This window comes from Hyperoodon ampullatus (genome assembly GCF_949752795.1).
Source record: "Hyperoodon ampullatus genome assembly, chromosome: 11".
Taxonomy (NCBI): Eukaryota; Metazoa; Chordata; class Mammalia; order Artiodactyla; family Ziphiidae; genus Hyperoodon; species Hyperoodon ampullatus.
In genome coordinates, this window is record NC_136924.1 from 16187374 (window position 1) to 16259462 (window position 72089).

General features: G+C 36.0%; 1 protein-coding gene across 1 annotated transcript; it reads right to left on the reverse strand.

Annotated features, from left to right (window-relative positions):
* Window positions 1-2230: 2230 nt before the first annotated feature.
* On the reverse strand, window positions 2231-36467 carry DCN (decorin). Its single transcript, XM_079714397.1, has 8 exons — window positions 36440-36467; window positions 35423-35669; window positions 23870-23982; window positions 17821-18034; window positions 16893-17006; window positions 12304-12397; window positions 8444-8582; window positions 2231-2943 (listed from the first exon to the last, which is right to left on the reverse strand). The coding sequence occupies exons 2-8, from the start codon at window positions 35634-35636 to the stop codon at window positions 2749-2751; spliced, it is 1083 nt and encodes a 360-aa protein (XP_079570523.1). The 5' UTR covers window positions 35637-35669; window positions 36440-36467; the 3' UTR covers window positions 2231-2748.
* Window positions 36468-72089: the final 35622 nt, after the last annotated feature.

Consider the following 72089-nt stretch of genomic DNA (forward strand, 5'->3'; position numbering starts at 1 on the left):
AAATGAATGAATAGAGTATGCTAAAGCAATAAATAGCATTTTCCATTTATTGGCTGATAATAGACTATGAATAAATATCACTAACATGATCACTTGATAATTAAATAGCTCGTACAGAGCTTTGTACCTTCCAGGCAGTAACTGGTATGAGGAGAATATGACTTTAACTGCAGCAGTTTAGAGCCCTGTGCTCTGACTCTCATGATTCTTGTTTTTTAAATTTATTTTTTAATTAATTAATTTTATTTTTGGCTGTATTGTGTCTTCGTTGCGGTGTGCGCGCTTCTCACTGCGGTGGCTTCTCTTGTTGCGGAGCTCGGGTTCTAGGCATGCGGGCTCAGTAGTTGTGGCGCACGGGCTTAGTTGCTCTGCGGCATGTGGGATCTTTCCAGACCAGGGCTTGAACCTGTGTCCCCTGCATTGGCAGGCGGATTCTTAACCACTGCGCCACCAGGGAAGCCCTCTCATGATTCTTATAATTATCCAAATATTATTTTGGTTTTCTGCCAAATTTATGTACAATACATAATTGACTGCCCGTTAATATTGACAGTGTGCATCTTCTGTTTACTCTTCGATTTTTAATACTAACCATATTTCTTTCAGTAAGTAAATTCTGCTTTAGTCAGAGCCATTATAAAAACAGTCTGCTGTTTCATAATAGAAAACCAGATTTAGCTAATCAGTTGACAAAGTTTCATCAAATATTTTTGTATTTATTAGCACCTCTGATCAATGCAGAAAAGAAAAATAATTGGGGTCATAAAAAGTGCCTGGGATGACAAACGATGTAAATGTAATGCTTAGCTGAGGCTGCTGGAATTTGTTCAATCATCCTACGGATACTGTTGTAGTGTTTGGGCTAGTTATCCTTTGAGTGTCCTGACCAGAGCCATTCCCCTCCCTTCTCTGCTCTGCCCCAGGAAGAGGCTGAATCTTCCTGGTTTTCTTGATGGTTATCTTCCCTTTAGGTTTGATCAGTGAAAGGATGTGAAGTAGAAGGAAAGAAAGGTTGATATCCTGCTTCAGTACTTCACCTCTGGTAGATGTTGCAATCCCTCCAGGGACATGGCTGCCTGGGCATGGAAACCTTCCATGGCTGTCCTCTCAGCTCCAGAAGCTCAATTTCTTCTGCTGTCCATTTAGCCACATGGGTGAGAATGCCTTTCCTCCATTGCCCATTCCTAGGTGCCTCACCATCCCTAATTTCGTGCCATAAACTCTGCACACACTCTAAAATAGTCTCTTCATTAAATTATCCTCATTTAAATTCTCTGGGGTAAATTCTGTTTTCTTCCAGACCCTGACTTGTACAAAGGTTAAAAGAGAAAGCTCTATTGCCAGGTATTTACCAGGTATTTAACTATAAGAAAGTTATTAAACTTCTCCTAACTTCAGTTTACTTTTCAACAAAATGGGAATAACAATAGTATTTACTCTATAGGGTTGTGAAATTTGTATGTAATAATGAGAGAGAATCTCATGACTTTTCCTGAAATTTTGTGTTAATATACTTTTGTGTGTGGGTAAATGATGGAGGAGATTCATATTTTGCAACCATACGGGAAGCCAGCCTGAAAATGTAATGAAGGAACGCAAAGCTGAAAGAATTGCAGAGAAACTCCGCTAGAGGCTCATCTAATAGCAGGACTGTTTTGTATTTCCCTTTATTGTTACCAGTTTGGATCTGGGTCTCAGTATTTACAATCAGAAAACACCCAAGGTTATAAAAGAAATAAACTGTTTTCTCATGTTTACTTATTAGATGGTGATAGCATAAATGTAGTTTTGGATAAATATTTACTCTTGGTAAATCAGCCCATTCCCCAGGCTTTTTGAATGGTCTGCTTTGATAGTTATTTCTAAATCCTGCAGAAAAAGAATTTTAAAATCGAAGGTTTAACTAAATGCAGGAAATATTTCTAATACATCTAGTAAGTACAGAAATGCTCAGCCTGATTACACACATAATAGTTTTAAAATTGATCTAGTATTTAGTAACTAAAAATATTGGTTTTTTAGACCAATAAGAGAAAGTCAGTTTGTGTCTTATCAGCTTAATACTGAATATAGATAAAGTAAGTTATAATGCACAAATGTTGAAGGACAGAGGTAGAATGCATACCTAAGAACTTGAAAAAGTGTGCTGTTTTTATCAAGAAAGCAATGTTTACTCTCTTCAGAAAATTGAGGTTAGGGAAGATTTACAATTACGCTTTTTATACAATAGTAATTTAAAATGTACTTGTGAATTTATTTTTTTTCAAAATAATGACATTAGCAAAAATTTTACATAGCCTGTATTGAATTTACACACTCAAATGAGGCTTTATCAGTAATAATGGGGATGAATACATTATTGCTAGACTATGTCAAAGGTGCTAACCCCCCTATGAGTTACAGAAGATTGATACCATTTTTACTGATTTCTTCTGGAAATTAAAAGCTCTACTAATTTGTTTACTCCAAATTTTACATTTAGTGAAATAAGAATATCTGCAATAGCTCAGTTAACATCAATAATAAACTTCAAAAAAGGATTCTGAAAATGGCAGGCAAATTTTTTTTTATTGTAGACAATTATTTAAACTGCATATTTGGCTTTACGCATAATAAGTCACGTGGGAAAAACATCCACATTGCAGTTAGGTTTCCAGTATCTAGCTTTCTTTTTTTTTTTTTTTTTTTTTTGAGCTGTGACGTTAACGGGATTTTGCCAGGTTATAAAAACGAGGGCTTTCTTGGGAGCTACTTGTAGTTTCCGAGCTGAATGGCAGAGCGCACATAGACACATCGGAAGGTAGATGGCTGAATCTCCCAGTACTGGACTGGGTTGCTGAAAAGGCTCACCCCGGAATAAGAAGCCTTTTTGGTGTTGTATCCAGGTGGGCAGAAGTCGTTAGGGCCGATGGCAGAGATGTTGTTGTTATGAAGGTAGACAACCTACAACCCAAAATAATGGCACATGGTTATTTTCCTCTAACTATATTGAGACCGTACACGTATATACTTTATTCTTGTTTAGTACATTCATCCTTCAGTTTAAATACTTAGTACTTCTCAAACCAAACTTTTGATTTCTCTCTCTTTTTTTTTTTTGCGGTATGCGGGCCTCTCGCTGTTGTGGCCTCTCCCGTTGCGGAGCACAGGCTCCGGACGCGCAGGCTCAGTGGCCATGGCTCACGGGCCCAGCCGCTCCGCGGCATGTGGGATCTTCCCAGACTGGGGCACGAACCCGTGTCCCCTGCATCCGCAGGCAGACCCTCAACCACTGCGCCACCAGGGAAGCCCTCTCTCTCTCTTTTTAATCTTGCTTTTCCCTCCCTTAGTCTTCCTCATTTCAGTATATGGCATTTCAGTCTTTCCAGATGACTCAGGCTAAAAACATTGACATTATCTTTGACTCTCCCTGTCTCTTATAGTCTCTGCCCAACCATCAACAAATCCCACTAGTGCAGCCTTCAAAATGCACATGTAATCTAGTTCTGCCCCACATCTACTCCTACAGTCTTATCCAAAGCCACCATTATTTCCTTCTGGATTATTGAAGTTGCCTTGAGTGTTCTTCCCGCTTCCTCTTTTGCCTTCTTGAAATCTGTTCTTTCTTTCTTTTTCTTTTTCTCCCTTCCTTCCTTCCCTCCTGCCTGCCTCCCTTCCTTCTTTCCTTCCTTCCTTCCTTTCACCAATTATTTTTAAAAGTAAGCAAGTTATATCATCTTTGCCTCAATACCCCAGCAGCTTCCCATCTTATGCAGACTAAAATCCAAAGTTCTCACAGTGGCTGACAAATCCTACATGATCTGCCATCCTTCTATGCTGAGCTCATCTCTCCTCACTGTTCAATCCAACCACCCTAACTACTTGCTTCTCTTCTCTAGAGGATGGTCCCTCCTCAGGTTGACACACACTGTTTCCTCCTTCTGGCATAAACTTCTCCAAGATGTCTCCAGGTCTTACTGACTCATGTAATTCATTTATCCTTACCAAAGAAGTCTTTCTTGACTATCCCATTCTGCCATTTTCTGTTCCAATTATATTTATTTATTTTTATTCAGCGTAATGATCACTATATAACATATTATACGTATATTTGCTTTTTGTCTGTTTTCCTCCTCTAGAATAAAAGCTCTATGAGGTAGGAAACCTGTTCATGACTGTATCTCCAGTGTCTACTAGAACAGAGTAGGTGTTCAACAAATATATGTTGAATGAATAAATGAATGAATTCATGGCTATTTCATAAATTGTGTCTACATGGAATGTTATGTTTTCAGGGCAAAGATAAAATGGTAGAACTTTTAATGAATTATATAAAATAAGGAAGTAATATATAGTGAAGTAAGAGAGGGTATAGAGTATTAGAATCGAAATTAAAAATCACAAACTCTAAGAAAAACTTGAATGTCACTGCATTTGGAATATATAGACCTAGAAATTTTTAACAAAAATGTATTCTATGTTACAAATTCAGCTCAATGAATATAATGTTATAGTTCATCAGAAATTTTTTCTGAAATATATTTTATGGTTATGTTTAAGATAATGGTAATTTGTTCATAGATTTTCTTAGGGAAATTAATATCAGACTTAAAAAGAATTATAGAAATGAGTTTTTACTCCCATTATTTATATGTGAATTCTGAAGAATAAGAAGTGAATTGATCATAAAACCAAGGCTAAAATATAATGCTAAGGCAATAATTTCTAAAGCAAGCTATAAAACCTATGAGGTACTCCCTTAAAATAATTGACTTGAGGGCTTCCCTGGTGACGCAGTGGTTGAGAGTCCGCCTGCCGATGCAGGGGACACGAGTTTGTGCCCCGGTCTGGGAAGATCCCACATGCCACGGAGCGGCTAGGCCCGTGAGCCGTGGCCGCTGAGCCTGCACTTCCGGAGCCTGTGCTCCGCAACGGGAGAGGCCACAACAGCAAGAGGCCCGCGTACCGCAAAAAAAAAAAAAAAAAAAAATTGACTTGAAATATTGTTCCACCTACCAGAACACTTGCACTCATATGCTAGTGAAAAGGGTCTTGATTAAGAAAGGGTTTAGAAGGAGAACAATAGATGTATTACAAAAATAGAAACAAGGAATATTAAAATCAAAACAGTATCTGTGAGGTTCGTGTGTGTGTGTGTGGGTGTGTGTGTGTGTGAGATTCTCAAACTTTGAAAATTTCTTCTTGTCATTGACCATTCTCCATTTCTTAGAAGTGATTAACAAGAAAGGAGAGAGGTGTTTGGTGAGAGTTTATGGCTAATAGTGAAAACGAGAGAAGGAAGTATCAAGACATAAAGAAAGTATTAGTCTGTGTAAAAAGGAAAGTAAATTTCCAACCTGTTCTATGAGGTCAATATTTTCTTAAAGCCAAACAAAAATCATCACAAAAAAGAAAACTACAATTAAATAGCTCCTATATAGACAAAAAATGACAAAATATTAGGAAACTGTATCTCAGATTATAAAAGGACTATTCACCATGGCCAAGACCAAGCATGATTTATCTCAAGGGTGTAAAACTTATTTAACTGGAAATCAATTAATTTAATATAGCATATTAAAGGAATAAAGGACAGAATCACATGATCTTCTCAATAGAAAAGAGAAAGCATTTGAAAAAACGCTTTCATGATAAAAATTTTCAGTAAACTAGAAATCAAAGGGAACATTTTTAACTTGATAAAAAGCATCTACAAAACACCTATAGCTAGCATCATGCTGAATGGCAAAAGGTTGATTGCCCTTTTAAACTAGGGACCAAGCAAAGATGTCTAATTTTATCACTTCTATTCAATATTGTACTGGAGATTCTAGCCAATGCAATGAAGTAAGGAAAAGAAATTAAAGGAATTCAAATAAAAAAGAATACTTAAAATTCTCTTTATTTACAAATTACATGATCCTGAATGTAGAATATCCAAAGGAATTCACAAAAAATTGCTGCAACTAAAAATTTCAGTACAGCACTAGGGTAGAAGAAAGATACACAAAAATCAACTGAATTTCTATAAACTAACAACAAAAAATTCAAAAATAAAATTAAGGTAAACAATTCATTCACAACAGCATCAAAAATAATCCAAAATTTAGGAACAAACTTAATAAAAAATTGTAAAGCTTGCACACTAAAAATGCCAAAATATTGCTGTGAGAAAATAAAGACAAAATAGAGAGATATCCCATGTTTGTGCATTGGAAGACTCAATGTTATTACAAGGAAAATTCTCCCTTAATTGATCTACAAATTCAACACAATTCCTATCAAAGCCCTAGCAATCTATCTGAGAAGAAATGAACAAGCTGGTTCTAAAATCTGAATGGAATGCAAAGAAACAAGAATAGCCAAAATTTTGAAAAATAAGAACAACGTTAGAGGGCCTTCATTTCTAATTTCTAAACATAATCAAAACCTACAGTTATCAAAAGGTGTAGTACTAGCAAACAAAATGTGGTATATCCATACAATGAAATGCGATTCATCAATAAAAATGAATGAATTACTGACACACGCTACCATATGGGTGACCTAAAATTACTATGATAAGTGAAAGAAACCAGCCACAAAAGCCACACATTGTATGATTACATTTATATGAAATGTCTAGAAAAGGCAAATCCATAGAGACAGAAAGTAAATTAATGGTTCCCCATGGCTGGGGATGAGATTAAGAACAAGTAGAAATATATAAAAGGGATATTTTGGAGGTAATCAAAATGTTCTAAAACTGGATTGTGGTGATGGTTGAATAATTACATGATTTTGCTAAAAATAATTGGACTATATAGATACAGACAAGAAAGTAGAGTAGGTGAAACCCCTGGGACCCTCTAGAAATGCAGGTAAAATGGGTACATGGATGCCAATTAGAGATTGAAAACCAAGAGTGAGGTCCTTCTGAATGTGGGGCTCTGTGTGAATGTCCATGAGATTTGCTGATATTCAACAAAGATTTCAAAATGGCATGTTTTAGAATTTTTTCTCTGAGACTCACAGTAAGACACACACTATATATTGAGCTTTAGTATATATGGATCTATGCATATGAAACAAAAATTTTATAAAATACTTACCATTACAGTGATATTTTCTATTCTATTCAACTTATTCCATCCCATCCCATGGGATGTTCCAAATGAAACTATTAAACTGATTTTATGAGCTCAGTAATATGTCCAGACTAAAATTTGAAAAACAGTAATCAAGAAGATGAAAATTATTATTCTGAGATCTAAAAACAAAACCCAAACCAACCAAACAAAAAAGCCCACCACCAACAAAAACCTTAATAATGACAACATTAGCTATTTTTATTAGGTCTTCCAAGCATCTTGGTTTTACTTGTGGCTCCAAGCTACCACCACCAAAGACCCACTGAAAATGAATCAGCATGAAATGAAACATCTTTAATTTCATCTTCATATGTAGAATTCTTACACTTTACTGAAAGCTAGCTAATGTAAATTGTGATGTGTAAACTTAATTTGGAGTTTTTGGCACAACTCAATAAAATAAAAGAGATCAGAAATTTATTGACACTGTTGACAGCAGAGTAAAGGATAAACCCATTTTGAACCCCAAAGAAGTTGAGATACTAGATTACCAAAAGGTCAACTTTATAAAACGGTTTTATCTGTAAAAGAGTGTCAGTTTAAGACACAGTTTCTGAATCACCATGATTTAACTAAGTACCTACTGAAATTCCTGAAAGAAACAATTTAAATACAATCTTTAAAAAAACTGAAAAATTAGAAGAAATATACAAATATGTAAAATCTGTCCATCGCCACATTATTGATCTTTTAAAAATATATAATTTAAATAATGTGTTTGTTTAATTTCCTCAAGGTAACAATGGAAATCTTATATTGTTATATATGAAATTACTATGATTATTTAAGGTAGTAAGCATGCTTTACATTTATAGATTTATGGACTGTAAAGCTATATTACCATAGTGGGCCACTGAACCATATCTTCTTATCTTTAAGAATACACTATAACTTGATAATTTGTATAAAGTTAATTCAGTCAGTCACACTACTATCAATAGATAAACACTGTCTTCTGACCTATATGACATCTGCTGAAGCTAAAAGTTACAACTACTATTTTATTCCATATCTATGCACTACAGATGGTATCATCTTTTCCAACAAGTATGTATTTGTTACACTGATCTGTGACTTGAAACTACCCTGCTTCATAAAAAAAATATTACATTCTGGAAGCAAGCATTATAGTAAGTTCAAGGCAGTAGTCCTAATTTTTAAAAAGTAATACTAATTTAAACCTATAGATTTCACAAAACCAGAATGAACATGTAGAAACATTAAAAATATCTCTGCAAAAGAATTTCTAAGCAAAGCTTCCTGCCTCCTAGCATCTGAGTAGGGAGGATTTGCTCCCTAGATATCCCTCACAATAGTTAGTGGCATTGCATTACCTGGATGTACTTATGATCCGCCAGCCCACCAGGCACTTTGATAAGCTTGTTGTTGTTCAAATGAAGTTCCCTCAAATGAGGAGTGTTGGCCAGAGAGTCATTGTCGACAGCAGAGATGCTGTTGAAACCCAGTCCCAACCTGCAACAGAAAAGAGAAATGAATGGATACACTACACGTGGATGCCTTCTTACAGGCGTTGTGTGATTAATCAAGTCAATAGGAAAAGAATTTTGTTTTGTTTTGTTTTTGTACTTACTGTTACCTCTGCCTAACGTGATTTTTCCAAACTTTCTGAGTTGGATAGAGCTCATTTGTTCTTAAGGCTTCAGCTCAGAGTTACCCTCTTTAAAACTCCTCTGACAGTACCAGACTGGATACAGTGTACCCCTAGTGAATGCTCATATAGCATCCTGTTATCACCCTCTTGTAAAACTCTAGGGACTGTGTACTTGTGGGTCTTGCCTTGAGAAAAGTGACTGTCTTGTGGTATATCCAGTACTAACACAGAACTTGATATGATCAATGAATAGCTGCTGAATTGACTGTATAATGAATACAGTGAATTCATTTGAGAGAAAAATGAAAGGAACATTATCATTTCCAGCACTTTGTAAACCAAGCAATTGTATATTTATTATGAAAATTTATTTGTTGTAAATAAAAAGTGAAAGGTTCTAATGAGTCAATAAACCTACCTGCCACAAAGGTTAACAGAATTAGCATTTTACATTTGTTTGAGTTTATCAGTGACCATCTGTTAACTGTCAGAATATGCCTGGTGCCAACATTCTTGGCCTCTTGACACTGATCTCTGAGCTATGGCCTCTAGAGCCCTGATCTCTGACCCTGATCTTGGCCCCTCTGACATTTCTTATACAATGCCACTCAAGGTTTTGGGTTGTATTTTTTTTAAATTAGATGTTTGTTTAACCAGTGAGAGTCTGCAGCTGTGATGTCCCCTCACAGTAAATGGGATTCAAAAGTCAGGAAAGTTGACTTGAAGACAAAACTTGTGTACCCAACATTCTAGGAATAAATCTCTGTCAGAACCAGGGTTCTGTCAATCCAAAAGGGCAGAGAGAGATGAGGCAACAAGGTTGTGGAAGAGAACCAGAAAGTTCCTAGGAAGAGAAAGGGGAAGAATCTATTGGATTCCTTCAAATTTAGTGAAAAAGACTTGGGTCCTTTTTGTAGGATGACTCCTGCTTGCTTTCAGCTAGTTGAGATCTTTGAGCCCTTTTGGCATTTAGATGTTGGTTTAGGTAACAGAAGTCTTCCAATTTTAATCATGACTTGGTATTTGAAATAACTGAGATTAAAGTGTACTGATTTTAGGCTATTAATAGCACAGTTGATTTGTCTTACCTATTGATTATCAACCTGGCATCTTGTCTCATAATATTTTGTTTTTTCCCAGTCTTAAACTTTCATCTCTTGTTTCTGGTCTTTCCTTTTCTATTTCAGAATCATGTCTCTATTTCTTAGAGCACTCTAAATCCCATATCCAATTTGGGCTAATACATTTCTTAGAATATAATAATCTTAATTATCTATTGAAGGAAACTACATTTTCAATGATTAATTTATATTCACTCATCAAATGTTTTTGAGAACCTATTATGTTAAAGACTTTTATCCTAGGCTTGTGAGGGCAGAGGAGACACGGCTCAAAAACCACCATGATTCTTTCCATTGAGGAATATTCCACCTATTAAGGGAGATGATGATATATATGCTTAATAAGAAAAGGGAAGTTTGCCTGATTAAAGCACTTTATTTTTTTGCAGAGGGACATACAGTATTTTCTCTTCACTTGTTCCTAGTAACTAATCGGAATAATTGCACTGCAACAATGTTCTGAGATCAGTGGCTGCTTTTTTCTCCTTTCCTCAGTTTTGATTTTCATCACCAAAATACCCTTCATGTTCCAAAATCAGTGAGGAGCAAAAAACATAAGGATTTGATGGTTTAATAGATGGATTTTTCTGGATTTGATTCCAAAGAGAAATGTATTTAGTCAAGTCAAGAGTTGGGAAAGTTTGTTGGCCAATGAGGTATTTTCCTCTGATTTAATGAATGGAATTCAAAATCCATTTAAACAGAAATCTTCATTTCTATTGACCTTTTCAAAGTTTATTAGCTCTTTATACTTCTATGCTTCTATTTAATACAAAGCATATGATTTTATATTAAAGAGAGGAAACTCAAAATCTCCATACCACTTTCAGTATAAAATAAATTTGCTTTTCTAAAATGGCACAAATATTACGACTGATTTACCATATTTAGAATTTTATACTATGGTCAATCCCAACTGCTACTTCTACTCCTCCTCTTCCTCCTCCTAATGATAATAATAATCCAAGAATAATAGCTGTCCAAAAGACAGTTCTACACAATGCACAATAAACAATGCAATTGTTCTACACAGTTCTACACAATAAACAATGCAACTTATCTTCCTACAGTTTTCTCCAGCTAGAGAGACCGAATCAACATAGAAAGGTAGGTATTGCATAACAGTATTTTGAAAAATATATTCTTTTTTTTTTTTTTTTTTTTTTTTTTTTTTTAATTTTTATTTATTTATTTATGGCTGTGTTGGGTCTTTGTTTCTGTGTGAGGGCTTTCTCTAGTTGTGGCAAGCGGGGGCCACTCTTCATCGCGGTGCGCAGGCCTCTCACTATCGCGGCCTCTCTTGTTGCGGAACACAGGCTCCAGACGCGCAGGCTCAGTAATTGTGGCTCACGGGCCCAGTTGCTCCGTGGCATGTGGGATCTTCCCAGACCAGGGCTCGAACCCGTGTCCCCTGCATTGGCAGGCAGATTCTCAACCACTGCGCCACCAGGGAAGCCCCGAAAAATATATTCTTCATTAGAGAGTGTAATTAAAATAGCTTTAGATAAAGGATTTCTTATCATTTGAGACACCAGGGTTATATATTGCAGCTATAGTCACATGCATATGACACCTTCAGGCCTCACGCTCCACTGGGTCACTGGGGGATACCCACAGAAATGGGAAAAACTGCATTATATATCCATCTGCTCTTAGGTATTTCTCAGAGACAAATGATATGCTTTATATTTATTTATCCACTATGAAATTTATATGCAAAAAAAGGAGAGCCAATTTGGTACAACCCTGTGCTTCTCTGTAAGAACATTCAGCAATACGTGTGGATCAAGAGCAGAGTGCTCTTGAAGACAGCTGAAAGGGTCTGCCAGCACTCTTTTTTTATTGCTTCACCACATTGCAAATACAGAAAGACTGAAGTTAGGTTAGAAAGCAGGATGGGCACTAGTGATCATCCATAAGGAAAAAAAAGTTAAGGCTCAGAAAAAAAGGTTTTTTAGAGTACATTAAATGTCCCGAGACATTTTAAACTCTTTAGAGAATAGGAATTAGAGAATCTCATGATAACTATTCTGTACTGTAGTGTGAGATGCCCAATATTCCCATGTCTGGTAGCTTTCATTTTAATACATTTTCAAATTCTGAATACTATGTTATAATTTACTTAGCCTTCTGTTTCATACAGTCAAGTTAGAACAGATTGAATGAATATACTGATTTAATCAAATATCTTGTACATATGATATATCTAAATTAATCTAAAAACAATATGGTATTCATAAAAAATAAGGGTGATTTTGGTGGGGTTATGATAAGAACACTATTTCATTAGTTTTTTTTAATATTAATAATTGGGCAAGCTGAAGTTTGAGGTTTGTAGAAACAACAACAAAAAATGTGGTTTAGGCAAAAGAATCAATCATCATGTTTCTAATTCTGAGCATACAGGCACGAATATACCTAGCCATTTTACTGATAGAATGTTATGAAAGAATATTATTACTTAGCCAAATTATTCAGTCCTTTCAGGCTAGCTGCATCAACTTTGGTGATTTTGTTGCCATCAAGATGTAATTCAGTAAGGGAAGAAGGAAGATCTGCAATATGGAAATATAAGAAGTTAAATTAGCAGATAACTGTAATTAGAGAATGTACAAAGACTTAATGAGAACATGTGCCATCAATTTTCCAAAAGACATACAGTTTCAAAGGATTTTCTTTGCATCTGATTCATCAGTTTTGCTTTTCATCTTTTTCCTTCATCCCTTTTATACAATAATATATGTTTTGGGAAGTAGTACAAGCCCTTTCTGCTTTGCTCCTAGATTTATTATGACAAAAACATGGACTGGGTTTATCATGTAGTAGATTTTTGTCTTAGCCACTGTCAGGATACAGTTGTAGAACTGAAGAAAAACCCTGAATCTCATTAGTTTCTTACAGCTGTGTTAATGGGCTAGCACTGCCATTGACAAAGGATAATAACTGTAAAATGAGGAGATGGGCATTTGCACTACAATAAAGTGATTATGTGTAAGTTCAACCTATAAACAAACTTAACCAGGTATTTTATTAATGAGCATAATTAATAACTAACACTTATATACTGTGCTGGCTTTAGTTTTAATCAAGTTTTCCATAAAAACATCAAATGCCTCTGTAATACAGTGTGTAGCAAGAGCTAACACTTACTTGTTCCTTTAAAATCAAAACTGTTTCTTTATACAAGACGAGTACAGAGACCTATAATCAAGTGATCTGCCATATGTGGGGCACCTGGGGAAAAAATTTTAAATCCAAAGTATCCCCTAAACCTCTGGATAGTACTTCGTGAATGGCTACGACTTCTAAAAATTTAGTAATGTAAATTTAAAAGTTTAAATCTCTTATTTTCATTTCCTCCTGCCATCTGCGGCTCTATTAGGTTTTTATACAGCATTTTAAATGGCATATTGTTCCATTTACAAGAACAGCAACAACTACAAAGAAAATAGCAAATTGGTTACATGTAGAACTAACATCTGCTTAGCACAAATTGGGTTGGCCAAAAAGTTCGTTCGGGTTTTTCCCGTAAGATGTTGCAGGAAAACCCGAACAAACTTTTTGGCCAACCCAATAGTATTGGTTGGTTGTCCATAAAGAATAAAACTGGAAAATCACAGGTTATGTTTGGTCTGAAATTTTCATTGCAACCCACTGAATTCTGTCAAGATCGTCTATTTAATGTAAAAGTTTATTCCATATTTGATTTGAAAATGACTATTAGTTTCTCAATAGTAGTATGATTTGTGTGGGAGACATACTAAGGAAAGGAACTTCTACTTACTAAATGTCTGTTATGTGCTGAACACTGAGATTAGCATTTTCGTAACTTAGCTCATGTAATTTTTTTCAATGTATAAATTATTTTTCATTAACCTCGTTTCATCGATGAGGAAACAGATTCACAATTACCCATTTTGTAGGCTCTCTAGCTACTAAGTGGGGAAAGTAATATGCTCCCAGATGGCCAAAGAGAGTTAAAATAACATGTTCTTAAATGAAGGAAATGAAATAACAATGGCATTATTCTTATGAGTAAATGTCAGGAAATCAGTCACTCTTGGAATAAGGGATTTCAACTTGAGTCTCCTTAGAATAAATAAACGTGGATTTTTAAAATACTTCTATAAAGAAAGCAAGTGAGTATATAACAAAGCAATGAGTGTATGTCCTTTTTTCCCTATCACTATGAAAAGACAATAAAAAAATGTAGTGTCTCTGGAACACCAGTTATCATCGCATCCATCATTCTTACCTTGTTTCTAAGTGTCTTCCCTTTTGGGACATCAGTTTCCAAAAAAAAAAGTTATGGGAAGTTTGACTGTGGAAGGAAATTTTGCATTGGGATGGAGAGAGGCAAATTTATAAAGAATATCATTAGCCTTTGCCACTATAGCACTTAGCCAAATTACTTTTTTTCTTTTCCTTTTCCATTTTTTTTTTTTTTTTTTTGCGGTACGCGGGCCTCTCACTGTTGTGGCCTCTCCCGTTGCGGAGCACAGGCTCCGGACGCGCAGACTCAGCGGCCATGGCTCACGGGCCCAGCCGCTCTGCGGCATGTGGGATCTTCCCAGACCGGGGCACGAACCCGTGTCCCCTGCATCGGCAGGCCGACTCTCAACCACTGCGCCACCAGGGAAGCCCCCTTTTCCATTTTTAAGAGAAAATATATTGAGAGCTTACTTTGGGCCAAGTACTCTCTCTATATATTACAATTCTTATTTATTGATACATCTATTAATCCTCACAAATATCCTAGAAGATAGGTGTCACTAATACCTTCCTTTTATAGGTAACAAAACTGAGGTTTTAGAGATGTGGAATAACTAGCCCGAAGTCACAGAACAGCTAAATGATTGAGTCAGGCCTCTCATCCAGGTTGGTCTAACTCCAGAGTGTGAATTTATAATCTCTCTACTCCTCCATGGCCTTTTCATGTCCATCAGTGATGGGACATAATATATGGAAATTAAGACTCCTGGAAAGTGGTGACGTCCAGGCATAAGGGTCCCAGCCTAGGAAAGGTAGACTCATACATGACACAGGCATAAATATTCACAGGAAAGAAGGACTTAAGACGGCAGCAGAGTGAAATGGTCAAACACATGAGCCCTGATGTCAGCCCAGCACAACCCAGCTGTGCCACTTCCTAGCTCTAAGGCCTTGGTCACAATTTACTTTATCTCTTTAAGACTTATTTTCCTCATTTATAAGACAGGTGTGATAATATTACTATAAAGGATTGTTTTGAGATTCATATAACAGAAGCCATGAAAAGCATTTGGCACAAGTGCTTAATAAAACTTACTTACTATGATTTTAATATTATTAAGAGTTGAGTAAATAAAAGCAAGCTAGAGAAGATGAGAAAAGAGCACCTAGCATAGGGATAGACACATATAAGAAATCAAGGAAAACTGATCACTAAGTGATGAAATGTGTTACTGAGGTATATTTAGGAGATGTAATTAGAAGGACAGCAAAATCAAAGATTGTACTTAATGCAAATCATCTGGCAGCATCAAGTAGTGAAAAATACCTGGACTTTAAATTCTAGCTACTTTACTTCACCTCCTACAGCTCTAAGGCTTTAGGCAAGATAAATATAGAAAATTATATGTATATGTATATATATATAATAAAATATACTATTGTAAATATAAATTAAAAATATATTTACAAATATAAAATCCTTGCACTGGGGATTAAAAAATTACTAGTTACATGTAACACGTCAGAGACTCAATGTGAAAGTACTTTGTGAACTATAAATCAATCTCCCTCTATCTATCTATCTATCTATCTACCTATCATCTGCACCAGTAATTGCTATTAATGGGCGTCAAAAACATGCTTTGTAGCAAAAAGACTGTGGAGAGGGCAAGGGGTGGTAAGGAACCATTCTGTGGACTCCGTACTCTCTAGACTGGAGGTCTCTGTGGAAGCACAGTAAAGGGAAATTGTTTTCTGCGGGCAAGTACCTATATTTTCTACCCAATTCAGGAATAAGACATCTAAGGTGAGGAGGGGCCAGACTAAGGGGAAAATCTGAGAATACAGAGGCAGTTTTGTGAGACTGAAAAACCTGGGACCAGAAAAATGTAAATCTTAGAGAAACTTAGTTTTGGTGATTTGATGCCTTTTCTGTCACAAAGATTGGCTTATGTGCCTCTCCTGGCTAAGCCTTAGCATGATGAGCTTACCCCTGTGACTATGATGATTGCTGTTTATTTGCCTGTCTTTGTTCTATGCAATAAGATCCTTGAAGGCAGGTCTGCATCCTATTCACTGCCCTGTCTCCAGTGTTTGTACTTTGCCTAGGCAAAAGGAGTGTTTAAAACACTTTCAATGAATAATAGAAAGTAATATTAATCCACGACTTATCTACAGGCCAGATATTTCTCTATTTATTTAGTTTTAAAACAACCCAGTGAAGTGGATGTTAATATTATTACCACTTTACAGATTTAAAAAATGTGTCATAGATGTTGAATAACTGGTCCAAGATCGTAGAGCCAATTAGTGACAGTCTGAACTCACGCAAATGAACCCCCAAATCCACACTCTTTACAACACACACCACCACTCTTAAATAAGAATGTGACCACTGTGAGTCCTGTTATTCAGATAGTAATGACTAGAATGTCCTAAGATGGAAAGGAATTCACTAAGGGATTAGAGACTCAAAGTAAAAATTGGCTCAATATCAGAGGTACTTCCATGTATCATTTTTTTTTAACAAATTACCACTAAAGCACTCTATTTTTTAAATAATTGTACTTTTTTTCTTTGTGATGTCACAATTCCATAACATAAAATCATTGTGTGTTAACCTACATTTTATGTTAGATGTAAGAGACTTTATAGGTGAAAGAGTCTAGCCATCTCTACTGTGAGCCTAGCGGGCCCAGTGGTCAGCTAGGTTCAGTAGAAACACTTCAAGGGATAGAGAATGGCCACTTGAGTCACCATTCAAATTTCCAAAACCATTTTTTAGTGTCAAAGCCTTTGGATTTAGATATTCAAATTGCTTTGGAGAATTTACGTCACCTTGAGGGATGGTGGTTATATTGGTGTCAGCAATGCGGATGTAGGAGAGCTTCTTCATTCCCTGGAAGGCTCCATTTTCAATGCCTGAGCTCTTCAGAGGGTTGGTGCCAAGTTCTACAAATGCAATAAGTGCAAAGCTTTTAGAGGACAATTTGAGGATATTGCAAGTCAGAGTAATGTCTGTTCAACAAGAAGAAATTTGGGTTAATAACAACTTGCCTGAAAAACAAGAGAGAAATTAAAGGACATGCTTCTCAAAGGGATGGCAAATGGGGTAAAAATTTCCCTTATTAAAAGAACCAAAAAACGAACAATAACAAAAAACCCCAAAGATTTATGAAAAAGCAATAGTAACAAAAACGATAACAACAAAATTATTTAAGGTCCATACACAGGTCTGCCTAGAATCAATAAAAGTAAGTGTTTATAAATCACACTTATTATGGAGCAATTACTTTACTAAGATATATTAAAATGTTGTTAAAATAATTTGAATCTAGGATTTTTTAAGCCAATTATAAAATTACAAATATTTTACCACACATAGAGAAAAGCTTTAGAACACATTTTAAGGCAAATGATTTATAGATGTTCAGACTAGAACAAATTCCCACAACAGAAAGGTATCCTCCAAATATCTCTAATAAGCACTACTTAATTCCATCCTGTACCTTGGGCATGCGGCAGCTAGTGTAGCATCAGCCCTAGAGCTTTCTTCCACATTCTCAGATCCTCAAGGACAAGAATAAAAACGTCTTAAGGCACAGATTCAAAATCCCATTTCTCCTGGCCCGGCTACTGTTATTTCTATAGTCTTAAGACATGTAAGTTCTAGCTAATTTACCTTCCTATAGCTAAAGCTTACTTGTAATCTCTTAAGGTGAACCTTGAATCCTGCCTGGTCTTAGAGTTATAAGAATATCTGTACCTACGACAATTAACTGGTTCAATCCATTGAGCACAGACTTTCGCACTTTGGTGATCTCGTTCTCATGGACACGCAGCTCCTGAAGAGTTTTGGGCATTTTCTCTGGCAGTTCCTTCAGTTGATTCTTGGACAGATAAAGTCGTTCCAATTTCACCAAAGGTGCAAATGCCCCAGGGCTGATTTTGCTAATTTTGTTGTTGATAAGAATCAACGTCTGTAGACAGTGAACAAAAGCAACATCTTAATTCCAAAACCTTCCACACATAAATATGTATGTAAAGCAAGTGTGTGGTTTATTCATTCCATTCATGGGACTAGCAGAGAAATCTGCAAAATTAGAAGAAATCAGAAAAAAATTAAACCGATCTGATTCCTTTACTTGAAAACATATGAGGACCTGAACATCAGGAGTAAAGGGGAGAAAAATTTGATAAAAATACAGATTATAGATAGATAGATAGATAGATAGAGATAGAGATATTTAATTTTTAAACAATAAATACTCCAAAATATTGAAATTACTAGAGTGACCTGAAAAGAATCATGTGCCACAGGCATCCATTCTGCAGTCAGCTTTTCAACCTAAAAGTCCATCTTCATTGGCTGTTGTCATGGATTCCACTACAAAAGGGTGGCACTAATTTATAACATCACAAACAATGCAAGAGAGTAAAATTTTCTTGCAGCCTCACAGAGTTAGATATAATCGCCTTCCAAAAGTTTGCCAAATTAGCACATTATGTTGTAGCTCATTGCTTTACTTTGCATTTCCTTGTCACTTGAGAGGTTAAACAAATTTCCTTTTTTATTTTGCTACCATTTATTGTTTGGAGGAAAAGGATTTCTTGCTCACAAAACTTCACATTTTTCTTAAGTTTTAATGTATTTTAATAACTGGTTTATAGAATAAAGGTATAGATAATAGGATATGCAGAGACAATATATTTTTCTTCTGTTTTTGCCCTTTTTACATATAAGGGTTTTATGTAGTCAAATATGTTATTTTTGGGGTAATTTAAAAATGTTTCTGAGTTCCATTCATATAGGAAGTTACTTGTAATCCATTATTGTTATACTATAGATATTGCTACACCTACTTTTGGACTACCTCATTCTCCTCCAATGATCTATATGTATACAGAACAACACTGATATTATTTTAAGTCAATTTATCAACTAATCCTAAGGAATTTAGGATAATTTTACCAAGGTTTAAGAAACTTGTATTTTCAATTGTAGTACATTTTTAGGAGCATATGAAAATGGAGAGGGGCAAAATAGGAACTAGAGTAATAGAACAGTGAGAACTTTCTGTCTCAGAAATGCAGGACTACTTTCTGAAGGTAACAGCTGGTTTAATGACCCATGTACATCCTCATATAGTTCACATTATTTGACTAATTAAAACTTATTACAAGTAACATAATCTTTTTTTTTTTTTTTTGCGGTACACGGGCCTCTCACTGTTGTGGCCTCTCCCGTTATGGAGCACAGGCTCCGGATGCGCAGGCTCAGGGGCCATAGCTCACAGGCCCAGCCGCTCCACGGCATGTGGGATCTTCCCGGACCGGGGCACGAACCCGTGCCCCCTGCATCGGCAGGCGGACTCTCAACCATTGTGCCACCAGGGAAGCCCATACATAATCTTTTAACTAATCCTAACAGGTACATTGGTTGATTAAAACAAAATCCTAGGAAATTTCAAAGACTATTACAGAAAGTTCAAAAACCCATGAGGGTTAAAGTCACAGGAAATTGATATTAACAAGCAAAATGTCCAGAAAATCAGTAAAAGCCGGAGCTAGAGGAGAGAAGAGAGAACTTGCATCATTAAAAGGCAGCCAAAATGGTGGATGCTTAATTATAAAGGCAAAGGCTGTCCTTAATTGCCACCCCTGGAAGAAAATTCTGAAAGACTGATACAATTAAATGAATTAAACGTGGTCTGAAAATCTGTCTTACTTTACGTTAAATGTTGAAACCTATTATGAAGAATCAACCTGCTGATGTGTTATCTGAAATTTCAGGTAATAAAATATTACTTCTTTTCCTAGATAATAACTAGACAATGTCTCTACTGGTGAGTATGCTGTAGTAATAATAACTGCTGCTAAATTTTGGGGTGGTGTGACATTTGTTCCCAATTATTTCTTCAGTAAGGTAGAAACTATAATAACACCTACAGGGGGTTGTTGTGATGATTAAAAAATGATCATGCATATAGCATATTTCCATCTGCTTCTTTAGAAAGCACCTTTCAAATGGCAGTGTTGGTTGAAAGGTCTAGTCCAGCAAAAAGCATCTCCACTTTCAGAATAAAATAAATGTGAAAAATGAATCAACCATACACATTTTGGTCATCATGATGTAAAATGTTAAGATATATATAAATTAGAGCTTCATCTAAAACAGATCCATATGTGAAAAAAGGTACTCATGTATATACAATACTGCTAAAGATGGTTAATGTTAGTTTCATACACAGGGAAATGTATTTAAGAAAGCATAGTTATAATATTATAACAGGCAATGGAAAGATGTCAACATGGGAAAAAGCTGACTAATTACATTGGTTAATGACAAAACAGAGAAAGAATCAAAGGTGAACCGCAGATATTCTTCAGGAGATCGGCTGATGAAAAAAAGAATCACAAGCAGAAATGGATTATCATTAGTTAGGTAAGAGGCCGAGAGAAGTCGAATTAGGAGAGACCTTGTTGCTCAAGGGTCAGGAAATGCCTTGAGTACTATTTAACCTGAAATTGAAGCCCAGGCTCAAAAAATCGGGACTGCCTACTTCTCTGGTAACTAAAGAAAAGTGATCTAGCCTGGTAGGTAGGGGAGAGGTGATGAAAAAAGTGACTGACAATAGAAATAGAGTGGAAGGGGGAGTAAAAACATTTTTACCACCTTCATCAAAGAAAGTGGTCAAAGGTATAAACTTACAGTTATAAGACAAATAAGTACTGGGGATGTAATGTACAACACGATGACTATAGTTAACACTGCTGTGTGGTATGCCTGAATATTGCTAAGAGAATAAATCCTAAAAGTTCTTGTCACAAGGAAAACATTTGTTTTTCTTCTTTTTTTAAATATCTGTATGAGATGATGGATATTAATTAAACTTATTATGGTAATCATTTTGCAATATATGTATGTCAAGTCATTATACTGTATTCCTTGAAGTTATATAGTGCTGTATATCAATTATATTTCAATAAAACTGAAAAAAAATGTTGAAACCCGACTTAACAGTATGTACAATTTTCTCCAAAGCCATTTATGTAGGGCTCACACTGTACCAGGTGTTGTTTAAGGGATTTTATTGTTACTATAATATTTACAGGCAATTTATAAGTGCACAGACTCAAGCCAGACTGTTCCCCAGTTTAGATCTCAAACTCTGGCTCTTATTTGTTGTGTGACAGTAAGCAAGTAACATAACCTCACTGCGCCTGAGTATCCTCATCTGTATTAAACGTGTTCTCAAGAGTGTCTACCTCATTAGAATAGTTATAAGAATTAAATAAGTTAATGTACACAAGATATTAAGTACAGTGTCTAGTATATAGTAATGGCTAAAGAAGTGTTTGCTATTATTCAATCTTTGTTTTATTTATTTTTGTGGTACGCGGGCCTCTCACTGTTGTGGCCTCTCCTGTTGCGGAGCGCAGGCTCCGGACGCGCAGGCTCAGCAGCCATGGCTCACGGGCCCAGCCGCTCCGCGGCATGTGGGATCTTCCCGGACCGGGGCACAAACCCGTATCCCCTGCATCGGCAGGCGGACTCTCAACCACTGCGCCACCAGGGAAGCCCTTGTTTATTTTTAATTAAAAACTTTTAAAATTAGATTTATTAAGCTTTAATTCAAAGGAAATATATTGAATGTTGATATTGTTATACTGAATTTTCCATTACTTTATAGAATATGTATTTTTTCTGCTATATATAAGTATACAACTACTCTTAAGCAATATATACTGCTCATAGTGAGGCATGGTTGTAAATTAATAAAATTATTGAGAAAAAGGTGACATTTTTCTGTTAAATCCTTTCTATTTTAATCCTTGGTAAATTTTTATTTCTCTCCCTTCTCATTCAAGGGTGGCTTTCCTGGCTGAAATTATGATGTTTATTTGCATAATAACAGGGATAGAAATGGTCATGAATGAAAGAGTAAGAGAAAGATAGCTGTTTAACATCCTCTAAATGGTTAGAAGCTCTAATGAACTCTGTCTTCTTCCAGTGTATACTTTAAAGCAGAAAGAAAGAGATTGCCAAGATGATAAGTTGCCTAAAAACATACTTAGCAGGACACATGGAAAAGAAAGAACACATTGTTACAAACACCAGATTTAGTGAGAATGTCACAGAAACTAGGTATCTCTTACTTAAGGTATGAGGAATTTAAACAAATTATTGAGATTATACTTAAACATACAGGAAGTTGGGTATAAGAGAATTCTCCTTCCTTAAAAAAGTAGCTTTAGGCTAAAGTTATGCAAAAAAAATGAAGCTTTTTAATACTTTAGTTTATTAAAACTAATATATTCATTTTTTATTATCACCTCTTTTAACTTATTCCAATGATAGTTTAAATACTCACTGACAAACTTTGTTGGTATCTCCATCGTTTCACTCCTAGTGAAATCATAACATGAAAGCAGAGAGAAGGTGAGTAGGGGCCCATGTCCAGTAGCCTGTCAGTGGAGAAGGAGCCCATTGGTCCAGGGTTCAAGACCTCCAGCACAAGCCTTACCATCCACTACTTTGGAGCCTGTATCTTTCACTTTATCCCTCTTCTCTTTTTGTCTGCTGCTCATTTTCTTCTGCCTTTCCTTTCCTCTTGCACAGAAAACGCTTCTCTTCCTTTCAAAATTCTGCTAATCCTCTATGTCCCCTTTGTTCCATATTCTCTCAAAACATTAACTGGCTAACCTGATATAAGAGCATGTCTTTTTCTTCTTTTACTTAGTGCCTTAAATATTCACTACTTATATCGTAATGTGCTTATATTGTTGGATACTTCAGTAGTTTGATGATGCCATTTTATAACTTGCTATTATTTTTGTTAACTGTTCCATGGGCAATCTTAAAATCTCAAGGAAAAATTCTTTGCTTCCTTTTAAAAACCTGGTAAATTGGGCTTCCCTGGTGGCGCAGTGGTTGAGAGTCCGCCTGCCGATGCAGGGGACATGGGTTCGTGCCCCGGTCCGGGAAGATCCCACATGCCGCGGAGCGGCTAGGCCCGTGAGCCATGGCCACTGAGCCTGCGCGTCTGGAGCCTGTGCTCCGCAACGGGATGAGGCCACAGCAGTGAGAGGCCCGCGTACCACAAAAAAAAAAAAAAAAAAAAAGTCTGGTAAAATTTCCTCCTAATGGACAAATGTTTATTGCTTTTCTCATCTTGGCTGTCAAAAAGTTGATAACTAAATCTTGCCTTGATCATGCCATATCTTTTCTGCTGGAATCCTGACTGGATGTGTTACATTACAATAGAGTAGAAGGAAGTGAAAAAGCAGAATAAAAACACAGATACAGATAAGGATGCAGCATGCATAATCTTAAATACAAAGCAAACTATATAGCTATATAGACATTTATTTTTTTCTCTTGGTGTCAGTCTTTGAGCCTTTACAAAGCCATCTGCATGTCTTAGAAAATGAATGAAACAAAACAAAAGAAACAATGAAATAAAATAATACTAAGATCAGTCCATTTTGTGTTTTGTTCCACTATTGAAGTACATTCTAATTGGGAAGATAAAGATTTTAATCAATAAAATGTGTGAGAAGATTAAGATATAACATATCTTTTAGAAAGCCAATACTAAAGTTATATGAGGTATATGTAAGAAAATTGGATGTTTTTTTAGGGGTTAATGAACATGTTGCTTTGCTCCTTTATCACCCCCTAAAAAGAGAATTTAATAAACACTTATGTGCTTATTTATTACCATATGGTAATCTTGGCCTTACCTAAGTTTTGTTTTCAAAAATACTTTGAGTAAGATCTTGTTATAACTCAAATAAATAATAATTCTTACATGAAGGTTCTTCAGGTTCTTAAAGTCTCCATCTTTGATTTCAGTTATTTTGTTGTTTTGCAGGTCCAGCAGTGCAGTGTCAGGGGGAAGATCTTTTGGCACTTTGTCCAGACCTAGCATGAGAGTAAAAGCAATGTGCACTCAGTGAAAAGGGACACATTACTACAGAATCACAAAGGATGTGTTTACAGAGAAATCAGTGTTTCAGTGATAGTTTTACTGCTACCATATTTTTCTTCTTCTAGGAATTATATCAACTGTAGTTTAAAATATCTGTTCTATCTTTTCCAACAAAGTCAAATGAGTTTAAAAAAAAATCATAAACAGGGCTTCCCTGGTGGCGCAGTGGTTGAGAGTCCGCCTGCCGATGCAGGGGACACGGGTTTGTGCCCCGGTCCGGGAAGATCCCACATGCCGTGGAGCAGCTGGGCCTGAGAGCCATGGCCGCTGAGCCTGCGCATCCGGAGCCCGTGCTCCGCAATGGGAGAGGCCACAGCAGTGAGAGGCCCACATACCGCAAAAAAAAAAAAAAAAAAAATTATTATATGAAGCATTACTTTTGGACTTTAAATTTAGATCTAAATAACTGAGTTATTGTTTTTAGTTTATAAATGTAAACACATTGAAAAACCAAATGCTTATGGCATTAAAAAAAGACATTTCAATAGTCATTCAACTAGATGTATAAGGATAAACTGCTTTTATTCAAAAGGTATGGCATTTAAAATAAATTATTATGAATGTTAACGGAGAAAATATTAAATTATATAGCCTTTTTCCTTTCTTTCTTCCATTGGCTTTGTTCCATATTGATGTAAGCAAAAATTTGATATTTTATTAACTCAAATTCCTATGGTCATTTTCATATTTTAAGATTGCATAACATAAATCAGAAATGCTTTTCAACGTCTCCATCATATCTTAGACTTAAAGTGCTGAAGATCGTTCTTTCATTCATTCAATAACATCTTATTGAATACCTTTTAGACACCATTAATTTATTAGGCTCTGGAAATATAGCAGGAACAAGACAGAAATTGCCCACATCCTCATGGAAAAAAGAGTTCAATCTACAGTTTTCAATTAAAAGGAAAATTGAAACAGGGTATATAATAACTGCTATGTTGGGAAGATATCCTTTCAATTTTCAATCTTACGTAAGCATACAGGTAAATTATCATGCTAACCATATTCCTATCTTCATATTGCCATGAAAATTACAGAAAATGTATCTGAAGTACCAACTTCTGATTTCTTTCCAAAAAAATCTTTTTTGTTCACATTATCACTGTTCTGTTGATAATGGCAAAAAGTCTAGTTCCCAATTCAGTGATCAGCTATGGTTATAAATTTGAATATCAAAGTGCAGGTGATTCTGCACAGGCATAAATATATTCCAAGAACTCACTACAGAAATAGTTCACAGAGAAATAACCAAAATGAAGTGTTTTCAGCGATGAACAGCAAACCACTAGAACAGCTACCTTGTAGGAGGATATTTAACTGCACTATACACTCATGATCACTGCCATTTTCAGAAATGTCAGTTTGCTAATTTCATGCAATTAAGAGTGGTAGACTTCTGCCAAATCTTTGATAATTAGTGTTCTTCAACGCAGAAAAGGCACATTTCCTTTCATTTGTAGAAAAGTTACTGCCTACATTTCATCATTACTTCATGGGCTTCTTTGTCAAAGTCTTAATTCCCACTTATGCTTAGTTTTATACATTGTTGAACTTATATTATAGTGGCCCCCTTAACAATTGTTCAATGCCAAAGTGAAGATACATTTCAGATGTGAAGAGAAAATGATATATCTGGATGGCTGACAATTTTGATTATGTTATCCTAGAATTTTATAGTAACAGGAACTGCTTGGGATGAATTATATACATCTTTTCCATGAAGATTTAGCATAAAAAAAACCAGGCTTGTGGTTTCTGCAGCTTAGTTCTTAGAGAGTTGTTATAATGATTAAAATCATAATCCTACAATCTTCTCTGAATTACTAGAAAATTCATATTCATTTGAGGGACTTCACATATCAGCACTTTATTATTAAAACTTTATTTAGCTTTACAATTTATAAAAAAATTGAAAATATGTTATCTCATTTACCTCACGGCAATCCAATGAGACAGGTAAGGCAGTATGATAATATCATTTTTTCAAATGATTTTTAGAAAAAGTTTAGTGACATGAACAAGCTCATGTAGCTAGGAGTGACAAAATGCAGATGAAAAGCCTAATTTCCTGGCTTCCAACAGGATATTTTTTTTCCCTATCATTCCTATTTGTATCCCCAACAAAAATTATTCTGACATCAGACCCAATAACATGCTGTACATTTAAGGGCTAGACAAGGTATTGGGGTATTAAGTAGCTCACTCAAAAAGTATAGGCAGAATACAAAGGGGAAATTATCCTAGCTATGAGTTCTTAGAATGTCACAAAGGGAAGGACCATTGAGTATCAGCTAATCTGTGGTTTCCAAATTCTGATCAGGTAGACTCTATGATGAGGTTCTTATCCGCCTATATCATAATCAGAAAACTATGAGGGCAATTTGGTTAGTTTTAATATAAATTATTAGACACACATACACATGTACACACACATATTTCTGAGACTAGCTCCTGCCTCCATTTTAAATATACCTTCTTTTAAAAAATAATTCTGATAGCAGATGCCAGGTTGTTGTTCTTTTGTTGGATTTGGTTTTGACCTTCATAAGAAAGTAACTTGTTCAACATTCAACAAATTTTACTTGTCCCAGAGATCAGGAACTTTCAAGCCAGTCTAATACTCTCTTTTCATAGGTAAAGGAACAGAAACCCAATGAAGTTAAATGGCTTCTCCACAGTGCCTCATGGCTAAACTAAACCAAGAACAAGATGCATGAGTCCTCACTCTAGAACTACCTGATATGCCATGGATGCATGGAAACGATGTACATATTTTTAAAAGATGCTGATCTACACTGTCCCCTGAACATACTGTGCTTATTCCCAGCTACTCATTTTGTTCATATAATTTGTTTTATGGAATACTCCACCCACTCATTTTCTTCCATTTCCATTCTAACAATCCTTTAAAGTGTACCCACTATCCCCACCCCCCTCTATAATATTTGTCATAACCACTCCAGAAAACATACTCCTCCAAAATTCTGATCTATCAACTTATGTATTATACCACATTTTAGTTTTCTTTCTTTTCTGTAAGTTCTGGGTAAGTAGGGACAAATGACTATTTTTCATGAGAGCTTTGATCTTACTGCCTTATGTACAGAAATAAATTTTTGACTGATTAGTTTTAAAATCATAGTATATTCTGTTGTCCCATTGTGAAAAGTTCATGGCCATAGCTTCAAGATCTTTTCTGCTTTTTGTTACAATCATCTCTTCACATTCTTCTTTCATAAAGGTATATATTCTCATAATAAATCTCCCAAATTATTAGGATGCAACTGGCTCAGAATTCAACAAGCTATTCTATAAAATAATTTCCTACTATAGTGCATAGCAGGGTCCCAACTCCTGGTACCTGTAATTATTATCAATAATGAGAAGAGGGCTTCCCTGGTGGCACAGTGGTTGAGAGTCTGCCTGCCGATGCAGGGGAAACGGGTTCGTGCCCCGGTCTGGGAAGATCCCACATGCCGCGGAGCGGCTGAGCCCGTGAGCCATGGCCGCTGGGCCTGTGTGTCCAGAGCCTGTGCTCCGCAACAGGAGAGGCCACAACAGTGAGAGGCCCTCATACCGCAAAAAATAATAATAATAATAATGAGAAGAGAGGGTAAAACTCTATCTTGCTGATTATTAGTCTGTAAGTCTGTGACAAATGATTGTTTTTTATTTTCTGTACAATACAATTATAACGCATATTATCCTGGAAGCTGTAATCTATTTTTCAGTTGTTATCACACACCGATTTTTCACCTAACGCACTTGATTCTGAGTTGGTTTTTCTTGTCAGTCATTTTGTGGGCTTGTTATAGTCATCATTTTTCCCATGAAGTTCAAGACCTTTGGACAACTCGTCTACCAAGCCCCCCACCTTTGGATGATAACCCCTCAGTTTAGTAGGCACATATTCCCAAAAAACAATTAGACCCCCCAAAGAACTGTTCGCGGTCAATTTAACCCTAATTCAATTATGGCAAATCCTACAGGCTTGCAAATCTGTAAAATATCAGTCTTTGTTTATATTAGGATATTCTTTCTTTTCCTCCCTCCCTTCCTTCCTCCCTTTTTTCCTCCCTCCCTTCCTCCCTCCCATCCTTTCTGCCTTCCTTGGCATTAATTATATCTCCCATCTTACATGTTCTTATTCAATACACACTTGTCCAACCCCATCAAAAGATGGAGTCAAATTCCTGTCCTTTCAAATCTGGTATGGCCTTATGCTGTCTCTCTGAACTAATGGAACGTGGTGAAGGTGACAGAGCATGACTTCCAGAGCTAGGTCAGAAAAGGTTGTTCAGCTGCTACCCAATTCTTCTGGGATGCTCGCTCTCGGGCCATCAAGGGGTCATGTAAGAAGTCTGTCTACACTGAGACCACTATGCTGGAGAGGCCATGTGAGACACTCCAGATGACAGAAGAGCTGAGCTCCTAGGCAACAGCAGAACAAACTGCCAGTCATGAGAGTGAGCTGTCTTAGGTCCAGTCTGGGCCATCCTCCCCATGGCTATGGCCTCAGCCAACACCTGACTACAAATGCATGAGAGACCGCAAGTGAGAGCAGCCCTTTTAAGCCCTGCTCAAATTCCCTGTAGCTTAAATCATGAGCAAAATAAAATTATTTTTTAAGTCACTAAGTTTTGAGTTAATATTTATTCAGCAATAGTAACAGGAAAAAAGTGGTTTCCTAAATTTAATTATTTTTCAATGAGCATTCTTTAATATAATTCTAAATCTTCCATCAAAATGCAATTATTTTCAAGGCTAGACTGAATTACTTAGTTGCTCTTCCAAATTCAGTAAAGGAAACTTTATCTTCTTTAATTAATAATAGGGTTATTAATTAAAGTAAATAAAACTCTATTTAAGACATTACCAGAAAGTCATTTCTGAAATAAAGGCTAATAAGAATTGTACTTCTTTTTCTAGTTGTTTCAGTGATGAATGGTATTGTTGTGCTAGCAAATTTCATCAATCTGGTAAACATCATGTTGGACAAAGGCCAGGTCATCCTAAAATATCATGCCTTTTTTTTGTTGTTTTCTGCCCTGTGGCAGGGGTCCAAACTCCAAGATTTATTCTTGTTGATTTCCAAAAAGTTTTTATATTTCTGTCTTCAATTTAATAATTAGGTCAATGGTGATACACTTTAGTTTTGGCATATGATCAAAATAATATGTAGGAGTCCCAGCTCCATCAAAAACCATTTCTTCCAAAGGCAGGAATGTTTCCCTCTTTTCCTCTTAAAAAATAGCAATTCAACTCTGATGGCAGTTGGATTCAGAAATAATAGATCATTTTAATTCGATTCTCTTTCCAAATAACTTAAGGAAGGTTTAAGCTTCCTGGTTCTATAGTCATCCTCAAAAAGAATAAGAAAGGATATGCTACAGTTCCATGACTCCTAATTTCCAGTCAGCCATGTTCCACCCTGTTTCCAGCTTGAATCAAGAATATTGTAGAACTATGCATTCATTCAAGCACTAAGCCATGCATATGTTCATTTATTCATTTATCAAGCATTTATTGATGTTTGAGAACCTACCAAGTATAAGGCATTTTTTGGAGTGGAAGACCAAAAGATAAATTATCACCATGCTCTTCTTCTGGTAGAGAAAGTAAATATTTAAATAAGTAGTTAAAGATAATGAATAATTATTATCTATGTACATATAACTGATTATTGCAGAATCATCAAAGCAAATATAGATTACAGTGAAAGCACAGAAGTAGGCAGGCTGCAGAAATTGCCTCAAAACCATCTTCAGACTGAGTCAAGGGTTAATTGAATCTTGAGTGTTACAGTGTAGCTGCTACAGGGCTTCTTCCTTTTGTTAAGACTAGATTGCAAACTGGGTTAATTCTTCTTTATCCTTATTTTCAAGGAAATATATAATTTTCTTGCTAATCTTTTGAAGGACAAAAGTTAAGATTAGAGGGTCTCCTGCATTCGTCCAGGAAATTGATATTCTGACTAACCTATTCCCATCCTGTCCTCTGGAGCCAGGAATGATGTTCCAGAGGAGAATGCATCACAGCTGCAGTCTAACCAAATGCCTTGATCCCACACAGCTGCCTCTCTCTCCCTCCTGGGACTAAGAAGGAAACCAGGGAAATGTCAGTTGTCAGGTCAAGGAGACAGATGCTTCCTTTGGCCTTCTCTGACCCCTCTCTTCCTCCTCCTCACCTTTAGCCCCTTGAGTCAGGGGCTTTGGTTATCTGGATCACACCTGAGCATTCCTCTTGCTGCATCTGAGATCTGTCATACTCTATCCCTACCCAAAACTATTTTAGGCAACCCATGGGCATGCTCTGTGCACAGCCTCCTTCTTGCACCACATCTTAGAGATACCCTTTTGATGCATCTGAAACTCTGAATGAGAGTCACCCCACATCCCTGTTGCTGTAAAGCTAGATGTAAATGAAAGCAACTAAGCTTCCAGCATTCTCTCTACCCCTCTACAAATAGTCCTAATTTATTCTTCTAGGATGATTTCATGGAAGAAGTCTAATGGTTCATTTACTTCATGCATAAGATTTGCTTCTGGAAAACCAGTTTCCCCAAACAAGAGACAAGCTCTGGCATCTATGTTCCAAGTGGTGACCACTAACAAACAAAATTTCCACCAATTGAAGCAAAATGATTAAAAAGAAGAAAACTAACTTTATGCAATTTAAAGGGTTGTACATTTTCCTGAGATTTTTAAAAAGTAAAATATCCTTTGCATTATGAGGTACATTTTAGGGACCATTAGTTATTTACAACGCTTTTGCTTGGCAAAATAAAATGTTTCATCTTCCGGCATCATGTCTAGAGGGCTAACTATGCAGGCTATGAATCATCTGTGATTATTAAATAGCCAAAAGCTTTATTGTTCTCTCTACTCAACCAAACCAATTTTGTTCAAAGGAATAGTATTTGGAGAATACTATTTTGATATTTATACAATTTTCTAATTTTTATCTATTTTGTGATGTGGCCTTCTTTCAGGGGAAGGGAGAGAAGGTGCTATTTTGTATCGAGCTTGACAAGTCATATACTTAGTGTTTCTCAATTTCACATAAAAATAAAGAACATCATGAGAAATAACTTCGTGTTATTAGCTGACTTTGTCTGAAATGGTCAACTGAACATCACAGTTACTATGAAAAATATTTTTATAAATATTTTCTATTCTTACCTAATAAGGTAAGAGATATTCCCATTTATCCAGTGAGGAAACAGGTTTTGAAAGTTTCAAAGTTACAGGTAATAAATGGTAAAGCAGGACTTGAGTTCAGAGGTGTTGAACTTCATGACCCAAGATCTTTCCACTATTAAATTTTTTTTTTTTTTTTTTTGCGGTAAGTGGGCCTCTCACTGTTGTGGCCTCTCCCGTTGCAGAGCAGACTCCGGACGCGCAGGCTTAGCGGCCATGGCTCACGGGCCCAGCCACTCCGCGGCATGTGGGATCCTCCCGGACCGGGGCACGAACCTGCGTCCCCTGCATCGGCAGGCGGACCCTCAACCACTGTGCCACCAGGGAAGCCCCACTATTAAATATTTTAAGGGTATTTCAATTCTTTTGAAAGTTGTTTATAAGAAATGTATCAATAAATATTGCTTTAATTTGGAAGAATAGTTAAAAAACAATACTTATGCTTATTTCACCTGGCAGGGCTGATGTGCCTTTAATGGCAGGGCTGATGTGCCTTTAATAAATGAGATGAAAGTCGGTACCAAATAATGCTTCTTGGTGACACTTGATCCACAGATGAATGGCTGAGCCAAAGAGTACATTAAGTAAGGGAACTGTCTTCCTTTAAGATACTAAGTACATAAAACAAAGCATCCAATCACAGGATTAATATTAGGGCATTCAGACAAGAATGAGTAACATTGTGGAATTATTATTTTAAGGAAACCCATAGGGTTCTGAATTTGCTAATCCTACTTTTACTTTTATATTGTTATTTTTATAAATGCTATAATTATGAGTGGACTTTTTATGTCTTAAGAGGATAGATAAAGAAAGAAAAGAAAATATGTGTCTCATAAAATTCTGGTTCAAATTACAAGTTAAATCACAAGTTCAGCCAAATAATTTGGCCAATATCAATGGAGAATTCATTACTTTCTTAGGCTAAAATATGTTTACTTTTTCAATCCCCCATGCTCTAGAAAAACATATTATAATGCTATTCTGACAAGTTGGAACTAGGGACTAAAACAGTCAATGGATCTTCTTGAACACCTCAAGTTTCCCATGGACTGATTATTCAATTTTAATTTCACAGTTTTCATATCTTAGCTTTGAAAGAACTGTTTAAAGTTTTGATGCTGTTTAACTTTGTCAGAAATACTTCTTACTGGCAAAAATAGTCAGACATTTGAATAAGACATGTTTGCTTATATTAAACATTATGTAGATAATAAGATGACAAAGATCTATTGTCCTTCAACACTGAAGCTCCGCTCTGCTCATTAAAAGCTCTAGCAAGGGGCTTCCGTGGTGGCGCAGTGGTTGAGAGTCCACCTGCCAATGAGGGGACACGGGTTTGTGCCCCGGTCCGGGAAGATCCCGCATGCCGTGGAGCGACTGGGCCCGTGAGCCATGGCCGCTGAGCCTGCGCGTCCGGAGCCTGCGCATCCGGAGCCTGTGCTCCGCAATGGGAGAGGCGACAACAGTGAGAGGCCCACTTAACCGCAAAAAAAAAAAAAAAAAAAAAAAGCTCTAGCAAGAATAATCCTTAAGAAAATATTAGTCCTTGGTATAAATAGGCATTCACATTTCTCACCCCAAAGTGCATTGCATTTTTTCTTTGCTATAATAATTCAAGCTTCGTGTTCAGATTACTAGATAACTTAAAACAAAAAATAAAATAAACTGCATTGCCGTTGCTATGAGTGAGGTTGCCCATTTCCCCTTCTCTGCTTTTTCCTATGTTTCTTTCATCTTTTACTCCACATAATTATCATATAGAAAAAATGTATTGAGGCTCTACTATGGGTCAGGTACCTCACACAGATAATCGAATCTCTAAGACTGACTGTGATTTCTCTACAGATGAAAATGTCAAGGCTCTGGACAGCTTGCCATGATCATAAAGGGGGCAGAGGCTATGCAGTCGTTGAAAACGTGAATACAGTGTTTTCTTTAAAGGCAGTGGACTGCTTTTCCTTTTAAGAAATGAATTTTCTGTTTCAGAAATATCTGACTGATTTTTTGGACAATATATTTAAATAGGCATATGTGAAAAAAAAAAAGTAAAAGTTACTTGGATGAGACCATTGCTCATTGGAACTCAGTACTCCCCTTTAAACATGGTTCCCCCAAATGAATCATTATTACAACCTTAGCTACTACTTCTGTATATAAGATCAGTAAGCCCAAAGGAATGACGTACACTCTGGGCTCTTAGAGAAAAAGATAACTTGGAAAACGTTCTCATCTGAAAACAACACAAAATAAACAAAGCAAAATAATAACAAGGACAACCAAAAAACTGTATCATGAGACATCCACATCAGTGAGCTTGATGTTCCCTAAGGCTATATTTTTCTGTTTAGTTTTGAGCAATAGGCTTGGGAGTTTTTTTGTGATAGATAATTAGAAAACTGTCCCAATGCTTTAATCAGAGTCAAGCTTTATGAGTTATTTATCATGAAAGCAAAGTAAAACTGTATTTTTGGAAGAATAAAACTTCAGTGAAGTGACTGGACAAGGCTTCCTTAAAAATATCAACTCTTTTGTTGATAATATGTGCAGTGGGGGGTAGTTATGGATCCTTTTAAACTTGTTCTCAGGCAAAGTGAGATTCAACTTGCATCACATTTCTTAGGAACTTGGCCATTTTTGCAATATTTGAAAAACTTTTACCACTAGTTTATCCATCATATGGTGATTCCCTTCTTCAGATATTTTTAACACCATTATTTTCCTGTCTAAACCAGTAATGGAGGTAATCTCTAGATGCCATAAAAGTTTCTGTAGAATTTGCTAGTAATCTAATCCCCCTTGTCTCTAATACACAATTCAAAAAAGGAATAACCACCACCAGTAGAATATCAGACCCACAAGAACTAGGACCATATTTGTCTTCCTCATCCCTTTCTCCCCAGGACCCAGAACAGATCTGACCCGTTATGGGATCTCAGTATACTTTCTGAATTAATGAATTAATTAATTAATCTAGTGGAATTACCCTGTAGCCTTTTTAAAGCCTTTATTTACACGTTTTATTTGGGTTTAAATGGCTGTACAGTACATGTCAGCATCAAAGAATCTATCTCAAAGTGTTTGTTTTTCAGTTGTTACTATTTAACATGTTTTACATCTTTCTGGGTTTCTGTATGTAGTTTATTGCAATTCTAGGAGTTAGTAGCAAATTTTCCTGCAAAATACTCCTAGAAAGCATATTCTGAATAAATATAGGATTTCAAAAATAAGTGCCCTACAAAGCTATGAGGTTTATTCTATAAGGAAATGCACCATGGCAGAATCATTCTGTGAGGATTTTTGTTCTTTCCAGTAAGAAAAATGAACCAAAAAAAAGAGGAATGTGAATCAGCTGCCATGTAAACTAAATTCATTCCCTTTTGGCCCATCTGCTGGGGCTTCGAACTTTCTGGAGATTTATCTTCTGAGTATATTGCTTTTGGAATTCCTAGGCCAAATTTTTCTTGAAAGCTAATAAATCAAACTGTATTTACAGTGTTAGGATAGAGATATATGCTTCATGATTATGTTGAATACTTATACCATAACTTAGTTATAAAGATTTCCTTTGAAACTTTCTAAAGAATATAAACAGCTAGATTACAAAATGCCAAAGGCAGAGGCAAAACTAAGACCCAGGGATTAAGGGAGTATTTTGGTACTTGAAAGATAAATTTCTGTTCTAAAAGTTTACTTGTTTTGCTCTTGATAACTCTGCATACTTTACAATTTAGTAATGTTCAAACTGTTATCTGGGCTAAGCCAAGAGTAGAGAGATCACCCAGGTTTTCTTAATATCTAAGATTTCATGAGAGCAAATCATCAAATTAAAATAAGCTATCACCCTGGAATCATAGAACATAAGATATTATTTTGTTCAAAATTCTATTTTGCAGAAAGGGAGCCATGAAGCTCAGAAAGATTATTTTCTTTTTAAGTGACTCGTCCAAGATTGCAAAGTGACGGAGCCCTGACTTAGAAGAAAGTCCCCTAACTTCAAAGCTATTTCTTTCTCTCCTGTTCTGCTTCCCTTACTCCTCATTAGGTGGCACTGTCTCTCACAGTTGGAATTGCAGAAATTAAAACTGAAAATGCTAAAACTCCCACAGAAGCCATTCCCATGAATAAAGCAGACAAGGTAGGTAAAGAGAGCCTGCACCCCACTCACCCAAATCAGAACACTGGACAACTCGAAGATGGCATTGACAGCGGAAAGGGCACATGGGCGCCTGAGGCTCTAATTCAGGAACTTCGGGAAAGTGGTCGTCCGGGCCTATCCCAGAAGCCTCATCTTCCAGCATAAAGTCAAATAAGCCTTTCTGCTGAAACGGTCCAGCCCAGGAAACTTGTGCAAGCAAGAGGAAGATGAAAGTTGCCTTCATGATTTATCTCATGTATTTTCACAACCAAGGAACCTAGGAAACAAATGAAAGGTTTAGAAGAGTAGCCTTGCCTAGTGTATATGGTTATTCTTCAGTAACACCTGACAGTGGAATGAGCATAGAGAAAAGCATAAAAAGTCATATTTTATTTATTGTTAGCAGCAGAGCGTTAGAAATATATTTGGAAGGTAACAAGGTACATTAGAGACCAACTCGCACAGCTATTTACTTATGAAGGAAAATCTGAATAGTATTTGAATCTGCTTGGTTGAATTTGGGTCCGAATTAAGACCATGGGTTATATAGTCAAGCCACCTGCAAAACTGTTATGATGATAAACCACTTTGGAATTTTCAATGCTCACTCAACACAAGCCATGCCACAATTAAATAAAGTTTTGAGAGAGCTCCAGTTCCTGCTTCAGAAATATCTCTGGAAGCCAATCTCATCTCTCCACCCCACTGTATTTATCTTGGTCCAGACCCTTCTCATCACTCCCTGAACAAGAGCTTCCAAATGGACTCAGCCTTGAATATTTCTTCTGCTCCAGGCCATCTTCCACTCTGCTGCCCAAGTCATCTTCTAAAAATTAAATTTCATTGTATTAATTTTTCCTACCACAAACCCTTTGTTGACTTCTCACAGCTTGCCAATAAGGTCTACATCCCCTTTGTTGCATATAAGACCATACATAATTTGATACCAACTGATATTTCAAGCCATATTTCTCTCCATTTTCTCTCTACTCCCAGTCCCCACCTCAAACCTGACACTCAAAGCTAATCACCATTTAAAATACCTACCTTGTAAGAGTGTTGTAAAGGCTAAATGAGATAATGGGATTCCCTTGTGTATTCCCTGGCTCATTCAGGCAGGATGCTGCTTTCTCTTCTATGCTCCCAAAGCATGTTGCTTACCTCTTTTAAAGATCTTATCACATTATATTGTAATTTGTTTCGCATGCTTGGCCTGCCCCCCCCACTAGAAGATGTACTCCTTCAGGGCGTGTCTTAATCTTTGTTGTGTACCAGGGCCTTGCACAATATTTTGCACATGACTCAACTGACCGTCAGTTTATTAACAATACACGTTATTCAATTTGTTCTAGGCAACCAACTAGTCTGATTTTTAAAAATATGATGATCTTTTTTCAATATCAAATTTCTAGCATAAGAAAGATATCAAATTGATAACCTCAACTTGGTATAAGCAAGATTCAGTTTTTAAAATAAATCTATTGGCTAGTTTCTCAAACTAATCATTTTTAATAAACTAATAAACATATATGGAAAATCCTATCTGATTTTTATATGACTTATATGTTATCTGATTTTACCAACAGGACTATTTTATAAACAAATCGACAAACAGAAAGTATGATTTCGACAAATCCAGACAGTTTTTATCCATTCATTCAACAAGCCCTTATAGATATGTACATCTATGTTATTAAGTCAGTTGTTTAGTTGGCTGAACTAAATGTATCTGAATAACAAAATCTTAATAAATCTGAATAACAAAAAGTAGTTGATTATGGGGGAACAGTCTATTTTTGAGTTCTTATATTTTCAAACCCCACTGAAACTGCTCAAAGTATTCCCAGAACACATTGTAGATATTATCTTTAGTCTCATCATCTTTAATTGTACACTTATAAGGGTTCATATTAAAGTTGTACATTCATAATTAGAATTAGAGAATTATTTTCAGTCACTATCCAATTATAGCATATACAGAAAAGAAAAAGTCTTTGTATGCTCTAACCTTAATGTATCTTCTGGAAATGTTTGCCCAGATCTACTAGAGGGGAAACAAATGTTCTAAAATTTCTTACAATTTTATTCTTAGTTTGTATTTATTACTGACGCACGTCTCAGGCAGCACGTATGCAATACAGAATAGTGACTTTTCCTTTAAATAATAACAAGAAGATTATTATTCACACTGCCCCTTTAAATTCAGTATCCGGTTTCCTTTAGAAACCCATTCCCACTCAGTTACTGCATTGCCTTTTAAAGGAGACCCTATTGTTTTGGCAGTGTTCCCTTGGATTGGATCTAAGAGAGTGGTTTTCTGTCTGTTTCACATTAAAATGCAATGTTTATGGTTTACCACAAGTTTGCTAGCCTTGCATATTTAATGTCTTACAATTTTTGAGAAAAATGAAGCAAACTAATTGCAGATTTAATAAATAGCAACAAGAATTAATGCAGATGTCGCTTTCTGATCTTTCTCCAGAGCAGAAAATGCCTGGTTCACAAATCCAAAAAAAGGAAAGGCTAAACATTAGCTCAGAGGAATATTATCATTTACACTTGTTTACTCTTGTTAAAATGGTACAAATTCTCTACACAATATTCTTTTTGGTTGAAGCTGAACTCAGACAGCTTTTAAGCTTCCATTACTTATCATTTGTGTGTGTGTGTGTGTGTGCAAGTGTGTGCGTGCATTTTAACCCTGAATGTCCTGGGGAAGAATAATATGTGTCCAGGTACTTTATACAAATTCCTCCATGAAATAACTTCTTTAAAATTAGTGTCATAATACTTAAAAACTCAGCATCTTAAAACAATTAATGTGGGCTGTTGATACTGATGATTTCTTTCATCATTTCCTTCCTTTCTTAATAAATCAGAAAAAAAAAAAAAAAACCCAGCCCATGTAGACAGCAAGGAGACTATTCTTGAGATGATATGCTATTAAATTTTCATTTCGACTGTTTTAAGTATTCTTAGAATGTATGCCTCTTTTTAAAATGCTAATTGCTAAGAATGTCACTACTTTACTAAAGTTCATTGCCATAATTTATGTGTTCTGTCAAAAATAATAATTTCTGGTTTCTTAAACTACTTCATTTCATTATACCATTCAGATCAACATTTGTATGATGTCATTTAAGCCTTTGGTGTGAGTTTCAAAGTCAAAATTTAACCCTCACGAGATAAGTGAAGCTGTACATGCAGAGCAATTAAATCCCCCAGCACTAGGTGAATTAAAAACCTCCATAATAATAGAAATAAGTGAAAAATAAACAGCAAAAGCAGTATCCATCCATAAATAAAGGCTACTATAGGAGGCATGTGGTTCTTTTTCTGGTCAAAATAGCAATTTGAAGAAAAAGCCACAGGTATTTACATCACTGGGAGTCCATTTAACCAGTGGTCATCATGTTACCCTGTTTTGAAATTAGAAAGAAAAATAACCCACACTTTCATTTTATAGTGAATGTATCTTATAGTAAAATTTTATTTGCAGCGAAAATTCTGGCAGGGTCTCTTCTTTACATTTAAGAAATTATGTAGCTAACTGTGAGATTATCTTAGTTCAGTCCTTAATAATCAGCATAATTATATTCAGTGTTTATTGTCACCTCTCTGGTGATAATTTCTCTTATTTTATAGTATACATTAGACTTCTATAAGTTATCACCAGCGTTCACTTCTCTGAGGTTTTAAAGTTCTTAAAATATACAAGAATTCAGGAGGAGAATAAATCCTTAAATATATAATCCAACTACGAATAATATGCCAGTCTAGAATACTTTTCTATAAACATTTCCCAAAGAGCTAAACATTTAATTAGCACAAATAAAAAATATATCAGTAAAGACAGTCATGGTGTTAGGTTATAGTTTCTTAAGAAACATCTTTGCAAGAACAGAGAGAAAGAACTAAAGCAATGCATTCAACCATTTTTACCAAATATTTACTTTCTGTTTTCAAGCAATACTTGTTTAAAATGCTGCATAAAGGTTACTAAAAGTTTAGCACACATTGTTTTCTTTTTTCCTCTTACCAAATAATCCCTTTTTTCTCAACTTGATCAAAGTTTTATTAGTCTGTAGCAGAGTTCAGGACAATTATTGAAAACCATACCTTTTAATCCGGGGATCTGCCACAGGAGCCCTCAAAGCTGAGATGTAATTACACTAAATATTCAGCCCAGGCAAAAGAGTTTGCAGGTGTGGAAAGGAGGAGGGGGCAGGTGCTGCTCTGTGACTGTCACTAGGTTGAAAACCTCCTGCTTCTACTCCATAGCACAGTTAAAAAATAAGGTTTCCCTCAATGAACACAATCCGGCTGACACCCACAGTAGATCATATGGTAATGATATGTCTCTTGTATTGTAGCCAGAAATTTTATCGGCCTTTTTTTCTCCCCATTTAAATGCTTTATTCCTTTTTCATCTGCTTAAGATTCTAAACTTCTGTAGTGTAGCAGTGGAGCAACTTGACTTGGAATTTGTTTTACCGTGTGGATTCGTTTCCCTAAAATTGTAACTAAAGGGTTTATTTCCCCACCCCCAACCCTACTCCTTAATCCACCCTTTCTAGTCTTGTTTATAAGTCACATTTATCATATTACTGAAATGACAGCTTTTTCTTGCTTTCAGGATGTGTAAGTCCAGCAAATGGAATGAAATTATTTTTAGTGTGGTCTGTGAAAATAAATGAGTAGTCATTCGGATTCTTACTTGCCTTGGGCTGTTTGTGCAAGTTCAAGTACTACGCTGCGGAGGTTTTCTATGTATTTTGAACGTATTTCTAAAGTGTCCTGGAAGAAAGCCATGGTTTTATATGAAAAGCATGTCATTTATTACTTTCCTTACTCATAGTTTAAAACCTTTCTTGTTGTCTACCAGTTGTGTGTGTGTTTTTTTAATAAAACACATAGATCTTAGAAGTTGATCACAATTTAATTTAGCCTGTATATGAAAAATTTTATTTTCATAGGCTACACTTTTATATAATTAAGAACTTTGAAAATGGCAATAAAGTCTATGGCTCTTTCCAAATTTAGTAAATAGAAAGTGCAAATTCAAGGAGAGAGATTTATTCAGCCAGTGGAAGCTTTTTTGAGTTTTTGTAATTCCCTTGCTGGATGCTGTCAGTTCTCTGTGTGTGTCTCTATGTTTTGACTTGTATCTTTATGTCCTGGCCCCTAGGCTGTTAGCAGGTAGAAACTTGAAATCAACATCTGTGAAACATGAGAGGATAACCCTCCCATCCTCCACCCTCCCTCCCTCCCTCCTCTAGCCATCTAAGTGCACAATTCTACAGTAAATATGCTTTTGCCTTGATGAAATGTGAAGAAATTAAAATTTTGAGTGTGCATCTAAAGAAGGGAGGAAGGGTACTATCACATGCTATTTTGTCTTATTTTCCAAGCCCAGTCTCCATAATTTTAACACCTTACCCCACTCCTTTTCTCTTTGGCATTTAATAAACCCATGCCCAGTTAGTCTGATGGTTTAGGAAAAGGAAAATATTTTTCCTGGACATTGGTGCAAAATCCATGATCCCCTTACCTGGAATCAATTAACTTTTCCACTTGAACTCCTCTTGTATTTATCTCATTCTTATAACATGCAATCACTTCTTCATATTATGGTTTTTTATGTACATCTCTTACCCCAAGGAATAAAGCACATTCTCTTCATATTTGTAAGAGTCCCCACACTCAGCACAAAGTATACAGTAAATTCTCAAGAAACACTTGATGAATGACTATTACATGAAGATAGATCATTAGCTATGGATCATACCATGATTATTGTTTTGCTCAGGTCTGGTTTGCTCCTTATCAAAACCCAATCTACTATAGTGCTATAGTGTATATGATGAATAACAGTAGTAATTGTTACGAGAGAGAGAGAGAGAAAGAGGGAAGGGGGATTGGGAGGGGGAGGAGGACGAGGAGGGGGAGAGGGATGGGGAGGAGGAGAAGAAGACACATTATCATGATATGTAGATCATCTTACTTTTATAAAGCAGAACCATTTTGGCAAGTTTCACATCCAGGTTCTTCCCTCTGATAGTAAGCTATATGAACTCAGCATTCTTATCCTCTCTGAGTCTCAGTTCCCATATCTGTAAAATACATAAAAAGTATTACCTAATACATAATGTTGAAATAAAGATGAAATGAGGCAAAAGGTATAAGGCATATAATTCAGAGCATGGCTGGGATAAATTAAGCTCCCTGTAAATGTTAGTCTTTATTGTTTTCTGATGTATATCATAGCAATCCTTTGAGTTGGGCAAGGGAAATCATTTTTACTCTTTCCAGTTTATAGATGAGAAAACTGAAGTCCAATGCTCTGCCCAAGCTCACAGAGCTAGTAAGAAGCCCAACAGAAATGAATACCCAAACCTTCTCATACCTAATCTAGTTTACCATTACTATACTACATTTTAAGAAAGATCAAACTCTTAAGTTATAGGAAATCAATAATAAAAATTCTTGGGTAACATGCCTTTGCAGACTGGTTTAAAAACTGTGACCAAGTTTTACACTTCTTTTTAAACTTTATCTTTGTGCAGGAAAAAATATTTCTATCTTTTAAGTTTTAGTAAGAACCTCACCTCCAAAATCCCAAGGATTTTACTGAATATCATTTTATTTAAAATTTGTACCTTTAATCAGATGTTGTTACATATGTTGTCATATCCACTTTTAGATGGAAGAAATTAAGTCACAGCAAAGTCATATACAGCAAGTCACAAAGAAGCCATAAGGATCATCGTCAGAATCCTAGGTCACTTGCAATCAAATGGGAAATGAAACAGTTTTGAGGCTAGAAACCATGCTTGTGCAAAGGAGGCTGAAATTTATCCTGGCTTGGAATGTTTGGGGGTAGGGTTCACTGAAATCTTGGCTGCTGTATAGATATTTGAAATATTCAAATACAGAGCAGATAACAAATCTGCTGTTAAAACCACTTAAACTGTGATTTCTACTGACAAGCCACTAGTTAACAGGGTGACTATATTCTGCATGTTATCAAGGTTCATTTCAAGGCTAGTCACTCTTTCTCACTGACATCAAATACAAGTGATTTAAATTGTACCTGCATACTAAGATGTAAAGAATGCCAGGGCTTCCCTGGTGGCGCAGTGGTTGAGAATCTGCCTGCTAATGCAGGGGACACGGGTTCGAGCCCTGGTCTGGGAGGATCCCACATGCCACGGAGCAACTAGGCCCGTGAGCCACAACTACTGAGCCTGCGCGTCTGGAGCCTGTGCTCCGCAACAAGAGAGGCCGCGATAGTGAGAGGCCCGCGCACTGCGATGAAGAGTGGCCCCCGCTTGCCGCAACTAGAGAAAGCCCTCGCACAGAAACGAAGACCCAACACAGCAAAAATAAATTAATTAATAAACTCCTACCCCCAACATCTTAAAAAAAAAAAAAAAAAGAATGCCAGAGCTTAGGAAGGTCTCCTTCTGACACCCTTTTATTTTCAAAGAGGTCTGGAAGTAAGTGATTATCTTCACAAACCTGATGTGACTGTTTTATTCTCAGACTGACTCTTCAAAGTAAGGTCAGCAGCTGGAATGGGTGTTTTGGTCTTTCTTTTGCCACCCTAGACAGATTTTCTTCTTTAGCCCAGAAAGAAGGCTAGATGGCCTAGAATTCAGGGTGGCCTAGAATGCAGGTTTGAAACACAATTGTTAGTAGAAAACGATGACCTTGGCCATCTTCTTTCTTTCCCATATGCCTCTGCTCCCTCAACCTACCGCCACTGTGTTCACTGTCCTTGTGCCTTGTGTAAGTAACTTAACCTTCTGTTTTTCAGGTTTCTAATCTATAAAATGTGTCTAGACATAGTACTACCTACATTATAGGTTTGTGGTAAGGTTTAGAAAAAGATTAATACACAAAACATCTAGAACTGCACCTGACACATCTCAAACAATATATAAGTGTTTGTCGTTGCCTCTGCCGCTGCCACTCTTGTGGGCATGGTTGTTACAAACCTTTCCTTGGACACTCCAGTCCAGTAATCAGACTGCACCCCTGTCCTAGCCTAAGGTGTTGCCTACCTAGCAATGAAAAATATCACCTAAACATTGATACAGTTGGAAAAACAGGGACTTTGCAGTTAGATAAGCTTGGGTTTAAACCTCTACTTTGTACTTGTAAAATAACTGTCTGGCTTTCTTCATGCATGACGTTTTAGTGGGTTCCAAGCCCTGCTGAAATCCATTCATAGACTTTATAAGGATCCAGAGACTCCAGGTAAAGAATCTCTAATCTGAACAATGAAGGAGAAGTGGGAATAGAAACAAGGACAGGGTAAATTATGAACTAAGATAACGGTATGGAGATACGTGCCTCTCTTTCATGACAAGGAGGTATTCAGTTCCTTAATTCTCTGACTCTTGAATGTTCAGGAGCATCTCTTTTGTCAAGTGCAGTCAAGAGATGTATTATTCCTTTCACAGAATTGATCAGTAGGTTGTACGGGGACACCAAGCCAAGATTTATTGAATATCTAGTAACCTATCAAGCAATCAATCAATCAGCAAATATTGACTGATGAACCACTATGGAAGAAAATGTTAATACTAGGCCCTGTGGAGGATACTAATAAACAGAAAATATAAGGTGAAGGGCACGACCTCAAAGGACTTACACTGCAGTAAGGAGATAGGGCATAAGCTATATATATATATATATATATATATAGAGAGAGAGAGAGAGAGAGAGAGAGAGAGAGAGAAATATATATATATAAAATAACATTTTTGAGTTGTAGTACCATAAAACTTATAATGTATTATACAATTATAACTCCTGGCCAAAGTAAAGTATGATGTAATTAAAAATAATTGTCTTAGCAAGTCAGAAGAGGAACAGGGGAGAGATCACCTTACATATGGGTGGTTAGCTAAGTGTTTAAGCTAAATAAGGTACAGTTTGAGCTGAATCCTGAAGGATAAAAAGAGTGTGAAAGTGGACAGCTTTTTTAGGCTGGCAGAACAGCACTATCAAAACCTTGGCAATGAGAAAGCAAGAAATAATAAATAAATAAATTTGGCTTAAAAGGACACTTTTCAAAGAAGCCGTGAGCTCTTTTCTCATCCTTGAACATTCAACAACTACAGTGGTGTCTGACATGTGGATATCACACAATAAATAAATGGTCCATGTTTATGATAATAACTAAAGGGAGATAAGGAAAGAAATGAGGGTAGAGTATGACTGTGGAAGGACTTGAAAGTCTCCCATGGGGCACTTATTTACTCATTCATTTGTTAAGCACATACTCATTTGATGATTAATATGTGCCAATTCCCGTGCTAGCATCTGGATGTCATCAAAGGTACTTGAATGAGATAATAACATGATACAATTTTATTTTAACAAATCAAATCTAGCAAGTATATGCAGGGTGGTGAAACTGGAATCAAGGAAATTAGGAGGCTATTGCTTTAGTCTTGAAGTATTAATACCTTAGTAACAAGAAGATGATCATGGCCAAAAATTGGGCCACTGCTCAGGAAGCTGATGTGATATATTAAAGATAAATGTTTAGCTCACCTCTTCTGTGCCAGGCACTGTGGTGTGTTCTTGAAATTCATTATCTCAATTAAGACTCATGTTAACCTTATCAGTTATGCACTATCATAATTAATTTTCATAATCAATTTTAAAAGCCTGGAACTAAGGCTTGAAGAAGCTCTGTACTCCACCCACTGGTCTCTTTACCACTCCAACCAGCTGCTTTTGTCCCATAAGCAATGGCAGGAAAATAGTTAACTTCTTTGCTTGCATCTTTATCTCCAAGGAGAACATTGTTTAAATGGAAAAGAGCAGCAAACAGAGATGATTAATTAAAGCTCTTGATGTCTGCAAAACTCATAAGAAATTAACTATTTTATGTGAGTCCAACTTTGAAGGCACTAAAATAATCAGTCATCTTGATAGTGACTCTAGTGTGAGTAATTATGGAGAAATCATGCAATCTAAATTGTAGAATAAAAAAAAGAAAGGAAGGATTTACATAGAAGCTTTCTCTGTGCATTCTCACATGGGAAAAGCCCTTGGGTTGCATGAAGGCTTGCTTCCCACCTTGAGTGATGGAGGAAATGTTGACATTTTACAGACAAGACCACCTTTGGAGATGTGCCTATGGAAAGTGAGTGGAAACTACAAAAGAAAGATAAAAGCCAGACGTTATCTGAAAGACCACCTCCTAGCCGTGCCTGTTTACTTATTAGTTAACTAGTGCTGCTGGAAATGAAACCTGCTACCACAAACCCACCAAAGTTTGCCAATGCTATACTTCCTTCTCAAATGAAGAAAAACATTCTGTGTGAAGATGAAAGTTGAAGCCAAGCAGATGAGATAGACCACAATAATGTGCAATGCCTGAATTGTGAGTTGAGCACACACACCCTGATGCCAGAATGCTCAGGTTTGATTCTTGGCTGTGCCACTGATTATGTGTGTGACCTCAGGCAGTTTCCCCATTAACGATCACACCTTATTACATAGAAGGATAAAATGAGTCTGTATTTGCAAAGGGTTTAGAACAGAACCTGTCCTATAGGATAACCTATGTAAGTTTATGTCAAGTAACGCAAATTTCAGAACAAATTGAGAATTTTAAGAGATTATTTGCTTCTTTGTCTTGCCTTTTATTCATACTCTCACCTGAAAGTTATGTCCTGTTTAGTTTGGAGCATGCAAATGCAGGTCATGTCTGTGCAGTGTACTTACTGCAGGGCACCTATTTGGTCTGTAAATATTCTTCTTTCAGTTTACCCTGTATCCTAGGAAAAAATAAATGCTCCACCACAGAAAACAGTCCTCCAGAATTTAAGTAGGCAAATGAATGAAAAGTTGGATTCTAATGTCTGTACTGTAAAATAATGGCTTTGTTCAGGAAATTTTGCTGAGATAGTTAGAGCCCCCTGAGAATTATTTGACTTGATTCAAGTTGTCCCTTCAATAGCAATAATTCATCCCTTGTAGTTTTTTCTTGTTTAAGTTATTTCTTTAATAATTCATGTGATGAAAGTTTTGATGCAGATAGATATTAACATGACAACAAAGTGAACCATGTTTTCCCATTTAAATCACATGAGTGTTTTTATTTTTGGAAACAAGCCTCTATTTTGAATAAAACCATTTTAACTTCTTGAAGAAATATTACTGTTTAGAAATAATTTATGTGCCCATTTTTTTGTAGGATGATGTCTGAGCATATTATTTATAAAAGCATTAAATCACCAATGTGTGAGCTTACTTTATAATTATGAGTCTCTGGGGAAAAAACAGAAAATGGAGGCATGATCACTATGGTGCTTCAGGTTTAAATTCTCTTTGGGGCTTTCTTCATCAAAAGGTTGGCTTCTCATGAAACATCTTCATTCCTTGAGGCCAGTTTCAATAATTTCTCTGGCATTCCTCATGCTCTGAGACAATACAAAATCCAACTAGAAATTAAGTATTTAATTCTTCCTATAGGCCAAGAATCATACAAGTTGGTGCTATCAAGACAGCTCTTAAAGATTTGTTACCTTCTGAATGATAAGAACATTATGTGCTTGTCTGAGAAGAGTAAAACCACGTAGCGAAAGCTGCTGAGAGATGACAGGAAATACGGGGAAGATTTTTTTTGTTTTTAATCCATGTAGTTGAAAACCCCAGTGGTTGCCAGCTGGCAATTAAAATGTAATGGCACCAACATTACATTAACAAGAACTTAATGATGCCATTGCAAATCTGGTGGTGTCAAGGGCTTTTTATGGTATGTTTTCATTGTAGTAAAAATATACATAACATATATTTTATCATTTTACATTTTGTGTTCAATGTAGTATCATTAAGTACATTTACAACGTTGTGCAACCATCACTACTATCCATTTCCAGAACTTTTTCATCATCTCAAACAGAAACTCTGTACCCATTTAACAACTCCACATTTCCTTCTCCCCTCAGTCCTCAGTGACCTCTACTTTGCTCTCTCCATGAATTTGCCTAGTCTAGATACCTCACATAAAATGGAATCATACAACAAAATTTTAATTTAGGGAAAAAAATAAGCTTTCCTTTCTTTTCTTTTTTTAGCAAAAAAGAATGTATTTAAGTGGAGGGAGAGTGGAATGCAAAGAAACTATCAGGGACAATGAAAGAGCTGGAACCATGTTGCTCCAAGGGAAGGGTTTCTTCCAGGAGGAAAACCCTGGCCTCAGTCATTAAACCTAATAGATGGGCCTGGGAGCTTGCTCTGTTTATGTCAAAGATGTGATTTGAAGGCACCTAACATTCTTTATTAAAATCAGCACCAAACAAAAATGTAACAATTAAGATATATTAATTTTCTGTAGAAAATAATTCACCAAGGAAACTTTCTTATCACCAAATGTTTGTTTATAAGCACTGAGAATATAATTTTCAGGCCAGCTAATGCATTTGGAATGAGGGTATTGACACTCCTTACTGATAGGCATTTATTTTCAATTCTTTGCTCAGTGCTGGTAACTGAGCTATAGTAAGTATGTGTGTCTTGTCACAGCAATTCTGTGAAATAAGGAACAAAAGGGTATGTTTTGTGACTATAAAATACACTTAAACTAATGTGGCATAGCCAAATAAAACCTTTAATCTTGTTCTTACAAGAAATACTTTCTGAACCAACTATTTTTATGAAAGTACTAAAGAACATATTTTCCTGAAAGAATAGCATCTATTTCTATAAAGTGCTTTTAATATTTCTTTTAAAAATATTGAGTATGTTAAAATTAAAAACAAACTTCTTAAATGTTTAATTCCAAACAACAGAAATAATCTAAGCACCGTGCAAAGATTCTTAGAAAAAGATATCAGTACCAGACAAAAGCTACCCTGGGAGAAGTGAAGTCACTTTCATCCATAATTTAAAAATCAAAATTCAGTTCCCTCCAAATTTAATTTATACTAAGGCATCCTAGATGTGGGTGCCAGAATGAAAGTTCCATCAAAGCGGGGATATTTGCCCTTTGTTTCACTGCTATATTTCTTGTGCTTAAACAAGCATGGCACGTGGTTGGCCAAGGTAAATAGTTGTTGAGCACTAGCCCTCTAGGGTCTGAGGTTCCCCAACCTCAGGGCATACAACATTCAATTCTTCCATGTTACATCCCTTAAACACCTAGAAGAATCTGTCTTCACTGGTAAAGACCTCTTAGATTGGCACAAGATCAAGTCCAAGTTCCTCCTTCAGACTGGTAATTTTGGAGATAGTCCTTCCAGCTTTCCCTGCCACATTCCAGACTTCAGACTTCACCATCCCTAATTGCTCTTCAAAGCACCACAAATGATCCCCAGGTACCCACACATAGAATTGCAAAACCTCATCTGTCTAAACTTCCTTATGTGCCTCTTTACTTCCATTTCCATATCCCAAGTTTTTTTCACCCTGCATCCTTTCACTCACAACTGTCATTTCCCCCATAACTCAGTGATCTTCAAAATTCGTTAAGTTGATTACCAACATCATAACTTTTATCTTCTGTCTTACCTAATGATTATTAGTTTTACTTCATAATTATTTACTTAATGACTATTATTCTAAAAAAAGTCTGAAAAACCATATCTCTATATAGTAGTTATATTTCCTATTATATGTTTAAATAAATAATTATAATAATAAAACTATTTATCAATGAACCCCCTAAAATTGCATTGTCTACTCTCAATGAGAGAGGTTTTACTTTTTGGAAAATATTTAATAATCTTTAACCCAATGCTCTTAAAACCAAATTCCAATATTTTATATTTGACAATGTTAGTAATGATTAATCCATAATAGATATCAGGCATGTAGATATTTGAGGGCTTCCTATCTGATGCCCCTTTATTTTGCTGGGGTCAGGTCAGAAACATATCCCTAGTTCTCCATGTCTGTGAGGTCATTCAAACCTCTTTCCCAAGTGTCACAGAGATTCCCAATAACAGCAATCTAAAGGCTACACTACTCTTATTTTCTTTGTGTTAAATCTACTCTGTATGGATCCTGGGCTGGTTACCCATAATGCTTTTTCTGGGTGAAGTTACCTGGAACAACAGTATCTAGACCAAATCTCACAGATCTTCTAACGCCCTATCAATCCAGTGTTAGATCTTCCCTAATAGATTCCCTTATTATTGCCTTATCCTGTTTCCAGACTTGCCCCTCAATATTTTCTTTGACAGTTAAGACTCTTACATATATATACATATACTCAGAGATGCCTTAGGTCAGGTTCATCAGAAAGTAGATCCTGAGACAAAGTTTTCTTGCAGGAGGTTGATTGATAAAAGCTCTCAGAAACAACCCTTGTAAGGGAGAGAGGGAAGCAGGGGTTAGACAGAAGGAGAAGTTGAACTGTGTTGAGGTCACAGCTACAACCTTGGTGAATCCGGTGGAAAGCTCTGAAGCTGAGTGGACTTTAGACTTGACTCGAATTCAGCAAGACAGCTGAACTCATATACCCCAGCATCAGCCAGATACAGTGTGTGAGTTGCCTCTGAGAAGGGACTTAACCTTGTGCAATGTAGCTCCCTTCACCAAGGGACCATGATGTGAACTGTCAGATGACAAAAATTCTGGCAGCTAGAGAAATAATTGCCTCAGTACTGAAGAGGAGATCTGAGCAATGACCCACATCCACCACAAGAACTTCCTATCCTATAGTATAGGAAAACACAAACCAAATTTTTATATGAATCAAGTTCACAGTATTTTCCATTATTTTGAAAATGCCTTTGTAATTGTTTATCTCACTGAACTATGAGTTGCTTGAAGTTCAGGGCCAAGACTTTTCCACTTTCAATTCCTGACATCTGGCACAACAGGTATATAGTTGCTCAAAGATTGTTAAAACATTGAAACTAAAAAACTGGACATTTGACACAAGTCCATAAGCAAGCAAATTACAACAGATTAATAATACCGTTGACCCTTGAAAAACGCTGGTGTTAGTGGGCCCTCCACATACTTGGATCCTCTGTACACACAGTCCTTTTACATCTGTGGAGTCAATGAACCACAGATAGTGTGGTTCTGTAATACGTATTTATTGGAAAAAAACCCATGTATAAGTGGGCCCTCCAAGTTCAAACCTGTGTTGTTCAAGGGACAACTGTATATAAAAATTACAAATTTAGCCAACAGACTTATACATGACTTTATATATTATAGCATTTTGTTATAAAAGTATGATGAATTGTAACCTAATCCAGGGGTTTCAAACACACTAGCACTTGAGGGTTGAGGAAAGAAATGGCTGATTCTTCCCCAAACCTCCTCTGCAACTAGAACAATACTGACATTTTATGTCCACATCACCCAATCACTGAAAAGAAGTCCATAAAAAGCTAATAGTTCTCAACAGTTATTTCATACAATATCTATGAAGAAGACACAGTGTTTTAGTCTGCGAAGGCTGCTATAACGAAATATCAGAGACTTATAAACCACAGATATTTATTTTTCACTGTTCTAGTGGCTGGGATGTCTAGCATCAAGGTTCCAGAGATCCTGTATTTGGTGAGAGAGTGCTTCCTGGTTCACAGAGGGTTGTGTTTTTGCTATAACCTACATGGTAGAAGGGGCAAGAGATCTTTTCTGGGGCCTGTTTTATAAGAGCACTAATCCCAATCATGAGGGCTTCACCCTCATGACCTAATCACCTCTCAGAGGCCCTCATCTCCTAACACCATCACATTGGGGATTAGATTTCAATATATGAATTTCGAGGGGCTGTAAACATTGAGTCTATAATACACTGCTTTACTACAATTTCTCATATGTACAAATAGCTCTAAAGTAAAATAATTACAAGAATATACAAATTAGATATACCGTGTCATTTTTTAAAATTTTGGCTATTCATCAGATTCAAAAACATTTTTAAAAAATTTTGTCTATTTTCCTAAGATGAAGTTGATGCTACGGATTTTAGATCTTTCTTCTTTTGTAATACACGTACTTAATGCTATAAATTTCTTCCTACCACTGCTTTTTTACTGCATTCCACAGATTTGATAAGCTGTCTTTACATTTTCATTCACTTCAAGTATTTTCAAAAAATTCTCTTCAAACATTTGTCTTCTTTTACCTAAAAGTTATTTAGAAGTGTGTTGTCTAACTTCAAATATTTGGGAATTTGCCAGCTATCTTTCTGTTTGATTTGTATTATAATTCCTTTGGGTCTGAGAGCATACTATGTGTGTTTTCTATTCTATTAAATTTGTAAAGGCACATTTTATATCCCAGAGTGTGGTCAATCTTGGTGAATGTTCTACGTGAGCTTGAGAAGGATGTGTACCCTGCTGTTGTTGGCTGGAATGGTCCATAAACATCAATTAGTTCAAACTGATTAAATTTGGTTAAATATATCCTGATTTGCTGTCTGATGATCTATCAGTTGCTGAAAGAACAGTGTTGAAGGCTCCCACTATAGTAGTGAATTTGTCTGTTTCTCCCTTCAGTTTTATCAGTTTTTGCCTCATTTTTTGGGACACTCTATTGTTAGGAACACACATTTAAGAGAAATTAAAATTGACTCTTTTATCATTATGTAATGCCCATTTATCCATGATAAATTAACTTGTTCTGAAGTATGCTTTGTTTGAAATTAATACAACTACTTCAGTTTTCATTTGATTATTAGCATAATGTCCATTGCTCTATCCCTTTTAACCAATCTGAGATTTTTTTTTTAAAGTTGGTTTCCATCAGACAACATAAATTGGGTCTTGCTTTTTTATCTACTCTGACAATCTTTGAATTTTAATTGGTGCTTTGACTACTCACATTTAGAGTAATTCTTGATATAGTTGGATTAATATCTAACATGATTGTAACTTTGTTCTATTTGTTGAATTTGGGTTTTTTTCCCCCTTATATGATTCCCTTTTACTTCACGTCTTAGCACATAAATTAGTTTTTAAAAATGTAGTGTTCGCCTTAGGTTTTCCAATATACATTTTTAATTAATCTAATTGTTATTAAAATGATACTCTATCACTTCACTTGTAGTGCAGGCGCCTTATAACAGAATATCCCCAATTCCTTTTTCCTCTCCCTGTGACATTGCTGCCGTTCATTATTTATCCATAGGCTATGCTCACACAGAATATTATTACTATTATTACTTTAAGCAGAGTTATTGTTTATATCAAATAAGAATAAGAAAAATAATTTTTTTAATCTTTATTTTTTTCTCTGACATTTTTCTTTCCTTTAAATAGATCCAAGTTTGTGGCTTATATCATCTTCCTTCTGCTTAAAGAAATCTTTTAACATATTTTGCATACAGGTATGCTGGTAATGAATTCCTTCAGTTTTTGTTTGTCTTAGAAAGTTTTTATTTCTCCTTCACTTTAGAGAGTAATCTTCCTCGATACAGAATTCTTGGCTAGTGCTTTTTATTTTTCTTTCAACACTTTGAAGATTTATCCTACCTTCTTTCTTGCATAATTTCTGACAAGAAGTCCATTGTATCTTTGTTCCTCTGTAGGTAAGGTGCATTTTTCCCCTCCCGGATTCTTTTAATATTTTTTTTCTGCCTGTCTGTCTCTCTCTCTCTCTTTATTTTGGAGGGAAAGGGCTTCTAAATACTATGTGCCCAGAAGTAGTGTTTTGGTATTTATTTTTGGTATTTATCCTACTTACTGTTCTCTGACTTTCCTGCATCTGTGGTTTGGTGTCTATCATAAAGTTTGGAAGCTTCTCAGCCATTATTACTTCAAATATTCCTTTCTTCTTCTAGTATTCCAGTTATGTGTATGTTATATCTTTTGACATTATTCCACAATTTTTGGATGTTCTGGGTTTGGTTTTTTTTTTTTTCCCATTCTTTTTTCTCTTTGAGTTTCATTTTGGGAGGTTTATATTGACCTATCTTCAAGCTCACTGACTCCTTCCTCAGACTTATCTGGTCTACTGATAAATCACAGCATTCTTAATATCTATTATAGGGTTTGGTATTTCTAGCATTTCTTTTGGATTCTTCCTCAGAGTCTCCATCTCTCTGCTTACTTTACCCAAGTGTTCTTGAATGTTATCTACTTTTTCCATTAGAGCTCATAATGTTTTGTCAAAGTTTTTTAAAAAACCCCTGTGAAAATTTCAACATCTGTATCACATTTGAGTCTGGTTCTAATGCTTACTTTGTCTCTAGACTATTTTTCCCTTACCTTGCATCATGCTTTGTAATTTTTTGTTGAAAGCCAGGCATGTGTATCAGGTAATGGGAACTGAGGTAAATAGGCCTTTAGTATGAGGACTTAATGCTAATTTGCTTAGGAATTGGACTGTATTTGTATTTGCTCTGGCTTTAGGTAACAAAAGTTTCAAATTCCTTTAGTGTCCTTGGTTTGTCTCCCCACTCAGCTTTTGGCTTCCCTAAGTACTCTTCCTCAGAAAAGGTTTGTACCTTGCAGCTCTTTCAGCTATAATCCACTGTTACTGCTCTAGAGCCTTATTGTGTGACAATAAGGAAAGGGGGAGGGAGAGCATCCTCTAATCTTATGATTAAATCTTATTCTTTTAGTGGGCCTATGAGTCTGGACTATGGCCTTCACAACTATTTCTCTCCTGGTATATCTTCCCCCCGCCCCGCTCCCACCTTGCTTTGGTAAAACAGGAAGTTTAGAGGAGCTGGATAAGGATCAGCTGGGATGAGGCTCTGGTAAAGTCCTTTCCCCAGGATAGTAGATCTTTGTTACAGAGAGCACTCTGGGTGTGTTACATGATGATTATACAGCTCCTCCCCATTCCGGAGCTCTGAGGGGATCTTCCTCGGGTCTTCAATTGAAACCTGGTAGAGTTTCTAGAGGTAAAACCCATGTAAGTTTGGGGTTCCCCTAAGACCTCAGAACCTAAGAGTTTCTCATTTTCATGCTAAACCACAAATTTACCATTTAAGTGTTTCTACCAGTTTAGGGCTACCTCGGCTTCTGCTCCAGTTAGCAGATTCCAACTATGAGTCTCTGAATTCAACTGTCTAGCCAGTATAGCATTTTGCCCTGAAACCTCCATTTTCTAATGAGTTCAAGAAAAGTCATTGATATTTGTGGTTTCTGGGTTTTTTGTTTTCGTTTTTGTTTTTGTTTTTAAATTGTAACAGTAGTTACTTCCAAGCTCTTCACATATTATTGCTGCAATTGGAAATGTCTTAGTTCTTTTCAGTCAGTGACATTTGTCTTTCTAGCTTCTAAAATTCTATTGCTGTAATCTTTTTTTTTTTTTTTTTTTGCGGTACGCGGGCCTCTCACTGTTGTGGCCTCTCCCGTTGTGGAGCACAGGCTCTGGACGCGCAGGCTCAGTGGCCATGGTTCACGGGCCCAGCCGCTCCGCGGCATGTGGGATCTTCCCGGACCAGGGCACGAACCCATGTCCCCTGCATCGGCAGGTGGACTCTCAACCACTGCGCCACCAGGGAAGCCCTGTAATCTTATTTTTTCTTTTCATTGTCCTTTTTGATGTTAAGACCTTTTTTTGACATTTTTACGGAATTTGGTAAAGAAGTAGAGGTTAATACATTTGTTCAATTTCCCACCCAATTAGTTAAACTTTACCATTATATTCCCTCAGAACTCCATGAGACATAGTTTCCTCATCTAGGTCAATATCTATATTGGCTCCTAGAATCATTATTTTGTTCACTTTTATATCTTCAAGGCCAAAACAGTACTTGGTAAGTAATAGGTACCTCAAAAATATGTGCTAAGTAAATGGGTAGATGAATGAATGACTGAATGAATGAATGGTCACTTAAATTACTGGAGTTGTAGGTATGCTGAGAAGGGTCTTCTCTTCAAACCACCTCATCATTGGTCTGCTTAGGCTGGAAGTTCCATTGGAGTTTCATAGATGTCAGTCTGTAAGCATTTTCTTCTTTTTGGAGTTGTGTGTTAATGTTGAATGACTCTGGGAGAAATGACAGAGAAGCCAGTATCACCTAACATTATGGTAGAAAATTTGCATGAACCTAAACAAAATTGTTTGAAGACTGTCAAAACTGGCAGAACTCACATATTTGTGTTGGTAAGATACTCTTCTTTGTAATACCTTGAGAGGAAAATAAAATATCTTTAATATTAATTCTTTTTCCTTATCACAATTATATCTGCATATATTTTTAAATGCCTAATTATTACTTTTACTGAAGAATTTCCATGTATCATTTGTTAGTCTAATGCCTGGCACATAGGTAGTTTTTAATAAATAATAGTTTCTAATTGATCAAACAAATTGAATGAATTCATTCACACATTGGGTTGAGGGATATGTGTTTATTATAGATTTCTGCTCTAGAGTAGAAGTCAGCAATTTTTTTCTAGGTAAAGGGCCAGGTATTAAATATTTTTGGTTTGTGAGCCATAAATCCCTGTTATAACTATTTAGCTCTGGCATTGTAGAGCAAAATCAGCTATAGACATATGTAAATGAATAGGCATGACTGCGTGCAAGTAAAACTTTATTTATAAAACTAGGAAGTGGGCTGGATTTGAGCCATGCACCCTGGCTTGGCAAACCCTACACTAGAGTCCAGGCATTTGACTGTACTCTGTAATTTTTTATTCCTCTTTCTACTGAACATTCCCTCTGGTATGTCCCATAGGCCCCTCAATCTCAGCATGCTGAAAACTGAGTTTATCATTATTCACCAACTTAAGTGTTCCCTGTGTATTTTCTACCTCAGGAAATGCCAAAACCTTCTCCCCAACTAATCAACAGTCTAAGATTGCCTATCTCCATTTCACTTAGTTGTTCTGGGGTTTTATCTTGTTCCTTCATCTGGAACATATTCCTTTGCTGTCTCATTTTGTTTAATAGAAACCAATATCCCTTTCATTTTATAGGATAACATTTTAAAAAGTAACATACATGAAAAGAGGATTTGAAATCAGTTGTGTTTTTAAAGGCATGTTATCATGGTTTCTGTTAAATTCCATCAGTGTATTTCTACAACAGTGCATATCTATGACTATATCTCTATTTGGAAATAGTATTAAAAGTCAAAATTCAAAAAGTTGTAAATGTCAAATCTAGAGCCAAATGCTCCTACTATATACCTTACTCCCATGATGAGTTTTGATTTTTATGTATGAAAACATAAAGAGAGGGAATATATTTATTTATGCACATGTGAAATGCTTATTTTTGAAATTTTTACAAGTTTTCATTGAGGGAATGTAAAAATTGATGGGTTAAGATATTTTATAATACTGTTTTGAGCATAATATATATATTATTTAAACTGTTAACTCAAGATTTCCATATTTCTTACCAATTGGTTGTCTTTTTTTCCCTTGTTGCTTTATTTTGTAAGTAATTATTATTATTTTATTTTATTATTATTATTTTTTTGCTGTACGCGGGCCTCTCACTGCTGTGGCCTCTCCCATTGCAGAGCACAGGCTCCGGACGCGCAGGCTCAGCGGCCATGGCTCACGGGCCCAGCCACTCCGCGGCATGTGGGATCTTCCCGGACCAGGGCACGAACCCGTGTCCCCTGCATCAGCAGGTGGACTCTCAACCGCTGTGCCACCAGGGAAGCCCCTGTAAGTAATTATTGACCAAACCTGGTTGTTCTCTAAAAGAAATTCATTTCCGCATAATGTTTGTGTGGACTCTGGGGCTATGAATCATGGAGACACATAATTTATGTATTTGTAGGGATACATTAATGCATTTTTTTAACTTGAAATTACATTTAAACCCTGAATATAACAGTAAATATTACTCAGCTGCTTTTTTTAACATACAAAGTTTGTAAAGTAAGGCTTTTAAAGCATGCAATTTATGTTAAAAGACCTAAAACACCCATTGGCCTGATCTGGAGTGAGAAGTCCCTGGAGTCAGGAGAACATCCATATCCAAATTTCAGTTCTTCAGAAATAGCTATAAATCTGTGCAAACAACGTCTCTTATTTATTAATACCACCTTTATTTACACTGTAGGTGTTTTTCCTGGAAGATTACTCAAAATTTTGCAAGTTAGTCTGTGAATGAATACATAAGAAAATATTTATCATTAATCACATGCATTCACTCACTTCAGGGAATTTCCATTTCATAGAAGAGTGTGCTCCAGATGTGTTTTATAAGTTGCTTCTCCTAGAGACGTTGGTAGAGAAAGAAAACTCAGATCCTTAAATTGCCATTCCAGAACTCCATGTTTTGTCTGAGAGCAGAAGCAGTGGTCTTAGGGGGCAGAAGCCCTTTGAAATTCTTTTCAAATTTTAGCCTCCAGGCAGCAAGGAGAGGCAGTGGTGGCCAGGGAAGGGTGAGTGAGCAAAAGAAAATGTGATCTCAGGATCCAGAATTCTGGGTCAATGTATGGCCAAACATCTTCCACAAACTGGTTTTTAAGAAGCAGTGAAAAAAATCATGCACAGATGAACTTCTGTAAAGTTCTGATGCATTACTGTAAATTGCTATGAAAAGACCAAGATTTATTAATATAATGTACAGTTTCCTAATGCTATCCCACCTGAAGCCCATGGCACTTTATGTCCTCTGGTTGGTGTTGGTTCCTTTCCAGGTAGAACCCAAATCAAAGGTCCAATTTCAACTCAGTGGAATGAGCAGCTCTACTTCAAAAGGTCAACTTATGTCCTAAAGATGACATAATTAACCTGAACTATTAGGTTCAGGTTAACCTAACCTGAACTATTAATAGCCATTTTTACTAGTTTCCAAAAAATAACAAGTTCTTCTTACTGTTAGGTTTTTTTCACAGAAGGTTTTGGTTTAGTGCTAGATTAAAAGGTAAATTTAAGTGGACATGATACATTGTTTTGGAGTTCTTTTGCTTTGGAGTAATCTGTATTTTGGTAACCAGTTTTTACTGACAGAGCCACAGAATGACAATGTGGTTTAAAATTGCCTATGAAGCACAATGTGTTCATGAAAAAATGTTATAGAAATGCTCTGTCTTTGCCATTTTATTCAGTGTCCCCAAAAACGGTCATGTCACTGAGGTGAGAGGGTTGACTCTTCCATATCTTTTCACAAAGATCTCCTATACAGTATTTCTCAAAGTATATTAGTGGCAAATAACCCATTTACATCAAGATATCTTTCTTGCCACTCCTGCACAACTGGAATTCATGCCACCTCACCTTCTAACCCAGCCCTTACATCTCAGCCTTTGGTTCAGTCCTTCTCCAGTTAGGAACAGGGAGAGTGTGTTGTGGGGAAGAAAGGTTTGTATTAGTGCTCTATTGCTGCTGTAACAAATTACCACAAATTGAGTGGCTTGAAACAACACAAATTTATTATCTTACAGCTCTGGAGGTCAGAAATCTGAAATGGTCTCACTGGTCTAAAATGAAGATACCAGTGGGGCCACATTCCTTTCTGGAGATTCTAGGTTAGAATAGAAAAATAAGAACATTTGTGCTGTGCCTGGCATTGCGCTCAACTAGATGGAACTAAATGGCTCTCAGTTTATAGGCACTGGGGAGTGCTTCTCTATTCATTTGGCTTCCTTCTATTTTTATTCCAGAACTGTGAGTGGCAGCAATTACTGGTAGATGGGTTTGCCCTCAGTAGACCTCAAATTTTCCTTCAGGGGTCTATTCTAATGTCTCAAGGGTGGATAAAAAGAACAGAGAGCATTCCAAAATCTATTTGGCCATTAACCTAAGCCACGTTTTCCAATATAGGTTTCACTGGCAATAAAGTTGACATATTCATCCTATCACTTTATCTGCTATATACAAGATGAATTTTATTTGTGACCCCCTAAAAATTCAGTATCCCTTCTATACAGTAGTTCTGGATTTACTCATATCACCAGTTTGGACTCAAACACAGATCTGACACCAAAGGTCTTATTCTTAACCATTAATCATCTTTGCCTACATGCTACAATTATCGATATTTTAAAGTTTAAATAATTTAATTAGCCATATCTAACACATAAAAGATGTTCAATAATTGTGAGATTTTCTCCCACTGCTTTATGAGCAGAAGGAGAATCAAGTAAAGTAGAAATTTTAAAATATTGTATAAGGTAACTTTTACATTAATCAGCTCTCAACATGTAGGGCAAATAATTTTCAATCTAATACTTGGTTGTTTTTTCATTCATTGATTGGTCTCTTCATTCATACATTCAATTAGTTTTTATTTTTAGAGAAAAATATAAGGTAAAATGAGTAAGTCCAAATTTAGTTTTGAGCATAGCATTCATGTTTTTAAATGAACAATATAGAAGAATGAAATTCAACTGTTTCCCTGTAACTCTCAAAGCTAATATTTCTTTTCTTCCTGATATAGAATAACATAACCAAATAAGATGAACTGCCTGGAACTTATAATAAATAATACCAGTTCAGCTGTGTAGCCATAATTTTTGCTTTTGTGACCCCAGCATGAATTCATCCTTGTATCTTCTGACAGTAACATAACCTCGGCATACCTCTAACAGACAGTCTGAATATCACATCCCCTATAATAATTATAGGAAAGGTTGAGACAAATTTTTACATGATTTAAAGAAAGTTGTGGACAGGATACTCTCCAGTATTATTATGCTTCCATGGAAAAGCCAACTACTAACACTTACTAAACAACTAACAACAGATTTTCTCTGTTGCAGCTGGCGATAAGTTTTATAGATCAGTAGATATTTCTCAGGACATCAAATGCAGGATGAGATCAGTCTGTCTCTATGGGATTAGGCTGCAAAGCTATTGGTGTTTTTGAGGAAAAACAGTGACAGATGGTGTATCATTCACTTTTGTTGGGCAGATTTATATAGGCATCGCGCTACCACGTAGCTAATGTTAAAAGCAGAATTTCCACTTGTGAAAATATACACTGTTGCTTTAGGAAGTATGAATACCTGCTGTATCATCTTATGCTCTAATAGTTAAGCAGAATGTGGAAATTTTACCCTTTTGGAAATACAATTTGGAAAGCCAGATTTCATTTCATTTTCTCAACTACAATTTTTTTAAGGCTCTTTTGATACTTGCTTGAGGGTGTGATGATTTGCAATGTAAGATCAAGTATTAAATAAAACACTAAACTCTGAAGTCAGAAAATCAGAGCTTGAGTCATGGTTCATTTATTTGAAATGCATGACCTTGGGGAGATCATTCAAGTTTTCTTTTATTTGTTAATAACATATATCAGCCTCAGACATTTATTATGAAATTTTATAGGTCATTTTCACTTCTAAATATAATATTTGGTATATAGTAATACTTATTAGCTATTATTATTACTTTATGTTAGTTAGGGTTTGAGCAGAAACGACACATTCAAAGTATCGAATTGAAAAGACTTTATAATGAAGGACATATATAGAGGCGTGTTCAGGCGGTAAAGAAAGTAGAGAGAATGGTTGATTATCCATAACAAGCAACAGTTGCAAACAATGACCAGCCTGTCAGAAAGAGGGAAGGGACTGGTATTATCAGAATGCAGGGAAATCTGTAGGCTTAGGAGGCTGGGATCCCTGAATAAATGTGGTAGCAGAAGCAGAGTCACACAGCCACTGACACAATCACAGCTGGTGGGGAGGGATGTGAGGCAAATCAATTCTCCACTGCCCTACAAATTACTCTCATATGTCAGACCCAGGGGAAACCAGAGACTAAGGAAGCACCATAATGAGGACCATAGAGGTCAGCCCTCTGGGGCACAGGACAGGGTAGAAATGGTAAATAGAGTGTAGCCAGCATGGCATTAGATTTGACAGTCTCCTCCTGAGGTCCCATATCTTCTCCTGCGTGAATTGTGACAATCTGGGCCTGTTTGCCAAGCAAACACTGCTCTGTATCATCCAGGATACAGCTGTGGCCTCCTTGGAGCCTCCACTGCTCTGGACGCCAGTTACTCTCTCTCAGCCACATGAACTTCTTCCTTGAAATGCAAGGGTCTTGAGGTCACAAATCCACAGAACTTCCCTGTACTGGAAGCCTTCTCATCCTGGTCTCCTAATGGAAAACCATTGCCAAGGGCACTTTGATGTGAAGACAAAGTGTAGGCGTAGCGGTGTTATTCTATGAATCATTTCCAATATCGGTAACTCTGAGGGGCTAGACCACCACCACATTTTCCTCTCCCAAAGACACACTTTTGAATACAAGTAGTATTTAATCTTTTTCTGAATAGAGGAAGGTAAATGTATTAAATATAAGATACTTGTCAATAGTTGCCCTTTATATCAGTACATTTAACTTTGGAACTCCTTTCATGTAAAATAGTTGGTACTTTTAAACTGTTCCACAACAGTATTTCAGGGGAATAAGATACTGGCTTGGTGTGTGATTAAACAGAAAACATGTTTTCATAATGTCTTTTCTCTATTGCTTTAAAGTAGCTAGATATAATTTAAAGCAGAAGATTGAGGTAAATTTCTGACTCCGCCAGCTCCGAGAGCTCACTTAACCTCAGTGGGTGGCCATGCTTTCATCTTTGACATTAGGGTGTGAATATGTGCCCTGCTCTAGGGTAGAAATCACATAACAGATATGAGAATCTTTATGTAAATTATGGTTTGTTTGAGAAACTAATTCTTTTTTCCTTTCTCTGTCTCTGTCTCTGTCTCTTTCTCTTTCTCTCTCTCTCTTTTTTTCTGGCAACATGAACTCTGCTATCCTCTAACTCAGGGAAAGCCTAGGGTTTTGGTCAAGAGTTATATAATGACTAGCTCTGAGACTTTGAAGAAGTCCCATGACACTAGACAGATAATAGATACTTTAAAGATTTATTATTTTAAAAGCCTATTGAATAAAATATATTTAATTTTATCTTTAATTATCAACTTTGTACAAAGTTATTTAGCTATGATCATATTCAAATATTAATTCGTTTTTGAGAAATAGTTGGTTTTGCAGTTCCTTGCTAAGTTAATAAAGAATAACATTGTTTTGTGTAATTGATTGATAATGTTTAATTCAGTTATGATGTTAGTATAACTTTAAAAAATGCTTGCCCTCATCATAGAAGAAGAATGATATAATATACCAGATGGAAATCCACTTACTCCTTAGGGGTCAGGAATGCAAATAAAATAACTATGTAATAATATGGTCCAGCTGCACTTTTGGATTTAGCAGAGGCCCTAGTCGTGATATGACATCTGAAAGATTTTTCACAACATATTTTTCCAGATGAAATTTGTCATGTCCAGATACAGGATCTGCCAAATTACAAAAATCGACACAGATGCTAGATTTTAAAAAAAGAAGGGACTTATACAAGTTAGGAATTGTTTGGTAACTACTCCTTCTCCTCCTCTCATCCCCAAAAATGCAATCCAACAACTCAAATATCGTTCAATAAATCTATAAAATAAGCAGGTTCTACCTTGCTCTGAGTTTATTTCTTTATATGAAACACATCAAAAGCCCCCGATAGAGGGTGTTTGTATATATGAGTGTGTTTGTGTGTGCATGTTTTTAAAATATGGACCATTATTGGAAAACCAAAAAAGCACATAGGAAATGTACACTTACATTTTCACTGCTGTTCAAAAGACCTCATGCTTTGGTCTGTATCCTTGACCCTTTCACAGTACAGTCAGTTGGTGTAGTGAAGAATGTTAAGAACTATAAGTCAAGTAAACAAGTCTTTATAAGTCAAGTAAAATCAGTCCAAATTCAGGTTCTCCCATTTTCATGCTTTGTGGCCATCGTGACAGTCATTAAACTTTCTGAGACTGAGGTTCTAAAATGAACAAAGTCATGCTTAAACTAGAGAATCTCCAGGTTCCCTCTAAATTCTGAAATGTATTGAAACTTATGCTTCTAATTTTAGAATTCAATTATCTGTGGCCTATGTTGCCCCCAAATGGCCTCTAAATAAATGTTTTATTTTATATTTTAATAGATTTTATTTTTTAGAGCAGCTTTAGTTTTTCAGGAAAAAAATGTTCAGAAAGTACAAGGAATGCCTTTACACTCTCTGCTCCCTTCTCACTGTTTCCCCTATTATTAACATCTTGCATTACTGTGGTACATTTGTTACAATTGATAAACCAATATATTCAGTACATTAACTGAATTCCATAGTCTGCATCAGGGTTCACCCTTTATGTTGTAGTTTTGACAAATGCACAATGTTATGTATACAGAATCATACATATTCTGTATGATTATAGTATCATACAGAATAGTTTCAACAACCCTAAAAGTGTCCTGTGCTCCACCTATTCATCTCCATTTCCCTCCTCCTGAACTTGGGAAACCACTGATTTTTTTCTATCGTTATAGTTTTGCCTTTCCCATAATATCATATGGTTAGAATCATACAGTATGTAGCTTTTTCAGGTTGGCTATTTTCTCTTAATAACATGCATTTAAAGTTCCCCCAAGTTTTTCTGTGGCTTGATAGTTTATTTTTATCACTGAATAATATTTATCGCATAATTGTATTATTATTTGTTTATCCATTATCCTATTGAAAGACATCTCATTGCTTCCAATTTTTGGCAATTATGAATAAAGCAGCTATAAACATTCGTGGGCAGGTTTTTGTGTGGACATAAAATTTTAACTCATTTGGGTAAATACCTAGGAGCATGATTGTTGGCTGTATTGTAAGACTATGTTTAACTTGTAAGAGACTGCCAAACTGTCTTACAAAGTGGTTGTATCATTTTGTATTCCCACCAACAAAGAATAAGTTTTTATAAACAAATGTTTTTATTTTAAGAAATACAATCTAAATAAAATCAGTCCAAATAGCTCCTGAGTATGAATAGTTTAATAACTAAACATCAGTTAGCTTATACTTCATATAATAGGAATTCTTGTTTATACAAGATAAAAAAATTTGATATATGTTTAATAGTGTTGTTTTACAGACTTTGCCATCATTTAAACTATATATCTAAAATATTCCATATACATGAAAAAAATGTGTTTTGTATAATATCCTTTAAGAACACTTTTAGCTACCTGTGATAATGTCCACTTCATTTCATGTATATTTATATTACTGTAAGTTAGGCATACAACTGATGAGTCTGTATATTTATATTACTGTAAGTGAGGTATACAACTGATGAGTCTGAGGAATTTCTACAACACTTCTGAGCTAATCACAAGTCATGTTGGTTTTATTGAATCTCAGTACTTGGCCTCTGGTTGATGCAGATGTTTTCTGGTGATCAGTCATGTCTTGGTGAGATCCAAGATTATAACATTTAGAAACCCACTGTATAAGAAATTAAATTTTCAGGCCTAAAATATAAGCTTTGGAGCATGAGACCCTTTTATAATATAACTCCTGATTTCCTCTCTACTTTCACTTATTTCCACTGCTGGTCTTATCCAATGCTCCAGATATAAAGAAATATTTGACATGAAAATGTTTGCTTTAGTCCGCACATTCTGGAAGCCAGTATTATATAGTGGGTTCAGATGTGGGTCCTAAAGCCAAAGTGGTGGTTCAATGCCCAGATCTGCAACTTCTTAGCTATTTGAAAATGGGTTGTCATTTAACTTTTATTAGCCTCGGTTTACTTCATTGAGTTGTTGTAAGAATTAGATGAGAAAATATCTGCAAATATTTGAGCACAGCAGAGAGATAGCAGACCAGAAAGGTTAATGAGTCCTATCATTAAGAGTGTTGGACTTGTTTCTTTCCACTGACTCTCCTTTTCTCTGCCTCACTTATTTATTAAAAGCATTCAGGGATCATCTCCAAGAAATCTTCCTTGGCAACCTGTCGCTGTCACCTACCAACAAGCTGAATGAGTTCTTCTTGCTAGATGGAGCCTTCTCTTTCCCTTTATCCTAAAACTCATCACTCTATCTAATTTGTTACTTTTCTGTTTGTTACTAACATGTAAAACCCCTTGAGGTCCCAGACTCTGTGTTACCCCCTTGTTATTGCCAGCACCGGGCACTTAGGAATCCTTTGGTTAAAGTAACGGAAAACTTGACTCAAAATCAGGCTTAAACAACAGAGGAACTTAATGGGCTACATAACGGATGACTAGAGGTATGTCCGAATTTAGGCGAGGTTTGATCAAATGTTCTTGATGACATCAAAAAAGATCCTTCGTTTCCATGCCTCCTTGCCACCATTCTCAGTGTTGTTTCAACCTAAGGCTGCTCTTTCTTGGGGTTACAGGTGGCGGCCAGGGTCTGCTAGTGGCTACCAGTGACTCAATTACTGTCAGCAGACAGAGAGAACATTGGTCTGAGGAGTTCTCCCGGGAGAACACAAAAGCTTCTTTCTTTCTCAGAAGCCCTCAAAACATCTCTTCTTGTCACATTGACCTGAATTGGATCGTGTGCTCATCCCTGAAGGCCAACAGCATGGGTTGTGCCTATTGGCTTAGTCAGTTGGGTCATACCTAGAGCTGGGTTTGGACTATTTCCACCTGCCTTCCCCCCACCCCCGCCCCATACCCATTCACATGAGCTGCGCAGAAAAAGAGGAAAATAAAATAAAATTAGCAGACTGTTACCAAGAAAAAGGAGGAACATATGTGATAGACACAATTACACCCTCCCTTTTCAAAAGCACAAAACTGGATCAGAAAAAAATCTTGTGATCTTTAATGCTATGGCATCTATGAAAGAAAGTGATATGCCTAAGTATGATTTCCTCCATCTACCTCTTTGAAATGAAATTCAAATTATGGTTATGGGAGCTAACCTCCAATATATACATTGTGAGTTGCATATACTGTTTGATATGAGCTTCATGAGAATAGGGTCCTGACTTATTTGGTTTACTACTAAATCCCCCAGTCATAGAATAGTACCTGACACATAGTAGGCATACAATAAATATTTGTTTAATTAGTTCATTCAATTAATTAATATTTTTAATGTTTGAGGTTTACCAATAGAAAGACCACAAATGCACATGCTGGAGTAAAACAAATCACATTTTTTCTGTCTAGATTATTAAAGTGTCCAAATCTCTTCATTAATGACTAATTTACATGGCATTGGAAAAAAAGGAGCAAATAAAAACGATGTGCTCCGAAGAACTTGTTCAAATCATGTGAGCAGCTGCATCATAAGGTGACTGATGAAAAAATTTGAGGCAGTGAGGCAGGGACTCAAGATTTGTATGCTAGGGGAGAGCAGGGTTAACCCATTCCAGGTTATTCTCAGTACAGCAATCTGAGTGAGGAGTTAAAATCTAATTCACGACATAGAACTTCTCTTTACAAAACTGTACAGTGGCTCTGCATTTCCATTTAAAAAAATCAGCCAAAAAATTTTAAAGCCTATGAGACTTCAGAAACAACCCCTCTCCCCTAATCACGGCTATAATTTAGATTAATCTTGTGATACTCTCTCCCTCACTCACTCCCCTCCCACTATTGTTAATACCTTGCTGTTGCTGAAATAATCCAGGTAGTCTCTCGCCTTAAAGCCTTGGCACCAGTAATTCCCTTTGCCTGAAAAACTCTTCCCTTACATTGTACGACTCTGCTCAGAGTTATCTCTCTATGATAGCTAACATGGTGCCCTATTTAACACTGTATCCTGTTCCTCCCTTATACCTTGACACCAAAACTCTATATCATGCTCTACCTTTATTATTTCCATAGCATGTTTTACCTTCTCACACGCAATGTAATGTATTCTTATCATTATTATTCATTTTTTTATCTCCATCATCAGAATGTAAACTCCATGAAAGTAGAGATTATTATTTTGTTCACTGATTGATTCTGAGGCATAGAATAAGCCTTGGCACATAATATAGCTCAATACATATTTAGTAAATAAATGATTGAATGAGCTTCTACTGTATTAACCATATATTCAGGTCAGTAGTTCAGGCTTATACTATACAGAACAGTAACCCAAAAGGGCAAATTGATTGTCTTTATTTTCCAATATGCTGACTATTATTTATCTAGGCCTTCTCCATGTTTGAAAATATTCTGTCAAACAAAATGTACTTTGTGCATATTTAATATTCTAAATTTTTTCTGTTTTAATAAAACCCAACTCTCAAATGAAACTAAATAATGGTACAATAGACATAACAGTGACTAGTTCACAGCCAATTTTGGGTTTCTGAGCATTTGCCCAAGGTCCAAGTATGTAACAAAATTTTGAGCAGAAACTCAAAGGTATAAATATATACTTTATTGATCTATTGTGTGACCCATTATGGTTGAAATTTGAGTTATTCCAGCAGGACACTGCTAGGTATAAGGATTGTACGTTTTTCACAAAGTGGCACATATCTTTATCTGGAGAACAGAAATTTCTAAAAAATTTTATGATTCTACTTTTAAGCTTTTTTTAAAAGAGCTAGCCAATAAATCATCTCTATTTTAGTGAAACCTTAATTGTACAGAAACAAACACATATATAAGAGAGACAAGTTCTTCTTGGTATTTTTTTTTTCCTGATTGGAGTCTTTCTTTCTAAACATTATTAATTGATACTAGTGACATCCTCTTACTTGGAAATTAGTCAGCAGTTATTATGGATGTGATTGTCTCAGTTCATTTGGACTGCTATAACACAAATACCATAAACTGGGTGGCTTATGTATATTTATGTCTCACAATCTGGAGATAGGAAAATTCAAGATCATGGCACCTGCATATTCAGTGTCTGGTGAGAGCCTGCTTTCTCATTGACAGCTGTCTTCTCATTGTAACCTCACATGAAGGAAAGGGTGAGGGGTCTCTGTGGGACCTCTTTCATAAGGGCACTAATCCTATTCACGAGGGCTCCACCCTCATGACCAATCAATCATCTCCCAAAGGACTCACCTTCTAATACCATCTCTTTGGGGGTTAGAATGTTAACATTAATTTTGAAGTAACACAAACATTCAATCTATAGCAGCGATTATTTGGCACTTTTTTTTTTCTTAATTGAGCTGATAATAGAACAATTTAATGCAGTGATCATTTGGCATTATTTTGTTCTTCAGAGCTTCATTCCTTGAAGATGTTAGTGTTTTTGTTTTTCTCTTTCAGAATTCTTGCTTCATTTATATCTGTTTACCATGTATTGAGAAAGAATAATGGTTGAAAGGTCAAATGTTATAACTTCAAACTGCTTAAATAGCTTGATTTCCTTTAGACTGGGCCATGTATTTCCTTGCATCAGACTTCCTGACAGCTTCTTGTCTTCCCTATGACATCCGGCATCTCTCAGAAATCTCTCACCGGAATTCATCCAAGCTTTGCTCTTCAAAATTGGAAATTTTTCATCATCTTATGACAGTCTTCTGTTTAATTCTTCCCCTCTTTAGTCAACCAAAATTTTTCTTATTCCTCATATAATTTATCCATTCCTTTACTCAATAATTTCAATACATATTTTTAGTCCCTAGTATGAACCAGGCACTGGTCTAAAGAAAGGAAATGTAGTGGTGGACAATATAGACAGGTTCTCTGCCCTCATAGAACTACTGGATGTGGCCTCTTTCCCCAAGAAACAATGCCTCTCTGTATTCCCAGTCTTGTGAAGTCCTTCTCCCTAAACCTGAGTTGGTCCTGTGATGTGCTTTAACCAGTAGAATGCAGAGAAAATCATGCTATACAAGTGGTGGCCTAAAGGTTAAGAATGATGGGAGATTCAGCAATTTCATTCTGGAGAAAGCTCCCCATAATGTAAGGCCTCTGACTACCCTGAAACCAGCATGCTGTGAGGAAGACAACCTAGCTACATAAAGAAGCCATGTGACATCTTTGAAGTGGATGCTTAATTGGCGTCCTGCAGATGAGCTGCCCTAGCTGGAATCATCTTGACCAGAAACAAACTCCACTGACCCTGGCCCAAATTGCCAAACTGTGCTCAAGTAGACAAAAGAATTGGTGTTTTAAGGCACTAAGTATTGGGGTCGATTGTCATTTGGCAATAGATAACCAAAGCACAAGGTATTTTCAGGTAAGGTTGATTGGAAAAAAGTCAAAATTCACCAAGCGTCACCACACCCAAATATTATTTACAGATTTGTAGAAAAAAATGCATCTAACAGGAATCATACAAGCAATAACCATATTTAAAAATATTATCCTCTTCCATGATACTTTATGCATTTAGTTTTATATATATATATATATGTATATGCATATACTCACGCATACTTTTATTATTTCATTCGTTTATATTTATTTTAATAATAATTGAGCACCTAGTGCCAGGCACTAGATACATGAAATATGTTACTGAATAAAAGTGATATATTTCACAGAAACTGTGAAAGATAATAAATACTTGCAGCATTAAGCCACTATGTTTTGGGTAATTTAGCTACAGAGCAATAGATAACTAACTGGGGAGCTCTACTTCAGACTATTTCTTCCCACTCCCCAAAGTCGTATTCCTGAGAGCCCCGGGACCCATAACATTGTTGCTTACAAAACATGGATTCTGAAATAAGATAGACCTAATTACAGATCCATAACTTCCTACTCATGTGTCTTTGAACAAGTCACTTGACTGTTTTGAGTGATCTCTTTCTGCACATTAAGAAAATTGGGCTGTAACACTTATTTCATTGGATGTTGCAAGGATCTAAAGAGACAAACATAAATACAAGCCCTGTTGTCATTTCTGCTCACATCACAAGTTCCTTTAGAAGAAATTCTCTAACTGCTAAGTTGATAGTGGAGTTGGAGAGTAGGGATCAAGAACTGATGTGGGGGCCCAGGCAAGGCATGATGGTGGCTCAGAAAGAGTCCCATCAAAATAAGACATAATGAGAAAGTAAAAGGAACAGAAGTTCTTGATGCTATCCATTAATTTTTAAAACTTTTATATTCCTCTTAATAAGGTTCCATATCTTTAGGCTAAATTTTTCTACTTCCTTTAAATATTTCTCATATACCATTTTAGTCATTCATCTATGAAAGTATTTTACTCTAAATTGTTCTAAATAAAGGTACCCAGAACTGAAAGAAATAGTCCAAACATTGACTAATCAGTACAAAGCTGAATTTTTGCCTCCCTAGTTTTAACTACAGTACTCTTCCCTTAATAAAGTTTGAAATGGTATTATCTTCTTGGTGATGAAATCACTCCTTTACTTGATATTGAATGTACTGATAACCATAAAGCTGCTAAGTCATGGTCTCCTTATTTTGTACCAGTGAACTCTGTTGATTGCACATGTGTGAAAGTCTCATATTTACCTTTGGTAAATTTCACCTTGTAACACTTCCCATCTCCTCAGTCCATCACTATCTTTCTGTAGACACATTTGTCCAGAGATAGTTGTTCTCTTCCTCACAGCTCATCACTAATTTCAATTTACTTAATTTCACCAAAATTATAGCTAAATGCATGTAGGCTTTTATCCATGTGAGGTGAGGAGATATAAATAACTATAATCAGCATTGAAATGTATTTGAATATATCTAAAAATCATCTCAATGAGTATTAACCAAATAACCAGATGTGCATGATTCATATGTATTATGTTTATATTTCTTTCATAGAATACACTGATTAGAAATTTATTTATTTACTCATAATTTTTTTGTGTGCCATGTACTTTGCTAGGTGTTGGGGATATAGCAGTGAACAAGACAAGCTAGGTCTGTGCATTACAGAATTAATGACAAACAAACAATGGCAACACATGACATGGAGTCGATTCTATTTCACTTAATCTTTGCATGAATTCTGCATGTGTAATCAATTTTAATTGTCAGATTAACTGCAACCTCACCACGTTAAAATAAATTTTAGAACACTCTGTTCTACTGCTGAGATGAAACTATTTAGTTTATAATTTGGGGCTGCTTTGGAAATGCCATCAGCCTATTTCAGAATGTTTTATTTTTACAACATATTTATGGTATCAGTTTTTGTTTTTCATTGATTGCATGTGTATATTCAAGATATATCTAGCCTGTACCTCTACTTTGGTACATCAGCCTTTTTTAAGAGTTGACATCATTGAATAGCTATGGTTAAAAGAACTATTCCATTGTAAGTTCTATTTTCTTTTTTTTAAGTTGGTTATCATTTTGCCTTTGTGGTGTAGGTAGATTACAGCCAAGTGTCTATTTAGAAAGGGAAAGGTCACTGAAGATGCAGAGTGCATTCAGTGGACTACACTGACCCAACATATACTACTACAGCCTAGTGTGTAAAACAAGATCGTGAAGAAAGCTTAAAGATATTTGGTTATATATGCCTCATGTTGTGAGTTATGGAGAAACTAGATGTTTCTGAGGGTAGAGCAAAGACTTGGACCCAGATTTTCTCTTTTCCATTCAGTGGTGTTTCCACCACACCATGTTTCATGCTTATACTGGGAATGCTGGGGATGTTTATACCAGGGCAGATATAGAGAAAATGAGATTGGCTGTGTCCTATTCCTGGGTCATAGGTTCACAGGGTTCATGATGGTATTCTCAACTTCTGTCTTTGTTTGAAATTTTCTGTATAAGAAGTTTAAAGGTAAGTAGAAAGAGCTCATCTCTTTCTTTCTTTCTTTCTTTATTTCATTTTTTTCATCTCTCATTTAGTACGTTACTATAATTTATAATGTAGAGGTAACTGAATGTAATATAATTTTTGAGGAAAGTAAGTACAGATTACAAAATATTTGCCACTTTGGGGGCACACATCTGCACATAATCATTCTAGCAAGAAGAAACTAGAAGCTATCCTAGGAAATAAGCATGATATAGAGTCACCATTTCTGCTATGGTAGAAAGTTGTTTTTGGTTTCAGGCTGATTGAATTTCAGTACTGTTGATAAATTATTG

Bases quoted from the DNA above. Each gene is read 5' to 3' on its own strand.
- DCN (XM_079714397.1), bottom strand. From the start codon at position 35,636: ATGAAGGCAACTTTCATCTTCCTCTTGCTTGCACAAGTTTCCTGGGCT. The intron at 23,983-35,422 runs GTGAGTGGGGTG...CTCTCATGCTAG, and splicing joins TGTCCAGTGTTCTGATTTGG to GTCTGGACAAAGTGCCAAAA. The intron at 2,944-8,443 runs GTAATGCAATGC...TTTGGGTTGTAG, and splicing joins CGGATCATAAGTACATCCAG to GTTGTCTACCTTCATAACAA.